Source organism: Aethalodelphis obliquidens, unplaced genomic scaffold, assembly GCF_003676395.1.
Source record: "Aethalodelphis obliquidens isolate GAN/ISIS:26980383/991018 unplaced genomic scaffold, ASM367639v1 scaffold36, whole genome shotgun sequence".
Taxonomy (NCBI): domain Eukaryota; kingdom Metazoa; phylum Chordata; class Mammalia; order Artiodactyla; family Delphinidae; genus Aethalodelphis; species Aethalodelphis obliquidens.
In genome coordinates, this window is record NW_020837980.1 from 19,804,027 (window position 1) to 19,861,071 (window position 57,045).

General features: G+C 37.0%; 2 protein-coding genes and 2 long non-coding RNA genes across 10 annotated transcripts; 3 read left to right on the forward strand and 1 right to left on the reverse strand.

Moving 5' to 3' along the window:
• Positions 1–1,501: 1,501 nt before the first annotated feature.
• On the forward strand, positions 1,502–8,826 carry MAGOHB (mago homolog B, exon junction complex subunit). The gene is made up of 5 exons (XM_027129611.1): positions 1,502–1,641; positions 3,826–3,884; positions 4,563–4,673; positions 6,945–7,027; positions 8,468–8,826. The coding sequence occupies exons 1-5, from the start codon at positions 1,548–1,550 to the stop codon at positions 8,565–8,567; spliced, it is 447 nt and encodes a 148-aa protein (XP_026985412.1). The 5' UTR covers positions 1,502–1,547; the 3' UTR covers positions 8,568–8,826.
• Positions 8,827–12,031: 3,205 nt separating this feature from the next.
• On the forward strand, positions 12,032–45,910 carry LOC113632435 (C-type lectin domain family 12 member B-like). 7 transcript variants are annotated; one of them, XM_027129605.1, is made up of 11 exons: positions 16,305–16,431; positions 16,755–16,826; positions 27,022–27,152; positions 27,542–27,664; positions 29,744–29,842; positions 30,862–30,981; positions 32,095–32,166; positions 32,309–32,460; positions 33,993–34,099; positions 36,445–36,601; positions 36,696–36,845. In XM_027129605.1, the coding sequence occupies exons 3-10, from the start codon at positions 27,119–27,121 to the stop codon at positions 36,584–36,586; spliced, it is 849 nt and encodes a 282-aa protein (XP_026985406.1). In that variant the 5' UTR covers positions 16,305–16,431; positions 16,755–16,826; positions 27,022–27,118; the 3' UTR covers positions 36,587–36,601; positions 36,696–36,845. The 7 variants fall into 7 exon arrangements, with proteins under 7 accessions (XP_026985407.1, XP_026985410.1, XP_026985408.1 ...); XM_027129606.1 differs by lacking the exons at positions 16,305–16,431; positions 16,755–16,826 and adding an exon at positions 12,032–12,121; XM_027129607.1 differs by lacking the exons at positions 16,305–16,431; positions 27,022–27,152; positions 27,542–27,664 and adding exons at positions 12,077–12,121; positions 17,948–18,064.
• LOC113632438 (uncharacterized) lies at positions 20,015–22,810 on the reverse strand. The gene is made up of 3 exons (XR_003437808.1): positions 22,725–22,810; positions 20,985–21,052; positions 20,015–20,674 (listed from the first exon to the last, which is right to left on the reverse strand). It is a non-coding gene; the product is annotated as an uncharacterized LOC113632438 (long non-coding RNA).
• Positions 45,911–54,096: 8,186 nt separating the features above from the next.
• Positions 54,097–56,530, forward strand: LOC113632285 (uncharacterized). The gene is made up of 3 exons (XR_003437753.1): positions 54,097–55,027; positions 56,131–56,229; positions 56,373–56,530. It is a non-coding gene; the product is annotated as an uncharacterized LOC113632285 (long non-coding RNA).
• Positions 56,531–57,045: the final 515 nt, after the last annotated feature.

The following is a 57,045-nucleotide window of genomic DNA, read 5'->3' on the forward strand; positions in this document are numbered from 1 at the left end:
TCAACATAACCTGCCCAGTCTGCTTTTCTGGTTATTCTACTTCTGTGAACTTTGTGTTCTAATTATACTGAAATGCTTGGCTTTCCCAAGGCATGCATTGTAACACGACTGCACCTTTGCTCAGGCTATTTGCTTTTCCATCCCTCTGAACATATACTGAATTTACCCAACAAGGTCCAACTCAAATAGCACATCTTGTCACAAGCCTTCCCTGGTACTTCCCCTTTCTTCAACTTCCCCAGTAAAGTGATTTGTGTCCTCTGCTGTATTACCAGCATTAAAAAGATTTTTTTTTCCTTATAGCATTTGCTTCCTTGGGCATGTGTCTACATGTTTGTTTCCTAGACTACAAGTGCAAAGGGCTCTTTTTTAATTACCAGTGCCCAACAATTTCTGGCATGTAGGAAATGCCCGTTATAACTCATTATATAATGTTTTATAAATTCTAAATCTTATTTGACATGCATTATCTCATCTGATCTTTTCAACAATTCTTTGAGCTTGACAAAGTTTATTGTAGTCTATTCGTTTGGCTGACGAATAAACAGGCTTAGAGATAGCGTCTTAACCACGGTTAGGTAGAGATACGTGATGGGAACGAATCCCAGGTCTTCTGACTGCCACTCTTTCTACCAAATCCCACTGAAGGTTAAAATCATCCAACAGGCAGGATTATTCTGTGTGTTGGTAAAAGAAAGGTAATGAATAATATCTGAACAATAGGCTTTGTGTAAAGCTCACCTTGCCTTTCCCCATCCTTCAAAACCTATCCTAGATGAGCACTCCTTCCCTTTCCCCATGTAATTCTATCTGGTAAGAAACGCGGGCTGAACCACTTGATCTTAAGTCAAGGTGCCAAAACTCCAGAGGCCACCAGAGAGTAACCCTTACTGAATAAGTTTTATTATTAAAAGGAATTCTTTTATATCATGACTGCCAGAGATTTTTCAGTTTCAACGTGCCTTTCAAAATTTCAGACCTCCTGTCTGATGAATTCTTTTTACTTTGTCTCTACTACTGGCTTCTAGGTGTCGGATAACTAGCCATCATTGTCCGAAGGGGAAAGGCCCGTGTTAGGAATCTAGCAGGAGAAGGGTTTGTATTCCCGAGGTGCCATTCTGATTCTGGGATTTCGCTTTACTCACTCCACGAATCAGGGGAATAAGGCCACACCCACCTCACGGATGCCGCGAGAATCAGAGACCCGACAAGTCAGAGCGACTGCGAAACTTTAGCTCCAAGCCCGTAACAAACGCTTTCATATTTTCACACTTCTGTGCTTTCCTAATAGAATATGATCTACTGAATTTTGAAAATAATACGCTTCCAACCTAGTAAAGATCAGGTCGTTGCCGCCCGCCCCTTCCCCCCGCGCCTCCAGGTCTCTCACTCGAGTCTCCGCCCTCCCGCTTTCCTCTGGGGCGGGGGGGGCGGGTCGCAGGAGGCGGAAATGCCGCAGTGACGCGTTTATCCTGCGCGACTGACGTCACTGCCAGGCGTCCGGCGGCACGTTGGCTGGGCCTTCGGCGGGCTTTTCGGCGACGAGGATGGCTATGGCCAGCGATTTCTACCTGCGCTACTATGTAGGGCACAAGGGCAAGTTTGGACACGAGTTTCTGGAATTTGAGTTTCGGCCGGACGGTGAGCAGAAAAGCGGCCGCGGCAACGAAGCGCGGTGCTGAGCAGGGGGAAGCGACGTGGAGAGGCCGCGGAGGAGTTGGGGTGGGTGGGCGCGCCTCTGCGGGCTCGCGAGTGTGCAGTAGGGCCGAGGAGCTTAAGGAAAATGGGAAGCGTACATTGGCTTTGTGAATAAAAGAGTAAATTGGTGTCAGTTAAAAGAAAAGCCGATCCTTTACTACCTGTAGTAAAGTTCAGAATCCTAGCATCAGTTCACCGGAAGGGACCTTAAAGGCCCTCTAGTTTATTTGCCTAATACCTGAACGTTTGTGAGAACATCTCCACCACGCGGCGGACGCATGGATGCTTAAAATCTTCCGGTGAACAGTAAATTTCGGACTGCCCATTCATCTTTTTTATTCATTCAGGCGCTGTATGGAAGGCAAAATGTCGAGAAAAACGAATGAGGCCTGCTGTGAAGCGGGGAGCCCCACGTGTAGAAAAATGAGTGTAATGCCGTGTTTGGGGTGCCTAAATACAGTGTTCCCTATAGGATGCATTAAGACTATAAAGAAGGGGCGTGGTTAGTTCTACATGAAAGAGTCGGCAGTCTTTTTAGAGAAGGTGACAGTTGAGGTGAGTCTTGAAACGAGAGGAGATTTTTTTCTTGGTCTCTGAGGGGAAAAAAAGAGTCAGACTGCTGAGAGCCGTATGAGGTGAAACTGCCTGCTGCCCAAGAAAAGTGCAGCAAATTCTGTCTTTGGACAGCTCTGATTCTCTTTAGATGGTTGTACTGTATATTGAATTCTTATTGTAACAACGACAGTCCCACTGCATAGACTTTTCTTTTTTGAATGCATATTATGTGCTGGGCAACATGTAAAAACAAAAATTGAAGGGATAGTAACGCATAAGACTCTTCACTTCCCCTCAAGGAGTTATACCTTGGTGGGTGACATAGACATGAAACTAACCGTAAGGCAGTATAGATATTAAGTGCTGTCGTTCATACTTTGGACAAAGTTCTGTGAAGGCATGAAAGAAAAATTAGGGGAGGATGACATATTAGGAAAGGGGAGGAACATCGCACATTTCATGTAGAAGTCAGGGTAACTTCGGCTCTGCAATTATTTAGAAACCTTAATCACCTTACCCTCTCTGGTTCTCCCCAAGTCTTTTCTAAATTTAACTAAGGAGCCAAGTTTACCTGAATTCTCCATCTGTTCTTTCTTTGTGTGATACTGTTTTCAGGGCCTTTGCCTGTGAACAACTTTTAGCTTGTTTGTATCACTTTTAGCCAGTCACATAAATTAAGTAGTCTAAGAGTATCAGGGAAATTTCATTCCAGATCACTGGTTCTCATCTGCCACCACACCATTCCACAACCTTTCCATAAGTAATGATGAGTTCCAAAGACAGTGATTCCTAAGGGCCTCTCCTCATTAGGATAACCTGTCATTTTAGAGGATCAGGGTCACATTATCACAATACATCTGTATCTGGGCAACTGACCAGCCATGAGGAGAAGCAGACATTAGGGAATTCATCAAAATTAATTGTAGATCAGGTAACAAACTGGTCAATTTTTATTCAGAAGTTATAGTTTGTGTGCTTCTTAATTACAATTCTAAAACAGTATCATTGCCATAGTACATTAATTTGAAGGAAAATAATTAAAAGAACATTTTGGAGTAGTGGGGAAAGCATGTGTATTGGAAGAAGGTAGATCTAGGTCTATCTAAATCTTGTGTGACCCCAGGCAAGTTACTTAACTCTGTTTTCTCAACTATGAATATGTGAGAGAATAAAACATACTTTTTAGGGTTGTTTTACAGATTAGATTAAATGTTCTGGGTAACTCAGCACCAATAAGACATGTAATGTAAACTTTAGAAGAAGTGTTAGTTCCTTTTTTAGATTCCCTGTCTAGATCATGACATAGCTTAAGAAAAATGGGCCTTGAAAATAACCTTCCCATTATATGGAATTGTATTGAAGGCATGGAGTTTAAAAAGTTGACTGGCTTCAACTTCAGCCAACTTAACAGCAAATACATGTTCAGCATTGATCTTATGCCAGGAGGGAGGAAATATTAATAAAAGTAGTAGTATAAAATGATTTTTACCTTCAAAATTGCTTACGATGTCATTTCTTTATATTTTAGCGGTTTTTGCTGTTATAGATTGAATTTTTTTCCACTTCCCACAGGAAAACTTAGATATGCTAACAACAGCAATTATAAAAATGATGTCATGATCAGAAAGGAGGTAAGTTTTTTACAGATGTGTAATTTTTTATATTAAACCTGTTTCCCTCATGTCTATGTTTTTATTTACATATTTAAAGTACATCTAAGGCTGTAAAGAAGAAGCCAATGTATCGATTGAAAAAGGCTTCTAATTGTAGCATCGATAACAACAAAAGAAGCAATCTGAATATATTAAGTTGTAGTCCCACATTCAAGTGTATCATTTAATTCATTTTATAATTAACTTTGTCTTTTTACTCTATTCATTATTTAAAACTAATTGATAATTATGTTTTAAACACGGTATGAATTTTAAATGAAAGTCTCAAAAGTTAGGTATAAGAAAAAGTTCAAAGCACTAACTGTGCTGTGTATTTGTATTTGTCACTGTTCACCTCATAGATTTTGTGTTGACCACTCAGAGGTACTTGAGTCCTGTGTTACAAAGGCAGAATACAAGGTTTTAAGATGAGGCTGGTGTTGAGAAGAGGGAAAAATATGTTTTAAAGGAAAGGGCAAGAGAGTGAAGAAAAATCATAAGAATGATTCTTTCCCATGTTGTACTTTTAGAATCAGAATTAAATTTTTCTTTAATATTCTATTTGAATACTCAGGGTTTGTAACTCTGTTTTATTATTGCCTTCTGAGTTGTGTTGAGAAATAGAGAGACATTGAAAGTTTTATAACTTGTTTTCAGGCTTATGTACACAAGAGTGTAATGGAAGAACTGAAGAGAATTATTGATGACAGTGAAATTACAAAAGAAGATGATGCTTTGTGGCCTCCCCCTGACAGGGTTGGCCGGCAGGTTTGTATTTAATAATTCTTTAAATGCATAAATACTAAAAATTGTTAATATAATTGTTATGTTTCTCCTTGTTTATTTAGAATAGCTCCTCATTGAGTCTTGGGTTTTCCATTTAGTAGGCACCTGGTAAATACTTTATAATTTTATTTCACTTGGCGTCATTTTCTGTGCTACCGCCTAGTAGTAAAGGAGTCACTTTAGACATCTTTCTGAACAGTCTTCTCTGCAGCCACCCCAGCTAAAGTTAAGATGTTTCACAGTGTTATGAATGATTGCTATTATTGGTTAATTACTTTTATTAGGAAATAAAAATAGGTAGGAAAAAACACAAGTGTTTGTTAAATTTGAGAATTAGCCTACGTAAAATTCACTTTCGCCAGATTTATAACTTTGAAAGTTCTTACTTGCATCTTTATGCCCCAGAGAGTGATTTGATTGGTTTCTTTGTTCCAACTGACCGTTGCCTTTGCCTCTCATATTCCCTTCAGAAAAATCGATGGGCTGCTGAAGAGCTCTGAAGGCCTAATTTCACTCTGTAGAAAGCCAGTTTGATTTCTGAATTGGGTCTTTTCACCTGTTGGAGAAATGAGATATGACCCCAGGAGGAAGAAACATTTAATTTCGCTTTTGTATATTCCCGAGGATTATACTGTATAACAACTTCTTTGACTAGAAGAAAATGTGGCGAAATCTAATAGATGCTGACTCTCTGTAGCAGTAACTTAACACTTCTCTTTAAAGAAATATTATTTAGGAAAGCAAAGGTAATAGTTAACAGTATTTATTTTATGCACTGCAAACACTTTTAAGAAGTAAATTTAGATCTGTTTGTTTTATACATATATACGTTTGCATTAAAAATAGCAACAAACCTTTTATTATCTCTTTAGACTCAGGGAGAGAACAGTGTTTTCATCTACCCACTTGATGATGTGTTCATGTGTTTTGGTTAGTGGGGAGGATTACTCATGCTCCAGAAATTGTCTGTTGGATCTTTAAGTCAAAGATTTTACGATTGTTTGAGAGTCTTATTTAATTCTCCATTTTGTGTGTGCCATAAACTGTACATAATTAGATTTTCTGCTCAAATACATAGCTAGGAGTGTCTTTAAGGTCATCTGTTAATTTAAACTGAAAAATCACTACAGACATAGCCTCTTACTTTTTCATTTTAGATTTGCAGATAAAATATGGAGAAAAATTTATACTTAATTTTGGCACACTAGAAGTATCTATATTATGTTATATTTGTTTTACTAGTTCTTAATTTTAATTGTTTTGTGAAGTCAAAAGAGTATGAATCAAATATTAGTACCATCACTTACTAGTGGTTCTACATCAACAGTTTTTTTCCTCTGTTTCATGAGTCTTGGATTTCACATTTGTAAAATTAGGCAAATAAAGCTGACCTGAGAAGGGTAGGCTTTACTAGTCCAATTTTAGGGATTACAGAGAATGTTTGTAAAGTCCCTAGCACCAGGCCTGACACATAGTGGGTGCTAAGTAGTACTGTTATTAATATGCAGTTTATTTGTAGAGCCTGGTAGAAAGGGTAAATGTGTTTGTATTTATTATATTAAAAATAGGCTTATACCATATTACTAGTTTTACTCACATAAGAAACATTTCTCTGTCACTCGTAAGTATATCATTCATTTGATAGCATCATCTTTTTGAGATATCTGGAAAGCAATTCTTTTTTTTCTCTTTTTTTTCGTTATTTCTCTCTTTTTTTAACATCTGCATTTATTTCTATTTATTTATTTATGGCTGTGCTGGGTCTTCGTTGCTGCGCATGGGCTTTCTCTAGTTGCGGCGAGCAGGGGCTACTTTTCATTGTGGTTCACGGGCTTCACATTGCTGTGGCTTCTCTTGTTGCGGAGCACGGGCTCTGGGTGCGCGGGCTCCAGTAGTTGTGGTGCGTGGGCTTAGTTGCTCCACAGCATGTGGGATCTTCGTGGACCAGGGCTCAAACCTGTGTCCGCTGCATTGGCAGGCGGATTCTTAACCACTGTGCCACCAGAGAAGTCCCTGGAAAGCAATTTTTGATTCATCCTAATATTGGGGACACCTGAGGAGCTGATGAGATTTTTTTTTTTATTTTACATAGTTTATAGCTACCATGTCGTTTCATTTTTGGTTTTTTTTTTCCTCCTCTATGATGGCTAGAAAACTTGCAGCTAAAATTGGGACTTCTTGGTAGCAAGAATACATATATCTTGTGAGATGGATTTTTATATTAACTACATTTCTCTGTTTTATTTTTTTCAGGAGCTTGAAATTGTAATTGGAGATGAACACATTTCTTTTACCACATCAAAAATAGGTTCTCTTATTGATGTCAATCAGTCAAAGTGAGTATGTTAAAGCATTTTGACTAAATTGACATAATTTATTAGAGGGGCTCATTTTAGAACCATAGCCAGTTTGGTAAGATTATTTTAATTGCAGCCTGTATCCGTTCATTATGTATATGTAATCCTCATTTTTATAGTAGTGAAGACTTGTTATCAAAGAAGTTAGCGGTATATTTTACGGATTGCCAAAAATAATCTTAATCTGGACACAGCATCACAAAATTTAAAATCCTTATTGGATTTATCAGCCTTACTAGTCCCATATAACATCATTCTCCTCCTTGGATTTAATACTTGAAAGAAATGGAAAAAGCCCCAGTATAGCTTAAGTATGGCTTTAGCTACCTGTGTCTTCCCAAGCTCTGTAAGTGCAGTACCACATAACCATTGTCTGAAAAATCTCTCTGCCTCCAATTATTTCTTTCCACTCTTTCCCCTCAAAATGTTCTTATAGTGTCTTTTTCCTATCCCCCTAAATTGTAATAATTTATTTGTTTGCTTAACTGGTTTCAGTGTAAACTCCCTGAGAACCTTGCCGTATCTCAAAGTTAGTGCAATGCCTGGCACACAATAGGTGCTTTATAATCTGTAGAGGAAAGGAGAAAGGAATTAATGCATAACTACTGGATACAAAAGGCTATGTTCATATATGAAGACTGGCGAGATACTTTTAAACTATCACATCTATTTTCCCATAGTTGGTGAGGATGTGGCATTTGTATCCTACTGGGATTGTAAATTGTTACAGTGTTTTTTGGAAAGCAATTTGATAATATGCATCAAAAGCTGTTAATATTTTTCATTTATCTTTGTCCAACTGATTTCATTTCTGAGCATCCATCTATCCTGGGAAATACTCTGGAATAATGAAAAAACTTTATTATTCATAAAGATGTTCATTAAAACCTTAGTGATAATTGGAAAAAAAATCCAAATGCTAACAAGGGGAGATTTGCTAAATTAATTAAAAATTATTTGTGACTTTTTTAATGTAATGGAAAAAGTAATGTTTAAAAGGCCACAGTAAATGATTTTAATTATGAAAAATATTAGAGAAATACCAAAATATTTATAATTATTCCATGAGGAATGACATTATATAGTATTGAGTTTCTTTTTTCTATCTTTATAATTTTATTTGCCTTAAACATTTTTGTGATGCATAAATGTTATTTTTTATAAGGAAATAAACACTTTAAATATGAAATGAATACTGATGAAGAAATTTATGTATTTTTTTATTACAGAAAAGGTAGAGATGGGAATTGTTCAGGTTATCCATTTTAGTTATCAGAAAATGCTTTCTTTCTCCTTAAAATTCCTTTAATATAATTGTTTTAGGTTTTTGGTCTTTGTTTTGTTTTAGGAATTAATTTGTACTATTATGTTGTTTCATTTTAGGAAGAAAAAAGTAACTTTTATCTTTTTAAATTTTAGGGATCCTGAAGGCCTTCGAGTATTTTACTATTTGGTACAGGACCTGAAATGTTTAGTTTTTAGTCTTATTGGATTACATTTCAAGATTAAACCAATCTAAATTGTTTTTTGAAACTGTGTTTATATTTAATTAAGGGATGGGTGAGGGAGGGTTTGCCATTTATGATATTGGGGTTTTTTTGAATGTGAAGCAAGCTTTTTTTGTATGCAAATTGAAAATAAGAGAATACATAAACAGGCTTAATGATTATCTTCACCTGGGTCCAAGTGGATTGGACAGTCCCCACACATATTAAATTCTGTAAATAAAAGCCACCTTTATTGAAATTTTGCTCCAATAAAACATATCAAAGCCTGGATGGAGAGTGCATTTTTTCCTTCAGGAGGCTGTATCTCTGATTCATTTTAAAGATAAAAATTGTTCTAGTAGGTGCATTCTATGGCAGAGGGTCTTTCACGTAGAAACATGTAGCCAGATTCCCATCCATTTAAAGGCAATTGTAGATCTTCCCTTGTTTCTACCATACCTGATGGGATTTAATTTTTTGGTACTTATAGAAGTTGTTTGTAGAAGGTTTTGGATTTTTTACATTTGTCACAAACCCCTCAGGGGTCATTCACATTTAAATGTTTTTGTATAAGCTGTGATTTCCTCAAGGTTACGAAGGTAAAGTCAGTACCCCAAATTAGGCACATCTTTTATTATGCCCCTGTTTCCATTATTTCACAATGTATATATTTTATATATCTGTGGGAAGTAAATGAGTTCTCAGCTCTAAAAATTATTTAAAATTTAGACTTATGTATATGTGTGTGTGTGTGTGTATTTATATCCTAACTCCTAATGAACACATCCCAGTCATATTTCTCAGTTCCCTTCAACCTCTTTCTGATAGACCTGATTACTTCTCCTGTTAGTAGCTAATGCCCTGATATTCTGTTACTTTTCCATCTGAACCTTCACTCTAAAAGTATGCAGGCCTGTTAGTCATCATCCGCTTTGCCCAGGGACCTTAGGGTGGAAGAATTGGTGTCTGAAGGCTCACCGGGGCTCCTGAGCAGCTATGGCCAGTAAACTGTGCGATAATAGAGATGTTCTGTATCTGAGCAGTCCAGTAGGGTAGCCACTGGATACTACATGTGGCTACTGAGTACTTGAGATGTGGCTAATATAACTGAATTTATAGTCCTGTTTAAAAATATTTTCCACCATTTTATTATGAAAAATTTCAAACGTAGAAAACTTGAAAGAATTGTAAAATGAACACCCATATGCCAATCTAGATTCTATAATTAACATTTTTCATTTACTGTAATAAGTCTATTATAAGTCATATCGTTGATTTCTCACTTATGGGTGGAATAACTAGTATAATTGGTGTCAATAAACTTGTTTTTATTTTTTTATAAATTTATTTATTTATTATTTTTGGCTGCCTTGGGTCTTTGCTGCATGCGAGCTTTCTCTAGTTGCGGTGAGCGGGGGGCTACTCTTTGTTGTGGCTCGCGGGCTCTGGAGTGCAGACTCAGGAGTTGTGGTGCACGGGCTTAGTTGCTCCATGGCATGTGAGATCTTCCCGGACCAGGGCTCAAACCCGTGTCCCCTGCACTGGCAGGCGGATTCTTAACCACCGTGCCACCAGGGAAGTCCCCAATAGACTTTCTTAAAGTGCTATTTAATTTTTATTAAATTTAGATAGCCAGATGAGGTTTGTGGCTACCCTTTGGACAGTGTAGCTCTAGAGCATGGCTTGGAAGCTTGTTTACCTTGGAGTGCTTCTGGTCCTTTGCATTGCATTAAAATGCGTGGCCATCCTCTTCGGGTTTGCCATGGAAAGTCACCTGATCTCCAGATTGCCACTGTGCAAGACTGCTGTCACCCCCTTGAGGTCTCTTATATTAAAATAAGCATTTCTGTTCAAGCTGTAGACCTTGATGGATGTGTACTATAAAACTATGTTATAATTCTCTTAAGCTAGATGTCAACCTCAAGGAGAAAACTGTGGGCCCACGATTTTGGTTGCTCCTCAAAATAATCATTCTGTGGCTCCTATTGAATAAGGCAATCCACTCAAGACTGAGCAAGACGGGAGAAATAGTCCTTGGGTTAGAAAGTTTTTGATATGTTAACTCCGTCCTCATTCTTAACTTCCCCCTAGTGCTGATTTACTTATGGTCTATCTTCACTATCTACTAAGGTTCTCATATTCAAACCAAGATTGGAGAATAGGTCATTAGGATAAATATTTTATATTTTCTCTGATATTCTTTTCATTTTTGAACTGGCTCTTGCTTGATTGTAAGTGGCTGGTGGAAAACGAGCATTAAAAATTAAATTTTGTACAGCACTAGTTTTATGTGAAACAGGATTTTTATAGCATTCAGGTCAGCAGATACATGTCTCCACCTCTCACTCCCCCCATAATAAAGAGACCTCTTTAAATAAATTTTTTTCTTTTTTAATAAATTTATTTATTTTTGGCTGAGTTGGGTCTTTGTTGCTGTGCACGGGCTTTCTCTAGTTGCTGTGAGCAGGGGCTACTCTTCGTTGCGGTGTGAGGGCTTCTCATTGCGGTGGCTTTTCTTGTGGAGCACGGGCTCTAGGCACGTGGGCTTCAGTAGTTGTGGCTTTTGGGCTTCAGTAGTTGTGGCACGCAGGCTCAGTAGTTGTGGCTCATGGGCTCTAGAGCGCAGGCTCAGTAGTTGTGGCGCACGGGCTTAGTTGCTCCGCGGCATGTGGGATCTTCCCAGACCAGGGGTCGAACCCATGTTCCCTTCATTGGCAGGTGGATTCTTAACCACTGCATCACCAGGGAAGCCCTAAATTTACTTTTCAAGTGTTGATTTTGTGCCTCATCCCTTTATTTGCCCCTTCATGGGATGGAGTGTCACTACCCAGCATCTAAGACAGTCTTTTCTATGTAGTAGGTGCTTTGTAAACATTATTTCAGCATTTTATTGTCTTTTATATTTACTGCCTTCAGATTATTTGTCTTTGTAACTTAGTCTGAGGTGTAAGAGATTCATTTCTGTCACTGTGGCTACCTTTCATTACCATGAATTTTTCAAATGCACATACTCATACCACAGAGTTGTATATTCGAACACATTGGATAAGGATGTGTCTTTTGGATGTGGCCCAACTGTGATCCTAAGTTCTGTGTATAGTCTGAGTTCCTCAATCAAAGCAACCAATACAGCACAGCAAAGAGGATGGGTGAGAATCGGGGTGATCCGCCAGGCTGTACCGTTCTATTTTATTTATATATATTTGTTTACAAAATATACTTTATTTTTTAAATTATAGATTTACAAAAAATTGAAAAGGTAGCACAAAGAATTCCCATATGCCCCCCACCTAGTTTCCCCCATGCCCCTCTTTTACATGAATGTAATACAAACTATGCATTATTATATTTCTCTTTTCTTATTGTGCCTACATGTGCCTATTCCTACTGTGCCCCAATAATCATTGTAGATAGAGAAATAGATATTTAATATTATAAATTGGGGAGTGGAAATCTGTAGTATTGCCCTAGTAACACCATCTTAACTTCGCTTGAGGTCAAGAAAGCCTTTGAGTGACATAACCCATGGAAAGCTGAAAGCTGACCAGCCTCTGGTGGAATTTGACCTTCTGGGGAGGACTACTAGGTAGGTAAATGGTGGTGTCTCTGCCATGAAACCAACGCTAAATCTGGAACTTTTTCTAAGGGTCAAGGATAGCGGGGCATGGTGGAAAGAGCTGCTTAATGTCAAATGTTTAAACCTCTGGTCTTTGAAGTAAAGGGTTGTGCTAAATAATCTTTAATGTTTCCTCTTAGCCGTAGTAACATGAGGCAGAGATTTAAAAAAAAAAAAATGCCTTATATGAAAGAAAAACCGGGTTTTGTGCCTCTTACTGTTAAAAGTACAAGTAGATATTTCATTGATAATCAGGCTGAATCTATTCATGTGGGCATTTAAAATATGAATATAGGGGCTTCCCCGGTGGCGCAGTGGTTGAGAGTCCGCCTGCCGATGCAGGGGACACGGGTTCGTGCCCCGGTCCGGGAAGATCCCACATGCCGCGGAGGGGCTGGGCCCGTGAGCCATGGCCGCTGAGCCTGCGCGTCCGGAGCCTGTGCGCCGAAAAGGGAAAGACCAAAAAAAAGAGAGGACGGCAAACCAAAAAAAAAAAAAAAAAAAAAAAAAAATGAATATACATGAGATTATTTTATATATCCTATTGTTAGACTACTTTGTTTTCATTTGAAATGTGTGAGACCTGTGAACATGGGTTGTGCAATCAACGACTGATCCATATGATTTTTTTTAAAAAAACTTTTTTTAGAGCAGTTTTAGGTTCACAGCAAAATTGAGAGGGAAGTACAGAGATTTCCTGTATATTCCCTGCCCCCCCCACCACATGCATAGCTTCCCCCATTATCAACATCTCCCACCAGAGTGGTACATTCGTTACAACTGATGAACCTATATTATTAGGTTTCACTCTTGGCCGTGTACATTCTATAGGTTTGGAAAAAATGTATAATGATGTATCCATTATTATGGTATCATAGAGTGTATTTTCACTACCCTTAAAATCCTCTGTCTATTCGTTTCTCTCTATCCTCAACAGCTGGCAACTTCTAATCTATTTTCTGGCTCCATAGTTTTGCCTTTTCCATAAAGTCATATAGTTGGAATCATACAGTCTGTAGCCTTTTCAGACTGCCTTCTTTCACTCAGTAATACACATTTAAGGTTCCTCCATGTCTTTTCATGCCTTGATAGCTCATTTCTTTTTAAGGCTGAATAATATTCCATTGCCTAGATGTACCACAGTTTGTTTATCCATTCACCTACTGAAGGACATCTTAGTTGCTTCCAAGTTTTGGCCATCCTAAATAAAGCTGCTATAAACATGTGTGTTCAGGTTTTTGTGTGGACCTTAAGTTTTTTGATTATTTTAATAATTGGTTTCCTAGCATTATATGGCAATGAGCTAGATTGAAAATCCAAAAAAATTAGTAAAAATAACAAAGGTAAATGAATGATTTGAGGATGAGCTTAGAGTCCAAACCGTGTGATACAGTGGCAAGAACACTGAAGAACTGAAATTCTTCATTATGGCACTACTTGACAGAACTATTTTCCCTTTCGACCTGTGAATAGGCTTTATCCCTTAGTGGCACAGAGTCAGAATAGTTATCCAAAATCCTTTTATTTGTTTTTTTTGCCATTATTTTTTCATGCTTTCTTATTTCCTCAGGTGTTCTCATTTAGTTAGAAGTTGGAGGAAGGATGCTTCCTGTTTGATTGGCTGCTGGAGACCAGCTGGGACAATAGAGAAATTCTCTAGACCATTAGAATAGATTTTATCGTCAAGAGAAGGAGGACAGGACTTCCCTGGTGGCGCAGTGGTTGAGAATCTGCCTGCTAATGCAAGGGACATGGGTTCGAGCCCTGGTCTGGGAGGACCCCACATGCCGCGGAGCAACTAGGCCCGTGAACCACAACTACTGAGCTTGCGCGTCTGGAGCCTGTGCTCTGCAACAAGAGATGCCACGATAGTGAGAGGCCCGCGCACCGCGATGAAGAGTGGCCCCCGCTTGCCACAACTAGAGAAACCCCTCTCTCAGAAACGAAGACCCAACATAGCAAAAAAATAAATTAATTAATAAACTCCTACCCCCAAAATCTTCTTTAAAAAAAAAAAAAGAAGGACAAAGTAGCTAATTAGGGAAACAGGAAACCTCAAACAACGTGTTCTTTTGAGTTTTTACTGTAAGAGCCAGGAAATTTCATATGGCTCAGTGGCATAAAGGTTAGGCATTAGGACAAATAGCCATGGAGGGGGGAACCTGGACAGGTAAGGTTACTCCTCCCGATAAGAGAGATAAAGACCATCTTCCCCTGGGATCTGGTGGTAGTTCTTGAAGCCTTCACTTCAGGCTGGGACAGGAAGAACAGCCTGCTGCTGTGAAATGATAAACCATTGAGGTTTGAAGGTGTGACTAGGAGCTGTGTGCTAAGCCTCTAGCTGACGAAGTTAATATCAGCAGGAAGGGACGGGTAAAAGGTGTGGTTTCCTAAATGAAGAATGCCTTTAAGCAGCTAGGAAGTAAGTGAATGCTTTATGTATTCATGTTGTGTATGTGTTATCTGTGTTTTGCACAAAAGTGAATTCGGAAGACAATGTACAGGAACATTCAAAACATCTTCAGACTATTCATCTTTCTGTTTTCTTAAGGAGTGGGTGTGATAGATGAAGTTTAGTGCTTTCATTTTGTGCTTCTTTGACCAAATGGCAATGCTATAGGAGTTTCAGTTAGTCCTGTCTGAAGTTACTGCTGTTAGAAGCTAACTGATGCTGGTTTGAGTTCTTATTTAAGAAGGGATTTGCCTTTCCCAGAAATCAGAGCTTCGTAATAAAAAGAAACTGGAGCTTAGAGGGAGCAGCTACACAGTTTGGCTTTCCCATTATTAATCTCATGATGTCTCTCTACGAAACTATGAAAAATCTAGATTTTGTAGTCAGTTCTTACCTTTAACCACCTTGTTCATCAAGGGCACATGTAGGCCTCATATCTCTTCTATGTGCTACAGTTAGAATAATGAATGGGACCGATGTTCTCATGGTATGGAGTTTATACAGAGGAAACAGACGACTATGTAAGTGTGAAAATATGTTCTGCCCCTGTCTCAGCCTCCATCATGAGAGCTATCAACCCTCTTACCTCTTACCACCCTCTTACCTCTTTCTCTTACAAAAGAGAAAAAAAGCTCAACATGACCAATATCTCCATGGGGCGGTAAGACATAAAATAACCAGATCTGAGGTCGTGGAATGCCTTTTTCTATAGAGGCAGTGGGATGCTGCCATGTCTCCCAGCTCCTACATTGTGTTAATATGCACCGCCTTCACCCCCCGGTCCCCCCGCCCAGCCCCGCTTCCTTCTAAGCATCTGCACTCCTGGCTCAGTGTGTCAGCACTTCTGTATTGCAGTCCTGGCTCTTTCACTATTTATAGACCCCTCGAAGAAAGAGAAAAAAATGAATATTTACTTATTTTTGAAGTCTAAGAAATCCTAGCTGTCGTGCTAATCTAATTGAATTCTTCCAGATACATAAAGTGAGTGACATTCTTATTGAACGTGTGAAGAAACAGGCTTGAAGATTTGGAGTGACGAGTTCAAATTTTTACAGCTAGAAAGGATTTGAATCTTGGACTTCAAATAATAGTATTTAACGTTTAATGAACGTTAGCATTAGGTCTGGTTAGCGCTTTATATACCCTACAATCTTGGGAAGCAAAAGCACTATTTTACTTTCGTCGAATCTGAGGTTTAAAAAAGTGAAGTGACTTGCCTCAAGTCACACATAGAAGTGAGGGCTGGTATTTCAAGCCAGATCTGCCCGGTTCCAGAATTCATGCTTGGTGGCAAGAGATTAGTTGAAAATCCAGGCTCTTCTGAATCCAACGCCCATCTGTGCTCTATGTATTCAATCTGGCCTGATTTTAAACATGGGTCAAGAATTAGCAATAATGTGTTCTTTGGTAAGTCAATTACCTTCTTAACATTAGTTTCTTCATTTGTAAGAGGGGGATGATAGTAAGTAGCTGTCAGCGCTGGGAGGTTTCAATATGGTTATACACACAGCAGTCCTCCAGCAAATGATGGCATCTCTCTCTGCCACCTTTTGACAACCATTACTATTTCTCCCACCCCTACTCCCTACGTTCTCTCAGCAGACTTCGTTCGTTCATTTCTGGCATTGGGATTGAGGGCTCGGGATCTTTCTGTTTTGAGATTGACAAAGTCAATCCAGGATGAGGGTAAAGAGAGAAGAAAATGCACAGCAGTGTTCCTGAAGTGTCCAGATTCCACTCATGAAACTTTGTGTGATTGAATTAAATTAGTCTCTGGGAGGTAATTCAGCTGACTGCCTGCCCATGATGACAAGTGGCAGACTCAATGGTGATTCTGAGATTAAGAATTGCATCGGAGGATAGGAGTGGGTCAGCTGACAGCCAGACAACAGGCAGCATAACCTAGTGGTGGTGGGGTCCTAGTGGTCAGAACATTCCGTAGACTGTGTTTGTAAAGTAGTTGGAAGAAACGTGGTAGGTGAAGAATGGGGATGCCTTCTAAAGGGTGATAGTTAGTTGTGGCTGGAGGTTGGTAAGGGAAGAAAAGAATAAGCAAGGAATGTGGTTAGAACCTGGTGAAATAGGGCTGGGTTTGTCTCTGCATAATCAATTTCACCTTATGTTTCCCACCTCACTCCTCTTCCCCCATAGGGTCTGGCTCATAGAAACAGACTTATAGAAATGAATTTCTTTTCACTGGAAGATTATAGGTCTTCACGTGAGGTAAGATTCGTGGATGAAACTCAAGTAGAAGAATAATTCACCAGTATTTCTTAAAAATATCAAATGTGAACACTTTCACACTAGTGTTGTATAAATGGGAACAACTTTTCTGGAGGGCATTTGGTAATATGTATCAAAGTTCTTTAATGTATATATCCCTTGGCCCCAGAATTTCTTGTTTAAAATTTTTTTCCTAAGGAAATATTTGAAAGTACAGGACAATTTTTTTTAATATTCACACAAAAAATGGAAACAACCTAAATGTCCAGCAGTATGGGATTGCCTAAATACATTATGGTATAATCTATATGGATAAAAACTATACATTGTTTTTATTTCTTATTTTTTGCGATACGCGGGCCTCTCACTGTTGTGGCCACTCTCGTTGAGGAGCACAGGCTCCGGACACGCAGGCTCAATGGCCATGGCTCATGGGCCCAGCCGCTCCGCAGCATGTGGGATCTTCCCGGACCGGGGCACGAACCCGTGTCCCCAGCATCGGCAGGCGGACTGTCAACCACTTCACTACCAAGGAAGCCCCCTTGTAAGAACTTTTTACTACTGATATGTAGTCCTGAATACACACGTATATGTGTATGTGTGTGTGTGTGTATATATATATATATATATATATATATATATGTTTTAAGCCAAGATATTTATATTTTTTCAGAATCCCAAAAAGTAGAATTTTTGTTTTTTGAATTAATAGTTTTAAAAGTGTCTCAGTAATTTGGGATGGTATCACTTTGTCTAACATGTGTATATATATATACGTCGAACATTTTGAGCTGAACTGAATAGGACCCAGCCTATCTAATCTATTGGTAAATTTTAAAAAATTCTTTCCTTATTTTCTAATAATCATGGCTGTAGTTACTAGAAGTACAAATGACTTTAGCAAAAATACTGAAAGGTTTTCATTTCTTATATAAATCAGTCTCAGTCTACATGCTTTAGGCACTTGAAGGAGTTAATAAACACACGTCCACAGACACACACACGTACATCTTAATCCTGGTGTGTTGCTATAGACTAACCTTTTAATTTTTCTTTGGATAAAAATAATTCTATTACAAAGTTTTAATGCAAAACACATACCTCACCTCTTTTTACTTTAGAGATGAGTGATCAAGAAGGGACTTATTCCATCCTGAGATTTCTTCAGTCACCTTCGGAGTCACAAAATAGATCAAGGCCTGGTAGTACCCAAAGCCCTGGCAAGACTGACGGAAAAGGTAGATGTTTGAAGCAACTAGATTCACCCATCTCTTATGAATTGTCAAACTTCTGACATTAGAAATAAAAAGTTCCTATCTATATTCTAGGTTCTCAGTAATATGAAACCATAATGGTCTTTAATATCTTTTTTGTTTTTAATTTTGTGAGAATGGAGAAATTAATTCTTTTAAATTTGAGAAGGTAATAGAATTTTTTTTTAAATAAATTTATTTATTTTTGGCTATGTTGGGTCTTCGTTGCTGTGCGCAGGCTTTCTCTAGTTGCAGTGAGCGGGGGCTACTCTTCGTTGCAGTGCGAGGGCTTCTCATTGTGGTGGCTTCTCTTGTTGCGGAGCACGGGCTCTAGGCACGTGAGCTTCAGTAGTTGTGGCTTGCAGGCTTCAGTAGTTGTGCCTCGCAGGCTCTAGAGTGCAGGTTCAGTAGTTGTGGCACACGGGCTTAGTTGCTCCACAGCATGTGGGATCTTCCCGGACCAGGGCTCGAACCCGTGTTCCCTGCATTGGCAGGCGGATTCTTTTTTTTTTTTTTTTTTTTTGCGGTACGTGGGCCTCTCACTGTTGTGGCCTCTCCCGTTGCGGAGCACAGGCTCTGGACGCGCAGGCTCAGCGGCCATGGCTCACGGGCCCAGCCGCTCCGCGGCATGTGGAATCTTCCCGGACCGGGGCATGAACCCGTGTCCCCTGCATCGGCAGGTGGACTCTCAACCACTGCGCCACCAGGGAAGTCCCAATAGAATGTTTTCATTCAAATTTGGTCAAGAGAAATTCATGAGGACTTTTTTTTTTTTTTTTGGCCATACCGAAAGGCTTGCTGGATCTTAGTTCCCCGACCAGGGATGGAACCTAGGCCCCCAGCAGTGGAAACGGGGAGTCCTAACCACTGGACTGCCAGGGAATTCCCTCATGAGGATTTTAAAAGTAAAGGACAGACTAGAGTCTCAAGAAAACATTGCAGGGGCTTCCCGGATGGCGCAGTGGTTGAGAATCCGCCTGCCAATGCAGGGGACACAGGTTCAAGCCCTGGTCCAGGAGGATCCCACATTCCGCGGAGCAACTGGGCGTATGCGCCACAGCTGCTGAGCCTACGCTCTGGAGCCTGTGAGCCACAACTCCTGAAGCCTGGGCGCTTGGAGCCCGTGCTCTGCAAAGAGAGAGGCCACCGCAGTGAGAAGCCCGCGCACCGCAAGGAGGAATGGTTCCCGCTTGCTGCAACTGGGGAGAGCCCGCGCAATGTTAATTCTTAAGGGAGGAGACATTTGGCTCAGGTCACAGATCTTTTTCAACTTACCCGTGAATCCCAAGACTCCTGTTGTTAAAAGGAGAAAGAAACAGAAGATTCCAAGAATCACTAGAGTGGGAAAGCAGGCAAATGGAACTGAAGACCCTGCCCGGAGAGAAAACAAAGAGGCTGAGGAGACCAGCAGGGGAAAGACTGAGTTACAGGGCTTAGAGGGGGACGTTCCGTAAATTCAAGACCCTAACTCTTGAATGTCTTCAAACTTGAAATCATAAATTGAAAGGGATACTGGACAATTTGAAACATCAACGGACTGAGAGTTAGATGCCAGGGTTCTACTCCCTATTCTGCCACTATATACCTCTGAGGGAAGTCACTTATTCTATCTTTACCAAAATAATCCTCTGATTCATCTCCATGATTTATGAATACAAAGTGAATACTAGATATGAGGACTTGGTTTTTGAGATGCAAACATACTTCTAAATAAAACATATCTGGGGCTTCCCTGGTGGCGCAGTGGTTGAGAATCTGGCTGCCGATGCAGCGGACACGGGTTCGAGTCCTGATCTGGGAAGATCCCACATGCCGCGGAGCAACTGGGCCCATGAGCCACAACTACTGAGCCTGCGCGTCTGGAGCCTGTGCTGCGCAACAAGAGAGGCCGCGATAGTGAGAGGCCCGCGCACCGCGATGAAGAGTGGCCCCCGCTCACCGCAACTAGGGAAAGCCCTCGCACAGAAACTAAGACCCAACACAGCCATGAATAAATAAATAAATAAGTAAAACATATCTGTATAGTCAATTTTATTGACCCATAATCAGAAGATATTTATTATCCTGTAAATATCATATGCTTGCATATATATCCATCATTTTCTCATTGGAGCCTCACTACAGTTCTTCAACAGTAGAAGAAATTATAATTCCAAACATGTATCAAATAATGTTAATCAAATATTGTTTCTTGAAACTTCATAAAATGAGTGGATATAGACATCAGGAGATTCACAATTGTTTCCAAATTGAAAAGCAGTAATTTTCCTGCTTGATTTGCTCAGTTATGAATTTATGTATATAGCACCCAAACTACATTAATTATCTGGAATATACTAAATATGGACATTTCACTTTCAATACCATTTTTTTTGTTTAGATTATAAGATATAGTTTAAGCAACCTCATGAAACTGGGCAGGCTAACTTAGTTATTTGAGGCCGTGGTAAGCTGAGCAATTGGAGGACAGGTAAGCTAGGTCCTCTACATAAAGTTTACCTTTTCCTTCAGGTGATTCAGTTCTTGTTATCTTTGTCCGATTGGACTTTGTAGCGCATATTTTCGCTTCTGCGTAAATTAGCTGCTCTTTTGTCTCTGGAGATTAAAAGAGAGACGTGGTTACCACGCCATAGTCACACTGTTTCTTGGAAAGCATGTAAGTTATCAGTATGTGTGAAGGGAGTTGACAGAATAGGATTTTTTCCAAATCGAGGAGATCTATATACTTGTTTTCTTCTTACCATGTGAAGTCCATCAGGTAAATCTTTTAAGTAACAAAATCTTGAAAAAGAGTTAGACATAATGTGCCATATGCTAAATTATAATGACATTCTTTAGAAAAATTATTTAACAAGGAAAAGAAAATAATAGAGTTCAGTAGGGACTGGAAGAAAAAAATACTCACTTTCTGCATCTGCTTCTTGAAAGGGATGTGTTTCAACTCTGCATATCCTGGGTGTTTTTCATTCATCTCTAAACATTTTTGAGATACAATTCTAAGATGCTGACATCAACAGGTTTTTTTGAAACTAAGTTTTCAGGTTCTGTCTTTCTGAGTTCTCTGTGTATTATTGAAATCACTATTTCATACCATTTAAATACTGATGCATGATTTTACTTCTGCAATTTTCTTCCAAGAAAGATTTTTGCCTCAGATTATTTTCTTTCCCATTCCTAAAATTATCAGTTACCAGCATCTCTTTAGATGTCATTTCACCTGTTACCTGGAGTTCTCCAAATGTGGTATTTAACTTTAAAAGGGTAACAGTGCTATGATCTATGAAATGTTTATACTACACTTAAAAACTGTCCCTATCCGGGCTTCCCTGGTGGCGCAGTGGTTGAGAGTCCGCCTGCCGATGCAGGGGACGTGGGTTCGTGCCCCGGTCTGGGAAGATCCCACATGCCGCGGAGCGGCTAGGCCCGTGAGCCATGGCCGCTAAGCCTGTGCCTCCAGAGCCTGTGCTCCACAACGGGAGAGGCCACAACGGTGAGAGGCCTGCGTACCGCAAAAAAAAAAAAAAAAAAAAAAAAACTGTCCCTATCCAGAAAAATAAAAAGATAATTTTTATGAGTCATTTTGTGTTGTAAAGATAACTAGTGTTACATAGTAGGTTATTCTAAAATTTCTCTTTCAGGAGTTCTCCTGACTTTTTTTTCTATTTATCTTCACTCTTTTTTTATGATTAAAGATAATTTACTTTCCGTGATCTCCTGAAGAATCTCTTCCAACAAGTTGTTAAAAATGAAAGCCCTACAATTGGGATGTAAATTAGTTTAGTTGTACTCTTGTGGGGTGTGTAGCATTGTGCCCATAATATTTGAAGGCATAGGCTAAAAGCAACCAATTCTCCTTGAAATATTAACTTTACTTGCAAATTTTTTGAAAAGTTAATTAATTTATTTCAAGTATTTCAAATATCATTTTTATAATCAAAGCAATTTATATAGAATAGAATTCTGATAACATAAAAAGTTTTAAAATTCTTATGTTCACTAGTTTGCCAGCGTATCATCAAATAAAACACTTTTTATGTATTTTATTTCCTCAGAGAATTATGCCCTGTTGTTGTCTTTTATACTGATTAAAATATATAGGCCTTCGTGTGTTCATAATATTCACTTATAACATTTAATAGTTTCCCACAAGATAACTTCTCATAAGAAAACATGATTGTGCAGAAATAGATTTATAATGCCTTTAAAAATCCTTTACCAAGTTTGTAATATCTCATGAATATGGAAGCTATATCACATAAATAAGAAAATTCTAGATTTGGATGTGAAATAGAGAAACACACTATTATACAGACAAGAACAATTAATTACTGATTAAATAATTATTTTATTATTCATATCCTGGCTTCATCGATGTGACCATTTACTTTATTAACTCAGTTAATCTGAGAGATATCCTGAAATATTTTCTAACAGTGCTATCAGTTATATTCAATGGTAAACCATGAAAAAATCTGAGGTAATTTACCTTGTAAAGTGAATTTTAAACCTGAATGGGTTAGTTCTTTTTCTACAAGATTAAATTTACTGGATTACTTTTTAAAATCTCTATTCTTTGTGCTCCGTATACGCACTAGTAACGATGAGATAAGCTGAGAGCGACAGCTATAGATATAGTTGGTGATACCTGTGTCAGTGTGGTAGTTTCTGCTGGAATCTGGTCCCAATGGAAGAGGTGAACCCCAGTGGGCGAATGGCACAGTTGTGTGAGCTGTGGCTCAAGACGACTCTTCTGGGCTCTATATGTTATTGGCTCTTGTTATCAAAGAAGCTTCAGTATTTGCCAGCTCTTCATGAACATGTGAGAAAGCAGTTCATATTTGTACTTCAGGCTTCACAATTTGCATCTTCTACGGAGAAAGGCAGTTTTTAAGCAAGGGAGATGAATGGGCAATATAATTTAAAGGGCCATGCCCATTTTGCACAGAATTCAACACTGAACTTAAAAGAGAAAAAAGCACCAAAAAGGCCACCATCACCACTATGACCACCACCAAATACTGTGATTCTAAATATAATCCCTATATAGATTAGACACTAGTTTGGGCTCTAAATAGAAACTGTATGTAATGGGATATTTAAATCCATCTTCTAAACTATGCTAGTGTTAGCTAAGTGGAAATATTAATACATGAGTACTAATAGTTCATTATTCTCCCCAGTTATCTGAAGGAGATTTTGAAAAATAAAGTTTTCAGATGTTAAGTTTTATTAGATGAAGAGCTAGTCAATCCCTGGTTCCTTTAAAATATATCTAAATTCAATTGCTTTATTCTTTGAAACATTTTTTTCAGAACATATACGTTTTACAGTCTGTTTTTTTCAATTCATTCCAATACAAGTATACTCTATATTCTCTAAATATACTCTCTCTATATAAACTTCAGGTTTTGAGGTTTTTGGTTCCCTTCTCCTTCAGTCTGTACTCTAATTATAAAGAGTAGAAATATATTGGCTTCCCCCTTAGTGGTCTAAAGTGGCATTTCCAATGGTGTAATGGATAAACGGTGACAGTGCAGTTGGAATATATATGTTTCAACTCAGTAGAAAAGGATTGATAGCTTTATCTGTTTTCAACATTCAATAATGGTAAAAAACACAATAAAGAAATGTATTTCAATTGTGGATTTCATTCCTTCAAAAAAACCCATTTTAGACTGGTACATTTGCAAGAGTTTTACATTGAGTTCTAGTATGGAGAAATGATGACAAAAGAAAAACCTATTTTGATGTAAAAACAAGTTGTTACGGAAATTTTCAAACAGAATGAGTGTAATAAAAAAATAACCCTATGTAGCCTGAGAAAGAGAAATATTATTTATGTTCTGGCTATATGTTCTTTCTGGCTTTGTTATCGTCCCTTCTTATTCTTGTCTTGCTCTCTCGAACTGCTAGAGACTTCATCTGAAACAACCATCTGGTAAGCTCAACACTCAACACCACTGTAATTGGAATATTAGAACTTGAAAACATTTGCTTAGGCCTTAACTTCTCACATTTGGAAGTCCATCAAACATTTCCATTTCTTCCTAATCACTAACTTTCTGCACTTAAACAAAAAGTCAGTTCTCTGATCTACTTCTTTATCATTTTTCTTTACAATATTATACCTCTTTACAGCAATTTTTCTTTTTTAACCAATGATATAATGTAATAATTATTTTCATCATGAAACATATATGCCCCATTATTTCTAAATAGTTCACTAATTCTTTAATCTTTCATATTCAAAACAGCTCTCTTAGTCTTTAGTACGATTATGCTTCACCTTACAAATTACCTTCTTGCTTGTAGGTGTTTCCCTTTCATCACTTTAAATATGTCCTGCCAGTCCCTTCTGGCTTGCAGAGTTTCTGCCGAAAGATCAGCTGTTAACCTTATGGGTATTCCCTTGTATGTTGTTTGTTGTTTTTCCCTTGCTACTTTTAATATTTTTTTCTTGGTATTTAATTTTTGATAGTTTGATTAATATGTGTCTTGAGTGTTTTTCCTTGGATTTATCCTGTACGGGACTCTCTGTGCTTCCTGGACTTGATTGACTATTTTCTTTCCCATATTAGGGAAGTTTTCAAATATAATCTTTTCAAATATTTTCTAAGTCCCTTTCTTTTTCTCTTCTTCTTCTGGGACCCCTATAATTCAAATGTTGGTGTGTTTAATGTTGTCTCAGAGGTCTCTGAGACTGTCCTCAATTCTTTTCATTCTTTTTTGTGTATTCTGCTCTTTAGTAGTTATTTCCACTATTTTATCTTCCAGATCACTTATCCATTCTTCTGCCTCAGTTATTCTGCTATTGATTCCTTCTAGAGAATTTTTAATTTCATTTATTGTGTCTTTCATCATTGTTTCTTTGCTCTTTATTTCTTCTAGGTTCTTGTTAAACGTTTCTTGTATTTTCTCCATTCTATTTCCAAGATTTTGGATCATCTTTGCTAGCATTACTCTGAATTCTTTTTCAGGTAGACTGCCTATTTCCTCTTCATTTGTTTAGTCTGGTGGGCTTTTACCTTGCCCCTTCATCTGCTGTGTGTTTCTCTGTCTTCTCATTTTGCTTAACTTACTGAGTTTGGAGTCTCCTTTTTGCAGGCTGCAGGTTCGTAGTTCCCGTTGCTTTTGGTGTCTGCCCCCAGTGGCTAAGGTTGGTTCAGTGGGTTGTGCAGGCTTCCTGGTGGAGGGGACTAGTGCCTGTGGTCTGGTGGATGAGGCTGGATCTTGTCTTTCTGGTGGGCAGGACTGCATCCGGTGGTGTGTTTTGGGGTGTCTGTGACCTTACTATGATTTTAGGCCTCCTCTCTGCTAATGGGTGGCGTTGTGTTCCTGTCTTGTTAGTTGTTTGGCACAGGGTGCCCAGCACTGTAGCTTGCTGGTTGTTGAGTGGAGTTGGGTGTTAGTGTTGAGATGGAGATCTCTGGAAGAGCTCTTGCTGATTGATACTATGTGGAGCTGGGAGGTCTCTGGTGGACCAATGTCCTGAACTCGCCTCTCCCACCTCAGGCCTGACACCCGGCCGGAGCACCAAGACCCTGTCAGCCACACGGCTTTTGGGAAGTCTGAGGTTTTCTGCCAGCATTCAGTAGGTGTTCTGTAGGAGTTGTTCCACATGTAGATGTATTTCTGATGTATTTGTGGGGAGGAAGTTGATCTCCACCTCTTACTCCTCCGCCATCTTGAAGGTGACACCAGATTTTTCAATTTAGAGTCAGAAAGTAAACAAAATAAAAATGAATTACAATATAGGCGGACAATCGTTGTAGAATATTTTTTATCAAATCTCTTCTATCTCTACCCTTGGTTTACTGAGATCTTTTTTTTTTTTGTGGTATGCAGGCCTCTCACTGTTGTGGCCTCTTCCGTTGTGGAGCACAGGCTCCGGACACACAGGCTCAGCGGCCATGGCTCACGGGCCCAGCCACTCTGCAGCATGTGGGATCTTCCTGGACCGGGGCACGAAGCCGTGTCCCCTGCATCGGCAGGCGGACTCTCAACCACTGCGTGACCAGGGAAGCCCCTACTGAGATCTTTGAATGAACAGGAATGTTATAATATTCTTCTTGGTCAACCAACCTTGTATTTCATACATTAAAAGATAAAATGTGATATATTTTTAGGATTATCTGTAAGACCTTTTGATCTGAACTGGACATAGGACCGTGGGAAACTTATGACCACTGCCTGTATCTGAGGCATCTTGTGTGGTTTCGCCTGACTCACACATACATTAGTTTCTATGAGGTTATAGCCCTGATGAGAGTCTTAGGTCTATTTTTGTTTGTGTACAATATCTATTTATTCCCACTACAAATATTGAACTTTTTTCGCTTGAGCAGTAAAGAGCAAAAGGTAGATTGTCGGTGGCTACCCAACCATACTTATATGAATAGAATTTGTTTTTCCTCTGAAACAAAGTCAGGGTGGAGGTAGTACCAAAAAACCTTAAGCCAAACTGTCACTATCTGGACATATAGGTTTTATGATGTGATTTCTCTCTTCAAATGCCTTTTTATATAAGCAGTCATTTAAATCCACCTTTGATGAACAGATATGTTATTTACAGCATTATTCCTTTTAAAAATTCCTCTGGTTGTCTAGAACCTTAGTTTCCATATACCTGTGTCTCCTTTACTGCATACTCAGTTCTCATAAAAATTTTCACTCTAGACTACTCAATTATATTATTTATGACAGTGGCTTTTCCTAATTTATTTCTGGAGTGATGGACTATTACCTGTACAAACCAGATGGTATTTAAAGGCTTGTTGTACATAGTTTAGTTAAGTAGACGTGATTTTATTTTTGTATACCTATTAGAAAATATCCAGTTAGAGATTCATATTTCCTCTGTGGTTTTTACCAAATTGAGTTAGTTTCATACAACTGTAAGTAGCTGTACCACCTGAGAGGTCTGGACTTGTCATCAACTGTAGGAGGATAGTGGAAGAAATATCTCTTCATTCATCCGCCAACAACTTTGTAAGCTCTCCTTCACCTTTGGGATAAAGAAATCATCCAAAAGTCTCCACAATGTCAACTGCTTCAGACTGTGATCAACCTCCAGGTATTTTTTTAAAATCTAAATGTCCTGTGCCATTTCAATGGAAATAAAAGTTTTGTTGTTTTTGTTTGTCATAAGTGCTGGTTATGATTATACTAGGGGCATTGTATTTTTAATATTTCCCACATATACCTGAAAGAGTGCCTTTAAATATATTTAAAAGAAATAATTATCTATTTCCTGACTTGATCCAAAGTGTAATCAACCAGTTTAAATACTTTTAGGAAAGCTGGATGGGCTGTCCAGTGGAAATGTGTTTTGAGTATCTTTGATTTTACTACTACTACATTTGTATTTCCAGTGATCTTTGAAAATGGTAATGAATCTCTTAAGTTCTAATCTCACTTGCTTTACAAGGTTATAAAGTAATTATATATTTTCTATGCTAAAAGAAAACACAGAGCAGACAGAGACAATCCCTATTGTGGATGTGGAAGAGCCTCTTGCCCTTCCTCCTCCTCCTCCTCCACCTGAGGATGAATGGCGCCCGGTTCCTGAGCACACCAATGTGGATGGTAAAGTCGATATACCAGATTTTATTCATTTACGGTCTCTTTTTGTTATCTTTAGATACGTCTTCCATTTTATGTTTCTCTACTTGTTACTATTCGGAAATTTTAAAATTTAGAGAAAATACAAAGATTAAAACATTTTCAAAACATATATAGAGGGCTTCCCTGGTGGCGCAGTGGTTGAGAGTCCGCCTGCCGATTCAGGGGACGCGGGTTCGTGCCCCGGTCCGGGAGGATCCCACGTGCCGCGGAGCGGCTGGGCCCGTGAGCCATGGCAGCTGAGCCTGCGCGTCTGGAGCCTGTGCTCCGCAACGGGAGAGACCGCAACAGTGAGAGGCCCGCGTACCGCAAACAACAAGAACAACAAAAAACATATATAGAAGTAAAACGAAAGTGTATTTTCTGACAGGTTTGAAATTTTCATATATTAAAGAGCATAGTTAAAGATGAAAGAAGCCATTGGTCCAAATTTAGATTTGTTTTCTCACATGAAACTGAGGGACTTAAGCTTGTTCAAGGTTTAAAACTCAGAAAATTTGTAAAAAAGACAAAGAAAGGTAGAACCCTATTACATGATGCCTCCTTTTGATCATAATTAAACTTAACATGTTTTAATAGAACAGGGTTTTCCAAGCTCGGCACTAATGACATTTTGGGCTAGGTAACTCTTTGCTGTGGGACACTGTTTAGTGATTGTAGGATGTTTAGCACCATTCTTGGCATCCATGCACTAGACGTCAGTACCACCCGCCTGTCAGTTATGACGCCAAGAATTTCTCCAGATATTTATTAATGTCCCCTGGGGAACAAACTTTCCTCTGGTTGATAACCACCAAGTTATATGATTCAGAAAGTTAAAGAAATGATTTGGGTATTAGTCATGAATATAACCATTCTCTTGACAGCAATTTTTTAACCTTGTTTCAGAAATACAATTCTTCCAAAATATAAAGAAATATCTTTTTTACACTGGAGTTTATACATTTATTTTGGAGGGAAATAAACTTACCAATAAAAGACTATTAACAATGATCTCTGAAAGTTTAGTTTCTAGAATGTGGGGATGTAGCATATTATTTTTGTGAAATTGAATACATTATAGATGTTGTTTGACCTAAAACCAAATATCATCCCTTTAAAACATTCACTAAGATTTACTGTAATTCTTTATGAAAGGAACATACTACTACATCAAGTTCAAATAAAGAGTTCTATCTTAATAATAACACAGATTTAAAATTGTTAAGCATTTCTCCATCTGATCATATTAATGAGGATAATGTAATCTGAACTGAAATTTTGTGTCTGGTTTAAGGATATTTAATAATGCCTGTATGTAAAATTTTCACCTGTGCTGGAAGTCCCCAAAGACACACTCAGGTTTAATGTCTCACTAGGAGAACTCGCAGGACTCTATACAGTTGTACTCCTAGCTGAGATTTACGACAATGAATGGCTAACAAGCATCATCAGCAAATGGAAAAGGCACATGGAGTGAAGTGTTGGGGAGACCAAGCTCAGGCTTGCAAGGGTGCTCTCCCAGTAGAGTCACACAGGTCCCACGAATTCCCCAGCAACAAGTTGGGACTATGTGTCACATGTTGCCAACCAGGGAAACTCATTAGAGAATCAATGTTCAGGGTATTTACTGGGGGTTAATCACACAGGCAGCTTCCAGCTGGCATGTAACAAAATTACAGACTTCCTGAAGGAAAGCAACGGTTCAGCACAAGCTATATTGTTTGCACAAACAGTGGAGACATGGTAAGCCGTGCCTATCAATTAATGGTTGTGGAAACCCTACTGAAATGTAGCTTTCCAGATGCCAGCCAAGGCCAGCCTTGTAAGCGGGCCTTTCAGGATAACAAGTCAGGTCTGCTACTTTAATTCTTTTCTGCACATCCTCCAAAATAGTTTTTTCCCCCTGTCATTCAGCCTAATAGTTCATAGTAATTCACACATTGGGCATTATTTTTCAGAAAATGTGGGCATTTTAACAATAATAAAAGGAAAATAATGATATTAGTCTTTCAAATAGCAGGAGTTTACATTACCTCTGATTTCCCTCACTCTGTTTCTTAGCCTCTCGTTTTTCCTTCTCTCTATGTGGAATAACCCCTGTGATCCTGGGAGTGTTCAGCCTGCTGCTCTTGATGTTGTGTGGATTCTTTGGTTATCACTGTAAGTCTGACCTATTGGGAGAAAAGAAATAATAGACTATTTGTCAGATGATCATATTTCATTAAACCATTCCCAGAGAATAGTTTTTGGTAAATGTTTTATTGCCATACTGAATGGAGAACAGGAAAAAATGACATGAAAAGTATCACAACTTTTTACTATATGAATGAATTTAACCTTGTGAGTTCTCAGTAACCACGTTTTTTTTTTTTCCAGGGAAGCTATATTGTTGAAATTACTGCAGAATTTACTGAGTGTAATGATTATTATCAGTATTTTGAAAGTTAGAAGTTACTATATATTAAGCTCGATGAATTTGTAACTGTCTTTATGTTGAAAATAAAAAGGAATTTTTCAGTTTGTTCAAACTGCCCATTCCTGCAGCATCCTAAATTAGACCAACAGAATGTTTGGATTATTATTAAAATTGTTCACAACTGGTTATTTTAAAATAGTAGTTTCTCCATTGTAAAGCAATTATACTCCAATAAAGATGTAAAAAATAAAAGCTAGAAAGAATTTACAGATATTTTCAGTAAATATTTCTGGTCTGTAAGTGTTTGCAGCCAAGGTTATTTAAAGATAATAAAGACTTATGAATATGGAAAAAAATAGTAGTTTCTCATTGATAAAGTTAGCTTGAAATTCAGAATTCTAAAATTTGATTAGGAAGTGAAATTCTACACATTACATCAAGGCATGATGCCAAAAGATTCATTTGAGACTTGGTTCTTGCTGTTGTCATCTATTTTAATTCAGTTGAACCACTGTCCTGTTCATATAAACACACACTTAATCTTATAAGGAATTAGGATGATATTTTAGATTTAGGCATAGACGTTAGAAATAATAGTGGATAAATGAAAACATACTTAGCCAAATATCTTTTTGCAGTTTTTGAAAACATTTATGGGGAACTTTATTAAAGATCTACTATAGAAATTAAGCTTCACAATCTAATACCCTACTGTTTCATAACTGAGCATGTGTTTTATACTCATCTGGAATGCTTGTTCCAGACTTTCAAAGTGTTCAGGAATCAGAGAGCAAGATGAAGAGCCTTATCCAACAGACTGAGTCTTTGCAAAACAAAGAGGAAAACTTTCTTCAGGTCCTAAAAGCTCTTGAGCAAAATAAAGGTAATGTTAGATCTAGAACAAACCATCTTTAGATAGTTTAGAATGCTAGATTGTTTTTCTTGTTGCAGCCATAAAATGGTTGGTTGCATAATGCAATGGGAGCTAATAGAGCGGCATGGTGGTTTTGATGGCTTCTTGCCTCTTAGTTCTTCATGGATATTCTGAAACTGAGTGTCTCACATTTACCAAATATAGCCTCTTGTATTAATTAATTAATTCGTTCATTCAGTTAATCATTCACATTTATTCAGTGCACACCAGATGCCAGCCACGTGGCTGGTGATCAAGGATAAATACAATATGAACCCTGCCCTTGGGAGGCTTAGAGAAAATATATAGACCAAAAATAAACCAAAGTTTCAAGGTGTGCAGTAGATGTGCAAGATGTTGAGGGAGCATGAAAATGGAAGAACTCAAATATCTGAAAAGCAGTGGTGTTTTCATAGTTTCTGAGTGCCTCCTAAGGAGAGGCACTTACAATAATAGAGTAATCATAAAGCTGCTTTTATGCTAATTAAATTATAATATAAAAATAGTCTATGTTGTGATAAATAAATATTTTACAAAGGTCTTGCATTAAAATGGTAGGGGTTTTTTTCCCTTGAGGTATTGAACCTATAGTGAAAAATTAAATGAACCATCTGAAAGTCCATTAGTGATTCGTCATGTTAAAAAACTGTTTTTTTTTTTTTTTTACTGAGATATGATTGATGTATAACCTTGTGTAATTTGGAGGGGTACAACATGTGTGTTTGATACATTTATATATTGCAGTATGATTACTACAATAGTGTTAGCTAACACCTTTATCATGTTACATAACTATCATTTCCTTTTTGTGTTGACAATTAAGTTTTAATCTCTTAGCAACTTTGTGCTTATAATACAGTATTGCTGACTATAATAACTAAGTTGTGCATTTTAAAAGGATGGTTTCTAAGCAGCTGATTACTTCAGCCAGAGATGAAGCTAATTAAGTAGGGAAGGGAATTGGACTAAAATTATTTGTACGTTTTGCCACTTGATCATTATTATTATTATGACTCTTGCACAGTAAAAAATCAGATGACATGTGTATTCCTATCTAATGTTAAGTCTTGTTGTCTTATATAGAAATCTTACAGCAGCTCCGAAAACAGAATGAGTATATCACTGAGGCTCTACAAGAACTAAATGTGGAACAAGGTAATTTGGAAGTGAGAAAATTCCGAGTACATAGTAATTTGTAATAACAGCCTCATTCTTTGAAGTGGGAGAACGTGTGAAGACATGAGGCCTTGTTTGTGAGGTTCTGTGGGCTCTGAGTTGTAAATATTTTCTTTCCTAGGAGACAGGTGTGGACCTTCTCTGAGTCACTGGGTACAATACAGAGACCACTGCTACCACCAAACTGTGCAAATTGTTTCTTGGTTAGAGTGTTCGGATCTTTGCATCTCTTTGAATGCTACATTTTTAAAGACAGAAAGGAGTAGATTGATGGTGAGATTGTAGTTCATTCTTTACTTCTGGGATAAGTGTATAGTAGCCACCAGGAGAAGAAAGGGCTCACCTGCAGCTCTGAAACCAGGGTAAGGGGCACTCTCCTGCTTTGTTTTCCACTCATCTTTCCCTGGCGTGCTCCACATCAACACACCTTTCTTTCCTAACACACCATGCATGCATTCACTGCAGAAACACTGTGTTTGCATGCAGAACTCTTCTCTCAGATGCAACCACGGCGAACTACTTCATGTCCTTCAACTATTTATTCAGTTGTCACCTTCTTAATGAGACCTGCCCCGGCAACCTTACTTAAAATTGCAACCTGTGTCGGGCTTCCCTGGTGGCGCAGTGGTTGAGAGTCCGCCTGCCGATGCAGGGGACACAGGTTCGTGCCCCGGTCCGGGAAGATCCCACATGCCGCGGAGCGGCTAGACCCGTGAGCCATGGCCGCTGAGCCTGCGCGTCTGGAGCCTGTGCTCCGCAACGGGAGACGCCTCAACAGTGAGAGGCCCGTGTACTAAAAAAAAAAAAAAAAAAAAAAAATTGCAACCTGTGTACCAGTGCCCACCCCACCGCCAGACCCTCCTCTGTGCTTTTAGGCATTCTTACCCTGCTTTAACTTTTTATAGCACTTGTCACCTTCTTATGTATCATATCATTTACACCTATGTTTTTTACTTCTATCTGGCCCACATCCCCCAGAAGCAGGGATCTTTCTCAGTTTTGTTCAATGATATATCTCAAGCTCTAAGAATAGGCACAACATTAAATAAATGATAAAATAAGAAAGTAATTCATATCTTGGTGTAGTGTCTTCTTAAATATAAAATTTTCTATTATAATCATCGCTTACTATTCGGTTCAGAAAAAAATAATATTTACCTAGTAAAAGTATGGTAAATTTTACCTAGTAAAAACTGTGAAATAACTATATCAAAAGGATACAGGAGGTGAGAAGATAGGGCATGAGACTAAAAATTCTGCCTTCATAAAATAGGAAGTCATAGAACTAATAAAGAGTTAGGAACAGTTAATTGCCTCTGGAGAATGGCATTCATTGAGGGAGGAAATGACTACTATTTTGTATATATCAATATTTAGCATCATTTGACTTCTAAAACCAAGTGCATGCATTTGTGTGATAGACTTAAAAAATATATGTAAGTGTAAAAAATCGGATGAAATTACAATACAGTTAATGCTGTGCCCTTTCTTTTTACAACTTAAATATTTCTAAAATACACTGGGGAAATAAAAACCTTTATCATTACTGGAACTAAGCTAAAAAAAATAAAATAAAATTTTCTATTAGCTCTGTCTTTTTTTTTTTTTCTTCTTGGTGTTTAATTCCTGGTTTAAGAAATGCACAGACACTGAAGAACTGAAATATTTTTTAATGTTTTATTTATCAGTGGGCATATATAGACTGCATTATTTTTATTTTTATGATTCTTTAGACACAAGTTCTATATTTTTATCTCTAACGCACTCTTAGTATTAACACCTTTGTGTATTTTGGTTCCATGTAGTACATCATGAAGTTACTTGCAGCAAATCACACTTGGCTTGGCCTGTCTTATAATGAAGAGGACAATCAATGGAAGTGGGAGGATGGCTCCCTTCCTTCTCCTGGCCTGTAAGTTTCTGGTATAAAATCCAATTCCTTACTCCTTTTTCAATGTCTTTGGCCTAAGGAGCTTGAGGAAATAGAGAAGATCCTTTGGCCTAAAGAGCTTGAGGAAATAGAGAAGATCATTTCTCTTCTCAAAGAGGGATTGAATTTAGACCTCTTTATTTCTTGTTTTTATTTCATACTATACTGTCAGCAATTTTGTAAATCATAAAGTCACTTAGATATTTCATAATTAGTGTAAATATACCCTTATTATTAGATGAGCTGAATGATTACAATTTCAGATAAGAAATATAATGTGGGGAAGAATATCATTAGTATGAATATGGGGACCTCTCTGGTATTTTTATTGGGAAGAAGTATAGATAAAATTGTCTTTCCTCAGCCAAATAATTTGGGATTTTTTTTTGGTTTTAAGTACATATTTTTCTATTGCTATTCAGAAACACTGCATTAGACAGCTATGGCAGAAAAAATGTTTTCAAGCTGTTTCATCACTGTGTGCCAATCTTAGATAATATTTTAAAGTTTGATAATTTTGATAGCTGATTATTTTTATTTTGTTCCTTTAGGTTATATTATTCTTATGTTTAGTGAGGCTGTTTTTCTTATAACTTCTAATAATACTTTTGACCATTTTATAATATTTACCTTTTATTTCTTGGTATGATTCCTTATATATTAAGTTTGTGACTTCTCTTGCACACATATCTTACCAGTGTTTTCCTTTAATAATTTGTCCTTTTAAGTTTATTTGCTTTTATTATATGAACAAATGGTTAACATTGAAGTATAATGAGATTGTCTTTGTTCATTTGAAATTTATTTTAAGACATAAGGTAGAAAGCTGAAACATGTATGTTCAAATGTAGATATAATTATATGTCTCTCTATGTATTTCAATTAAGTAATCAATTGTCAGTATTGTTTAAATGATTCATTTTACTTTCATCACTGATTTTAATGTCATTTATCATATGCTAAAATTTAATATTTAAATAATTTTAGCCTTTTTACATGTCCCTTAAGTATTTCATAGTTTGTGTAAATATTTTATGTGTAAATATTCTTGAATATTTTCCCAGCCTTGCCTGCACTATTGCATCAAATTGTTAGTCTATTCTAACTTTATTGTTGATCATTTTAATTACTGGAATTTTGTAAATTGAAAGTTTTCCTCTGCTTCAAACCTTGTACAATGTTTGGAACATAGAACATTCAGTAGGTATGTTGAATGAATGAATGAAATAACATATGAAATATTTTGGCGATTTAATATGCCCAACACAGTTCAGAATTTTTTTTCTAGTTCCTTTGGCATTTTTAAAAGAAATGTACTATGCATTTAATAAATCACGAAATAAGCTTTGCCTTTTTTTTTTTTTAGATAGTACTGAACAACCAGCTTTGCTCTAGAGTTGATGAAAAATAGTCTTGTTAACATGGATCTAAAATGCTCTTTATAATCTAGACCTTTAGTAAAGGACTAAATTCAATCAGCATATTTGATAACATCTACCCTCTGGCATTTATATCAGTGGTAAATTAAAGTAAAATGTGAATTAAAGTAAAATGAACATTATCAGAGCAGAGGCAAGTGTCCTGAAATATTACATATACAGTTAACCCATGAATAATGCAAGGGTGTTAGGGGCACTAACTCCTCCATGTAGTGGAAAATCTGCTTAGAACTTATAGTCTACCCTTCTATAGGCAGTTCCAAAACTACATGTTAAACCAACCACAGTTAAACCAACCTGTAGTACTGTAGTATTTACCATTGAAAAAATCCGCATATAGGTAGAACTGCGTAGTTCAAATCCAGGTTATTTAAGGATAAACACACACACACACTCACTCACACACACATATATACATATACATGTATATTCTAAATTTCATTACTAATTTTGGCTAGCTTTTATATCTAATGTATTTATAAGTAAATATCCCTCCTCCAATGGTAGCTGTACATGCATGTGGTTTCTATCATGCTAATCTGTACTTAAACTTAATTATGTACCCCAGATCATATGTCCTGTCTTTCCTGCTATTGCCATAATTTTCCAGCTGGACCATTCTCTTCTTCTCTATACAGGTGTACCTTTTCCCACTTATAAATACTCATAAATAACTATCACATTTTGTGAAGCTTATTTATGACTTATGTCTATCTCTTTTTGTATATATACATGTATGAGTTCTTTGCAAAGAGGGAGAGTGCCTTTACTCCCTTGAGTTCCCTACAGCGCCAGGTATAATCGGTTTCACATAACATGTTCTTAAGTAATGCTACTTAATTTGAACACAGTGAGTGGCCAGTGACTTGTGTTTTCTAAATTTCTCAGGAGTCTACCAAAGCCAAGTACGGATTTCCAGGGGAATTGTGTGTATGCAAATGTGAACACTGTTGGCATGGATACCTGCACTATGTCCTCTTCATGTGTGTGTGAGAAGCCTGTCTGTGCTAAACACTCAGAAGAAAGTTAAAAAAAAACTGATGAGGTCTGCACATCTCAATAACATTCCATATTCAAGACCTGCCTGCCTTTCTTCTATTGGCACTTCATGTTATTCATAACTCTTTTTTTTGTGACAGAAACTGATAAATGACTTCATGATAGAAGAAGCCAGAGTCTAGAGTTAAAGGAGAAAAAACAGAGAAGCACAGAAAACTTAGAAACTCAGAACCTGTTTGATTTTCTGAGAGTTATATAAATGAATTAAAAAACATATCATTTGTCATAAATACTTAGTCTTTGGGAGTCTTTTTTTTATATTTCAAAATCTACTTACTCATTTACAATTGTGACCTGTGGAAATAAGCGTTTAGAACAAATACAGTGGGAAATATAAATGATAAATGGTTTACCACATAATATACAAAGAATGTAAAAAATGCAAAGAAATATCAATAATAACAAAAAGCAGAAATTTAAAAAAATTAATTAAAACAAATTGACGTAGTCATCTATTTCTCAAGTTGCTTGCAGAAGTCTTCCTAGCAGATTTTCAATATATCAATTTCACTCACATCTTTAATTTCTTTTCTCCCTTTTCTTTCTGGTTGAAAGTGATGTGTTTTAAAAGTAATTTGTCTTAATTAACGTTCCATTATAGAACCAAAGAATTATACTTTACAAACTTGAAATTTCTGTATATAGGAATAACATTTATCAGAGATTAATATATTTAAAAAGCTACTTATTCTACTGAATATTTGTATTTAATTCTTTAATATTTAAATTAATATTTAATTTTTTAATTTTTAAAAAAAATTTTAATATTTTTTTAAATCTTTAATGTTTAATTCTTTTATATTTAATAATTGTTTAATATTTAGCTCTTTGTTTTGCTTTCTATTTTTAGAAAATAGATTTGTCAAAATTCCTTTAACCTAAAGTAAGTGAGGGTCATTTAAAAAAATTTTTATTAGCATATAGTTGATTTACAATGTTTGTTAGTTTCAGGTGTACAGTAAAGTGAATCAGTTATACATATACATATATCCACTCTTATTTTTTTTTTTTTGATTCTTTACCCATTACAGAGTACTGAGTAGTTTTCACTTTGCTATACAGCAGGTTCTTATTAGTTATCTATTTTATATATAGTAGTAGTGTGTATATGTCAATCCCAATCTCCCAATTTATTCCTCCTCCAACCCCCGCCTTGTCCCCTGGCAACCATAAGTTTGTTTTCTACATCCATGACTCTACTTCTGTTTTGTAAATAAGTTCATTTGTACCCTTTCTTTTTTAGATTCCGCATATAAGTGCTACCATATGATACTGTTTTTCTTCACTCAGTATGACAATTGCTAGGTCCATCCATGTTGCTGCAAATGGCATTATTTTGTTCTTTTTTATGGCTGAGTAATACTCCATTGTATATATGTACCACATATATACATATGTACCACATCTTCTTTATCCATTCATCTGTTGATGGACATTTAGGTTGCTTCCGTGTCCTGACTATTGTAAATAGTGCTAAAATGAACACTGGGGTGCATGTATCTTTTTGAATTATGGTTTTCTCCAGGTATATGCCCAGGAGTGGGATTGCTGGGTCATATGGTAGCCCTATTTTTAGTATTTTTAAGGAACCTCCATAATGTTCGCCATACTGGCTGTATCAATTTGTACGTTGTAGTGGCTGTACATTCCCACCAACAGTGTAGGAGGGTTCCTTTTTCTCCACACCCTCTCCAGCATTTATTGTTTGTAGGTTTTTTGATGATGGCCATTCTGACTGGTGTGAAGTGATAGGTCATTGTAGTTTTGATTTGCATTTCTCTAGTAATTAGTGATGTTGAGCATATTTTCATGTGCCTCTTGGCCATATGTATGTCTTCTTTGGAGAAATGTCTATTTAGGTGTTCTGCCCATTTTTTGATCGGGTTGTTTCTTTTTACATTGAGTTGCTGAGCTGTTTGCATATTTTGGAGATTAATCCCTTGCCAGTCACTTCGTTTGCAAATATTTTCTCCCATTCTGTGGGTTTTCTTTTCTTTTTGTTGATGGTTTCCTTTGCTGTGCAAAAGCTTTGAAGTTTAATTAGGTCCCATTTATTTATTTTTGTTTTTATTTTCATTACTCTAGGAGCGGGATCAAAAAAGATCTTGCTGCGATTTCTCAAAGAGTATTGTGCCTATGTTTTGTCTAAGAGTTTCATAGTGTCTGGCCTTATATTTAGGTCTTTAATCCATTTTGAGTTTGTTTTTTTGTATGGGGTTGGGGAGTGTTCTAATTTCATTCCTTTACATGTAGCTGTCCAGTTTTCCCAGCACCACTTATTGAAGAGAGGGTCTTTTCTCCATTGTATATTCTGACCTCCTTTGTCATAGATTAGATGACCGTAGGTGCCCGGCTTTATCTCTGGGCTTTCTGTCTTATTCCATTGATCTATATTTCTATTTTTGTGACAGTACCATACTGTCTTGACTGATGTACAAAATCAACTACAGATTCACTGAGAATGAAAGAGGAAATACAAGACTAAATTCCTGAAAGTTTTGGCTGGCAAAGTTTTTTAAAAGTATGTAGTTTAAAATCTAGCTAAATTCTACAAAAAGTCTTACCCAAGATTGTAGAGATTGGCATTTCAATTATTAGTTGTGTGTATACTTGGGAAGTGTGGGAAAAATCTAGAATTTTAAAAGACTAACAATAAAAAGTACAAAAATATAAAAGGATGGTATATACCATTTTAAGTTCAGAATAAAATTGCAAACTGTCTTATTTTCTCATAAATGAAGAGTAAATTTTTGCATACCTTTGAATTATTGTTAGAACCTAGTAAAGTGGGCGATTTAATTCATGAAATATGTTCAATTTGAGTTGTACTGATATTTCAATTGGATATAGTCTTCCTACTGGGAAATTAATTTACTTGATGCTCATTTGAAAAAGAAAACATTAATTCTTGAAATACATTTTGTTACAGGATGAAGAATTTATAGACCTAAAAATACATATTATATGAATCTAAATGCTCAGATTTCAAGTAGTTTTTGTTGGATTTTTCTGTTTGCTATTTTTTCTCAGGAAATATTTCAGGGATTTTAACAAGGTTTAAACTGGGTATACAGTTGCCCCTCAGTATCCATGGGGGATTAGTTCTAGGACCCCTCCCCCCACTGTTGTATAACAAAATCTGCAGATGTACAAGTCCCTTGTAGAAAAGGGACTTGTATATAACCTTTGCTCATCCTCCTGTATACTTTAAGTCATCTCTAGACTACTTATAATACCTTATACAATGGAAATGCTATGAAAATAGTTTAAATTCAATGTAAACGCTATATGTGGAATCTAAAAAAAAGGCTACAAATGAACTTATCTACAAAACAAAAATAGAGCTACAGATGTAGAAAATAAACTTATGGTTACCTGGGGGTGGGGACGATAAATTGGGAGATTGGGATTGACACATACACACTACTATATATAAAACAGATAACTAATAAGGACCTACTGTGTAGCACAGGGAACTCTACTCAATACTCTATAATGGCCTGTATGGGAAAAGAATCTAAAAAAGAGTGGATATATGTATAACTGATTCACTTTGCTGTACAGCAGAAACTAACACAACATTGTAAATCAACTATACCCCAAGAAAAATCAAAAAGAAAAATTATTTTTTAATTCAGGAAAAACAAACTCCACTATGTAAATAGTTGCCAGTGTGCAGTGCATTCAAGTTTTGCTTCTTTGAAACTTTCTGGAATTTTTTTTCAAATATTTTCTATCAGTGGTTGGTGTGATATAGGGATGTGGAGCCTGCAGATGTGGAGGGTCTATTGTATATGAAAATAATGTGAACTTTGATATATTTAATTAATTTAATTTATACTAATGGTTCTAACTTAGAACTTTTACTTCTGTTTTGAGACAGACAGGAAACAAGAAGCAAGACAGATTTGTCATCTATATTTAAAAGCAGATCTTCTGAACAGAAAAGAAGGCTGGAGGAACTCAAAACGTTTTCACATCTTTATCTAGAGACTTAAAGAACTAAATCAAAGTTTTTATAGAGACTCCACCACTTATTTGTTTGATATATGGCAGAGAAGGCCCACTTTAGTCATTTGAAGCCTTTTCCTTTGTATTTTAAATTCCAGGTTTGGGTGGAATGAATTCCCAGACTCTGAGGATGGACACCTCATGCTAAAGATGTCCAAAGGTTATGTCATCTCTACCTCTAGTGCCAACTCAGTTCCCAAGAAAATGCCAGTATCATCCTTAAATTTCCCTCTCCTCTTTCCTTTTTAGTCTCCTGAATTTCACTCATTCATCAAGCCCTGATAGCATCGCTCCTAAACCTATTATTATTTTTATTATTAATTATTATCATTATTATTTACGACATCCTACATGTCATCCGATTATGACATCTCTCATTAAAACCTTTATCATTTTTCTCCTGAACTGGCTGCTGCCTTATAACTGTCTCCTTAGGACTGTCTTTGTTCTTAAAAGCCAATTCCATTTCTGCACAGCAGCCAGTTATATATTTAAAACTCAAATCGGTCAATGTCATATTACTTACATAACATGATAAACTTCCACTGTCTATGAAATCACAATAAGGCTGCTGAAAGAGATGCAAAATTGTTCCTCACTCCTGCCATCTTTTCAGTTTTATTTCCTCTCTCCACCCTCTTAATGCTTTGTGTTGCCACAAGGACTGTTTGCTCTGTTCATGATTTTATGTTGCTTTCTTTGTTTTGTCTGCTTTCCCCCTAACTTACATCATTAACTCTTAGTAACTCTTTAGGACTCAAATCAGTTACTATTTCTTAAAATAAAAATTTTTAAACCTCCACCCTACTTCAACCCATGTCAGGATTTGATTTTGTGGTTCTCTTTAAAGCTGCACACCCATTTCACTGTCCCTTACACAATTACTTATAACCATGGCCCTATTTTTCTCAAATAGACTAAAAAACTGGACTCCAGTGACCGTCTCTCTTCAGTGTGTAGCAGAGACACAGCTATATTATACACTCTTAATAATTATTAGTTTAAGGAATGAAATTAATGAGTAGCAAACAATATACATTCAATTAAGTTTGAGTATTTTTACTTCTTGTACCAAATAGCCTGAAAATGTCATGATGGATTTTCTGTAGGTCGGGAAGAAAAATTTGGTATAAATTATAATATGTACACTAATATATAAAACACATAATGTAAAATGTACAATGTATAAATCACAAGCCACGGGCAGCATCTTAAAGATTCAGGAACTCACTGTCAGAACTTAGGTAAAAGGAGAGACCAGTGTTGCTATCGAACCTCACACATATTAGGATAGGATGGAAATTTAAATAACGGTGGCTTCTGATATGTGTCCAAAGCATACATCACAAAGGCTGCCTCTCAAACTTTCAAGCCCTGATTTAGGATCAAGGATTTATTACCCATCCAACTTTATACAAGTGCTTCAAAAAGGCGTTGAAGCAGGGAATCACCAACTGAATAATTTGGAAAGCGGCATGATTGAACTTGTACTTATGGCATTTTAAGCCAACAACTGAAATAAAAGAGATGGGAAGACCCTGTAAATAATATCTCAGATAAGAAAAATAACATAGATGGAGAAGAGGTAAGAAATTGAAAAAATGTTTTAGAGGTAAAATCTCCTAAAAACGTAGCACCTGATTGTACCGAATCTGAATCGGCACCTGTCTGTGCCTTCTCTTCTCCAGTTCAGTGCTCTGCTCAAACTTTCTTTTCTGGCATTCAAATAAACTTGCTCTTAATAGGTCACCAACATTCTTCTACTCTCGGAACCCAAATTAAATTTCAATATTGGTTTATCCTCTTAGAACATTTGCCTTGACTAACTCCCCTTCTTATTTAAATTTTACTGATGCTTTTCTATCTTGGGTTTTTCTCTTAAGAGCTCTGACGGCTGGATTCTACCCGCCTCAGCCCCCACTGACCAGCTGAGGAAGAGGGGTAGAAGAGGGAAGGGTAGATTCTGCCGCAGGAGAAAACGTGGCTGGGTGGCATCACTGCTCCCAATCTCCTAATCCTAGGCTCCGGCTCTTATGGCCCCTCCTTCGTCTGCAACCACACCCTCGCCCCCTTACCCACCTCTTCCCTTCCCCACCCTAGCCCCAGTCCCAGCTCTTGCTTCCCTTCCGCATGGCTAGTTCTCATTATTTTAGATTAGTATTTCATGTCTTTTTGGCTCTGTTACTGAGAAAACTGGATATAAAAAATAGCAAGCTCATTGTTTAAAAACTGAACTGGTGTTGTCTATAGTGGGAGAAACTCCTAATTAACCATTCTAAGACGAAACTGATTATATTTTCATCAGACTTCATCACGTTATATATATGTGTTATACAATGTACATAGGTTATGTAGTTTTCATATTTTAATAAATAAAGGGTGTTATATAAATTAAAATGTTCTGTTTTTTCTTTTTTCTGACCAAATATATTATTTTTAAAAATTTGTCTTTATTTTCTATGTTTCTTGGCCTTACTCAAAGATTAAAAATACAATTTCTGTGTTTCATTCCCTTATACGTATTACTTACGTTTAGTATTTCATTTGCCTGACATAGGGAGTTAAGGTTAATTTTCCCAAAAGTATATCCAGTTGTTTAAACACAATTTATTGAGTGTTCTGTAATTTATTGTCTGATTCACCCATTTAAGTAACATGTTTGGGTGCCTACTATATGTCAAGTCCTAAAATGATAAACAATAATAGACATATCCTTGTGGAAATTAGAATTGTTGGAGAAAACATATATCAGTCAAATAACTACAGAAATTATTTTTAAATTACTGTGTTGATTATTGCCTAGAAAAGGTAAATTATCCACATGGTGCTATGAGAAATATCATATAGGTAACTGAGCTAGTGTAGGAGTTCCCTGAAGATCTCTAAGGGAGTGCAGATTGGAATAGGTATTTTACAAATTGAATTCCTACAGTTACTTAGGTAAAGAAACGAGGGAGAGAGTGTTTCAGGCAAGGACATTAGGATGTGTAAAGACCTGGTGATGTTAGGAAGAATGGCCCATTCAGTTAAAGAAGAATGATGTGGCAGGAGCATAAAGATAGAAAGAAGTGTAGTATCACATGGAGCTGCAAAGGTGAGGCAGAGCAGAGGCAGACAGTCTGAGAATAATGTATTATTTAAAATAGGCCAAGTCTTGTAATTGACATAGATATACAGAGAATGAGATAATAAGTAGAACTCCAGATTTCTTACTCCTTCAACAAGTTAAAAAATGGTGACCTTTACTAATATAGGAATGCATTTGTGATGATGATCTTGTTTACTTTGTTTTCATTTTTGAGGTGTTGAGTTTTAGTTGTTAATATTTGGGGCACTAAGAGGAGATGTTAATTGACAAGGAGATAAGTGAGCTGAAACCTAAAGGAAAAATCTTTTCAGCACATACACATGTATAAACACTTGTTATAAGAAATCATTGAAACAGTGATTGTGGATAAAGAGACCAAGAAAATACAGAATTAAGAAGAAATGTTTAAAAAGAAGGGAGTGGTGAATGGTGTTGAATGCTATTAAAAGCTCATCTAAAAGCGAAATAAAGGGATCCGTTTAGTGAAGCAGAGATCACTTATGATCTAAAGGTGTGCTGATGCCAAGGAATCACTGGGGCAGGAGCCAGGATGCAACGGCTTGAGTAGTGAGAATAAAAGATAAGAAATAGAGATGAAATGCAAAGGCACTCTGAGAATTTTTCTTTTTTAAGAGTGATAGAGAGTGAAGATAGTAGTTATATTGGGATTTGAGGTCTAATAAGGTTAAAAATTGCATGTAATTTTAAGCTGGTGAGAAGGAAACTATTAAGAAGACATTGAATATTCAAAAGGAAAGAGAAGTGATAAATAGTGTATGATTCTCCGGTGATAGGAGTGGATATATTCAAATACAGTTGAAATTGGCTTTACCGAAGAGGAAGAACAGCTCTGTTGAACAGGAGAGAAGATGCGATGCACGCATATATAGGGAGCAACCTGAGAGATGTTCAGTCTGATAATCTGGTGGCTTTTATTTTTCTGTGATATAGGTCATCTTCTGAGAACAAGAGTGGGTGTGGAAGAGACAGAGATTTGTGAAGAATGGAGAAAGTGTGATAAAATTGGTTTCAGAGAATGTGAAAGAATGGTGACCTGAAAAAAGTAACAGGACTCCCAGCAGTGTTAAAGCAATTTCATGTTGGTGACAATGAATTTATATTGCAGAAAATCTGATCTGTTCTAAAAGCACTTGGCTTCTCAGACATTGACAAAGAGAAAGAGATAATTTATACCATATAAGATAATGATTTTATTGAACAAGTGGGACCAAAAAAAGTTCAAGGAAGTTAGTGATTGGCAGAAGAGAAACATATTATGGAATCAAGGTGGACATGGAGGAAGGTGAAGTAAGAAGCAGACTGATAGATTAGAACAAAGTCGAGCTGGAGACAAGACTAGAGATGCTAGTGAGATCAAAGCATTTTCGTGTTGGAAAGAGATAAATGAGCAATCTAGAAAAGTTAGTGTGTTTGTGGAGGGTGGGAAGTTTTAATAAGACATTTTTGAGATGAAACATTTAAAGGTACGACAAGAACCAAGGTGTTCCCATGGGAGGGGTTGGCTGAGCCAGAGTGGAGAAGTCACGTGGAGATGGTGAGGCAGAGCAATTGAGTGGCCTGGAGGTAAGAGGATGGTGCACTTGGACACTGATGGATCAGAAGAATGTGATTCTTCATCACTGGTCAATAACAAGGGTACCTGGGAGGACATATGCAACGATGAGAAGAGGGCAAATGAACGTTAGACTCATAAGTAAGTGGGAGAGGCTTGAGGGAGGTGGTGTCCGTAGTAAGGTTCTCAGTCATCAGGTAAAAACTAACAACAGAGAAATATTTGGAAATTTATAGTAAGATAATTTCTTTTTTACCTACAAGCTGGTGACCACTGAAGTCTTCCAAACTATATAGTTATTTACTGTAACACAACAGACTGTACTAAACTATATTACATACTATAAAAACAAAATGTAAACTCCCTGCTATGGGTGGTGATATCAACTACTACTAAGTAGTTACCAACTACTAAGAATTATCTATTATAATTTAACCAGTAAAGCCAAAAATATAATTTCTATTCTGACAAATCTACATACTTTTCTCTGTATCCTATGGTATTTTTGTTCAAAGTAACCTCTAATACAATATGTAATTTGGTTCATTTTTCTTCTCCTATAGGGCCTCAGACTTGTTATAGGAATACTCTTATTAAGCACTTATTAAATATTTTTCTTATACATTTTAAATCAAAAAGTCTGTAATTTATGAAATAGTTTTCAAAATACCAAAGGTCATGTCATATTAAAGCACTATTTTTCACTTCCCGATAGGTACTTTGTGGAGGAGGTAAACTACAAATTAGCAGTTGCATGAAACTTCCTTTGTAGTTTTCCATGCATGCTTTGAATAACAAAAGATTATGTCATTATTAGATTATTTTTCAAACTAGAATCTTCCCTGGAGGTTCTTACACCAGATTACCTACTATATAACTTTAATTCCAGCCTGCAACAATTTTACATTGTTTCATATCTATGATTTTCCTACACATTTTTTAAAATTTATTTTTTATTTACTTTTTAAATCTTTATTGGAGTATAATTGCTTTACAATGGTGTGTCAGCTTCTGCTTTATAACAAAGTGAATCAGTTATACATGTACATATGTTTCCATATCTCTTCCCTCTTCGGTCTCCCTCCCTCCCACCCTCCCTATCCCACCCCTCCAGGCAGTCACAAAGCACAGAGCTGATCTCCCTGTGCTATGCGGCTGCTTCCCACTAGCTATCTACCTTACGTTTGGTAGTGTATATACGTCCATGCCTCTCTCTCGCTTTGTCACAGATTCCCCTTCCCCTTCCCCATATCCTCAAGTCCATTCTCTAGTAGGTCTGTGTCTTTATTCCTGTCTTACCCCTAGGTTCTTCATGACATTTTTTTTCTTATATTCCATATATATGTATTAGCATACGGTATTTGTCTTTCTCTTTCTGACTTACTTCACTCTGTATGACAGATTCTAGGTCTATCCACCTCATTACAAATAGCTCAGTTTCATATCTTTTTATGGCTGAGTAATATTCCATTGTATATATGTGCCACATCTTTTTTATCCATTCATACAATGACAGACACTTAGGTTGTTTCCATCTCTGGGCTATTGTAGATAGAGCTGCAATGAACATTTTGGTACATGACTCTTTTTGAATTATAGTTCTCTCAGGGTATAAGCCCAGTAGTGGGATTGCTGGGTCATATGGTAGTTCTATTTGTAGTTCTTTAAGGAACCTCCATACTGTTCTCCACAGTGGCTGTATAAATTTACATTCCCACCAACAGTGCAAGAGTGTTCCCTTTTCTCCACACCCTCTCCAGCATTTATTGTTTCTAGATTTTTTGATGATGGCCATTCTGACTGGTGTGAGATGATATCTCATTGTAGTTTTGATTTGCACTTCTCTACTGATTAATGATGTTGAGCATTCTTTCATGTGTTTGTTGGCAGTCTGTATATCTTCTTTGGAGAAATGTCTATTTAGGTCTTGTGCCCATTTTTGGATTGGGTTGTTTGTTTTTTTGTTATTGAGCTGCATGAGCTGCTTGTAAATTTTGGAGATTAATCCTTTGTCAGTTGCTTCATTTGCAAATATTTTCTCCCATTCTGAGGGTTGTCTTTTGGTCTTGTTTATGGTTTCCTTGCTGTGCAAAAGCTTTGAAGTTTCATTAGGTCCCATTTGTTTATTTTTGTTTTTATTTCCATTTCTCTAGGAGGTGGGTCAAAAAGGATCTTGCTGTGATTTATGTCATAGAGTGTTCTGCCTATGTTTTCCTCTACCAGTTTGATAGTTTCTGGCCTTACATTTAGGTCTTTAATCCATTTTGAGCTTATTTTTGTGTATGGTGTTAGGGAGTGATCTAATCTCATACTTTGACATGTACCTGTCCAGTTTTCCCAGCACCACTTATTGAAGAGGCTGTCCTTTCTCCACTGTACATTCCTGCCTCCTTTATCAAAGATAGGGTGACCATATGTGCGTGGGTTTATCTCTGGGCTTTCTATCCTGTTCCATTGATCTATCTTTCTGTTTTTGTGCCAGTACCATACTGTCTTGATTACTGTAGCTTTGTAGTATAGTCTGAAGTCAGGGAGCCTGATTCCTCCAGCTCCGTTTTTCATTCTCAAGATTTCTTCCTGATTCAGTCTTGGCAGGTTGTGCATTTCTAAGAATTTGTCCATTTCTTCCAGGTTGTCCATTTTATTGGCATACAGTTGCTTGTAGTAACCTCTCATGATCTTTTGTATTTCTGCAGTGTCACTTGTTACTTCTCCTTTTTCATTTGTAATTCTACTGATTTGAGTCTTTTTCCTTTTTTTCTTTATGAGTCTGGCTAATGGTTTATCAATTTTGTTTATCTTCTCAAAGAACCACCTTTTAGTTTTATTGATCTTTGCTGTCGTTTCCTTCATTTCTTTTTCATTTATTTCTGATCTGATGTTTATGATTTCTTTCCTTCTGCTAACTTTGGGTGTTTTTTCTTGTTCTTCTTCCTCTAACTGCTTTAGGTGCAAGGTTAGGTTGTTTATTCGAGATGTTTCCTGTTTCTTAAGGTAGGATTGTATTGTTATAAACTTCCCTCTTAGAACTGCTTTTGCTGCATCCCATAGATTTTGGGTCATCGTGTTTCCATTGTCATTTGTTTCTAGGTATTCTTTTATTTCCTCTTTGATTTCTTCAGTGATCACTTTGTTATTAAGTATTTATTGTTTAGCCTCCATGTGTTGGTATTTTTTACAGATCTTTTCCTGTAATTGATATCAGTCTCATAGTGTTGTGGTTGGAAAAGATACTTGAAACAACTTCGATTTTCTTAAATTTACCAAGGCTTGACTTGTGACCCAAAATATGATCTATCCTGGAGAATGTTCCATGAGCACTTGAGAACAATGTATATTCTGTTGTTTTTGGATGGAATGTCCTATAAATATCAATTAAGTCCATCTTTTTTAATGTATCATTTAAAGCTTTTGTTCCTTATTTATTTTCATTTTGGATGATCTGTCTATTGGTGAAAGTGGGGTGTTAAAGTCCCCTACTATGAATGTGTTACTGTCGATTTCCCCTTTTATGGCTGTTAGTATTTGCCTTATGTGTTGAGGTGCTATGTTGGGTGCATAAATATTTACAATTGTTATATATTCTTCTTGGATCGATCCCTTGATCATTATGTAGTGTCCTTCTTTGTCTCTTCTAATAGTCTTTATTTTAAAGGCTATTTTGTCTGATATGAGAATTGCTACTCCAGCTTTCTTTTGGTTTTCATTTGCATGAAATATCTTTTTCCATCCCCTTACTTTCAGTCTGTATGTGTCTCTAGGTCTGAAGTGGGTCTATTGTAGACAGCAAATATATGGGTCTTGTTTTTGTATCCATTCAGCTAATCTGTGTCTTTTGGTGGGAGCATTTAGTCCATTTACATTTAAGGTAATTATCGATATGTATGTTCCTATTCCCATTTTCTTGATTGTTTTGGGTTCGGTATTGTAGGTCTTTTCCTTCTCTTGTGCTTCTTGCCTAGAGAAGTTCCTTTAGCAGTTGTTGTAAAGATGGTTTGGTGGTGCTGAACTCTCTCAGCTTTTGCTTGTCTGTAAAGGTTTTAATTTCTCCATCAAATCTGAATGAGATCCTTGCTGGGTAGAGTAATCTTGGTTGCAGGTTTTTCTCCTTCATCACTTTAAATATGTCCTGCCAGTCCCTTCTGGCTTGCAGAGTTTCTGCTGAAAGATCAGGTGTTAACCTTATGGGGATTCCCTTGTGTGTTATTTGTTGTTTTTCCCTTGCTGCTTTTAATATGTTTTCTTCGTATTTAATTTTTGACAGTTTGATTAATATGTGTCTTGGCGTATTTCTCCTTGGATTTATCCTGTATGGGACTCTCTGTGCTTCCTGGACTTGATTAACTATTTCCTTTCCCATATTAGGGAAGTTTTCAACTATAATCTCTTCAAATATTTACACAGCCCCTTTCTTTTTCTCTTCTTCTTCTGGAACCCCTATAATTTGAATGCTGGTGCGTTTAATGTTGTTCCAGAGGTCTCTGAGACTGTCCTCAGTTCTTTTCATTCTTTTTTCTTTATTCTGCTCTGCAGTAGTTATTTCCACTATTTTATCTTCCAGTTCACTTATCCGTTCTTCTGCCTCAGTTGTTCTGCTATTGATCCCATCTAGAGTATTTTTAATTTCTTTTATTGTGTTGTTCATCATTGTTTGTTTCATCTTTAGTTCTTCTAGGTCCTTGTTAAATATTTCTTGCAATTTGACCATTCTATTTCCAAGATTTTGGTTCATCTTTACTATTATTATTCTGAATTCTTTTTCAGGTAGACTGCCTATTTCCTGTTCATTTGTTAGGTCTGGTGGGCTTTTATCTTGCTCCTTCTGCTGTGTGTTTTTCTGTCTTCTCATTTTGCTTATCTTACTGTGTTTGGGGTCTCCTTTTTGCAGGCTGTAGGCTCGTAGTTCCCGTTGTGTTTGGTGTCTGTCCCCAGTGGCTAAGGTTGGCTCAGTGGGTTGTGTAGGCTTCCTGGTGGAGGGGACTAGTGCCTGTGTTCTGGTGGATGAGGCTGGATCTTGTCTTTCTGGTGGGCAGGTCCACGTCTGGTGGTGTGTTTTGGGGTGTCTGTGGCCTTATTATGATTTTAGGCAGCCTCTCTGCTAATGGGTGGTGTTGTGTTCCTGTTTTGCTAGTTGTTTGGCATAGGATGTCCAGCACTGTAGCTTGCTGGTCGTTGAGTGAAGCTGGGTGCTTGTGTTGAGATGGAGATCTCTGGGAGATTTTTGCCGTTTGATATTATGTGCAGCTGGGAGGTCTTTTGTGGACCAGTGTCCTGAAGTTGGCTCTCCCACCTCAGAGGCACAGCACTGAGTCCTGGCTGCAGCACCAAGAGCCTTTCATCTTCACGGCTCAGAATAAAAGGGAAAAAAAGTAGAAAGAAAGAATTAGTAGAAGTAGAAAGAAAGAAAGAAAGGGAGGGAGGGAGGAAGGAAGGAGGGAAGGAAGGAAAAAAGAAAGAAAGAAGATAAAGTAAAATAAAATAAAGTAAGATAAAATATAATAAAGTTATTAAAATAAAAAATAATTATTAAGAAAAAAAAGAAAAAAAACCAAAAAAACAACGGACGGATAGGACCCTAGGACAAATGGTGGAAGCAAAGCTATACAGCATAAATCTTGCTCTCAAAGTCCACCTCCTCAATTTGGGATGATTCGTTGTGTATTCATGTATTCCACAGACATCAAGTTGATTGTGGAGCTTTAATCCGCTGCTTCTGCAGCTGCTGGGAGAGATTTCCCTTTCTCTTCTTTGTTCTCACAGCTCCCGGGGACTCAGCTTTGGATTTGGCCCCGCGTCTGCGTGTAGGTCGCCTGAGGGCGTCTGTTCTTTGCTCAGACAGGACGGGGTTAAAGGAGCCGCTGATTCGAGGCCTCTGGCTCACTCAGGCCGGGTGGGGGGGGGGGGGGGGGGGGGGGGGGGGGGGGGGAGAGGGAGGGGCACGGAGGGCGGGGCGAGTCTGCGGCGGCAGAGGTCAGTGTGACGTTGCACCAGCCGGAAGGGGGGTGTGGATAGTAACCTGTGCTCCCACACAGTCTTCTTGGTGGCGGCAGCAGCAGCCTTAGCGTCTCATCCCCGTCTCTGGGGTCCGCGCTTTAGCCGCGGCTCGCGGCCGTCTCTGGAGCTCCTTTAAGTCCTCGCGCACCAGGAAACAAAGAGGCAAGAAAAAGTCTCTTGCCTCTTAGGCCGTTCCAGACTTTTCCCGAACTCCCTCCCGGCTAGCCGTGGCGCACTAACCCCCTGCAGGCTGTGTTCACGCCGCCAACCCCAGGCCTCTCCCTGCTTCGACCGAAGCCCGAGCCTCAGCTCGCAGCCCCGCCCGCCCCGGCGGGTGAGCAGACAAGCCTCTCGGGCTGGCGAGTGCCGGTCGGCACCGATCCTCTGTGCGGGAATCTCCCCGCTTTGCCCTCCGCACCCCTGTTGCTGTGCTCTCCCCCGCGGCCCCGAAGCTCCCCCCCCCCTCCGCCACCCGCAGTCTCCGCCCGCGAAGGGGCTTCCTAGTGTGTGGAAACTTTTCCTCCTTCACAGCTCCCTCCCAGAGGCGCAGGTACCGTCCCTATTCTTTTGTCTCTGTTTATTCTTTTTTCTTTTGCCCTACCCAGGTACGTGGGGGGTTTCTTGCCTTTTGGGAGGTCTGAGGTCTTCTGCCAGTGTTCAGTAGGTGTTCTGTAGGAGTTGTTCCACGTGTAGATGTATTTCTGGTGTATCTGTGGGGAAGAAGGTGATCTCAGCGTCTTACTCTTCCGCCATCTTCCCGGAAGCCCCTACAAAATTTATTTTTAAATTTATTCTTCAAGTCACTGAGTATTACTTTTGTTTATTTCCTTCTCTCAAGAAGTTAAAAATGTATGTAACTTTTTAACACTACTTTCAACAATTAACTCAGAATGTATTAAATGATAGTTTAGGAAAAAATAATTTTTGTAAAATTATGTTACATGCTCATTTTGTAAACAATGTTGTGGAGTATGAACCCAGCTATCCCTTGAACTTTTTTGTTTCTTTGTCTTGGAATTTTTCTGTCGTTTTATTTTCCAACTATTTAGGCTCTTTTTTGAAATAACCCATCATTTTCACATGATTTTGAAATCTTTTATCAGTAGATGTTTTTATTATTTGGTTTTGATATTTACATACTGACAAATTATTTTCCAGAAGGGAAAGATTTAGATTAACCAAAAGTCCGTGTAAATGAATGCCTGTTTTCCTGCACTTTGTCCAACTCTGTGTGGTTGCATTTGGCTTATAAATATTTACTGATTCTGTAGGTGAAAATGTATATCATTAATATAGTAGTTTGTATTTCTTTGGTTAGTGATGAAATAAAAGTCTTTTAGTGTGATTATTATTGATAAAAATCTTTACATTAGCAAGAAAATGATGTTTCTATAATTTAACCTAACTCTCTTTCTTGTCTGTGTGTGACTAGAAAGTTATAACTATTTACTTATACTTTCTTTCAATCGTTTATCAGTTTTATCATCTCATGGTTTACATTTAACATTTTAGTTTATCTGAAATTTGTTCAATTATATGTTGTGAAATTAGAGATCTAAGTCTATGTAATGCTTCAATTTGAACCAATATTCCACCTGATTCTATCGCTTTTAACATTTTCTAGATCAGCTTATTCAATTATTTATTTTCAAAAACAATAGTCATTTTTCTTCCTTTTCTGGTACAAAAAATAGTTTAATTGTTCTAAATATTTAAACAGCAACATTCTTACAATGCCAATTCCTCTTAAATATCATTTTTGCTGGTGCTAAATGAATTGGTCAAAACTTTCAGAAAACAATTTGAGGAAGTGTAAAAAATTCTTAATTTGAAAATAACTTTATCCCAGTTGTTTTGAGTTTACTCAGTAAATTTATAGAAGGGTAAATATAGAAAAGGCCCTATGTATAAAATTATTTATTATTCAATATTTTTAAATACTCAAATTTTCACCTTTAAATAGATTTTAACATATGTTCTTTAATTTTCAATAAAATTGAGAGCAGTGCAAACCTGCCAAAACTCTACCTACAAGTAACCACCAAAGACATAGCACGTTACAAATCTATTATTTTGCTTTACACATCAGTAGTATTTGTTGGGCTTCCCTGGTGGCACAGTGGTTGAGAATCTGCCTGCCAATACAGGGAACACGGGTTCGAGCCCTGGTCTGGGAAGATCCCACATGCCGCAGAGCATCTGGGCCCATGAGCTATAATTACTGAGCCTGTGCGTCTGGAGCCTGTGCTCCACAACAACAGAGGCTGCGATAGTGAGAGGCCTGCGCACCAAGATGAGGAGTGGCCCCTCCTTGCCACAACTAGAGAAAGCCCATGCACAGAAACAAAGACCCAACACAGCCATAAATAAATAAATAAATAAAAATTTAAAATAATATTTGTTATATTAAACAATGGTATACTAGGGTATAAATGTCTCATAACTTTAACAAGTCCCTTAATTGTGAACCGTTCTCTTGACAACTTTTTGTTCTTTTGTTTTTCCAATTTAGCTTTTAGTAAATAAAACCAAAAACAGGTGCTACACAACTTTGAATATTTAAAAAATATTTTGTAAGATAAATTACTTAAAATAGAATTGCTGGTAAAAAACCTGTATATTTTATGTTTTAATAACTATTGACAATTTTATACTCACAGTCATTTGCCAATTCAGAAAAGTATCAGTTATTTAGTGTTCTCACAGGTGAAAGTTGTTCTATTCTTTTCATTTGCTTGCTTTCTTTCTTTATTAATGAGATTGAATAAATTTTAAAAATTTTATACATTACCTTTTAATTTCTTTTGTTTATTTTTGGTGATTCATTGGCCTTGTCTCTTTAATTTAGATGGTCTGTGTGTCTGCCTCTGTGTGTGAGTATGTGCCTGTAGGTAAATATAATCTAGTTAAGTAGCAAAAAGACGTTAGGCTGGCAGATTGAGAGATACATGGTTATTGTACAAATGTAGACTCTACCCAGTTCTTGAAAGAGATGGGGTTTTCCTCTATTAGTAAAGAATCTACTGAGTAATGGGTTATTTCAGTGATACAATAAACTTTATGCCAACCTGATTTGAAATAAAAACTTTAATATTAAATTTAAATAATCAACACTTTGTTAATGTAGTTGTGTTTTAGCCATAGTCTACACATTGTCAACATGATTCATTATACAGAGAATGTTGAGAGGGAAAAACATATCTACTCCTTAATCTGCTCCTTTCAAAACCTGATTCAAAGAGGAAATGAAATGTATAATCTCATTAAAGGGGAATAAAATTATTCTTCTGAAGAAGGACTGCAAAGTTGGGAGAGAGATTTAGTCTCTCATTTCCTCCCTTTTTTACCCTTTTAATGTTATACCTAAATGTTTACTTGTACATCAGAATGAAGGCAATTTTCGCTGTCTGAGCTGATACAGTCACCATGTAACTCTTTTCCTCACATTTCTCTATTGCATAGATATTAAAGAGAGACACAGGAAGATATCAAGATTGAGCTGAAACAATCTAAGTCTTTCCAAAAAATAATGTTTAAGAGTAAGCAAAACAAGGGTATTGTAAACAAGCAAGAGGTAACCTACACAGAACCAAAACTTTCCAAATCTCAACAGAAGCAAAAAATACCCAAGACAAACCAGAGAAGTGTCAAATCAAGTGAACAGCAAGTAAACTACACGGAACTGAAGTTTCCAAGGCCCTCTCACCTTCAGCACAGAAAACGGTTGTTTAGGAAAAAAAGAAAAGGTACAATATTATATATATTTTGTTATTTGCTAGATCTTGATTCTTGGGTTTAGAAGATTACTTCTCTCAAAACCACTATAAAATTGCCTCATTACACTAATTATCTGTCTTCAGCACTCTCCTTAATTATTTTAGGATATTACCATGGAATTGTTTGTCTCTTAAATAGTCCTTCACTATGTTCCTTTCCTCTAAAATAGCATTGATTCAAATTCCTACAGAATTGCATTACTTGTAAGAACTACTGTGAAAATTCTATTACTTTTTTTGTGTTATTTTAAAATTATTTTAAAATAATTCTTGATATTAGTCTTCAATTCAGTTCAATATAACTCAGTCCCACAACTATGTCTGAATTTGTTCTGTGGGCCTGCTCTGGACTTAGGGTACCTACAAAGATGAAGAAGCAATAACCACTTAGCTTCAAAGAACTAACAGAATTTGTTAGGGGAAAGACAGATTATAGAGAAAAAAAGTATTTTGGCGGTAGAGCTTATATGACTTCATGATTAACTGAAAGTTGGAGGTAAGGTGAGAAATGAGTAGAATAAGATAACAAGGTTTCTAGCTTAAGTGACTAAGTAGTTAATCATCTTACTCACCATTAAGAAAAATAATGTTTAATCCAGTAAAAGTCAGATCATATATGGCATTGAATTGTCTCTTGATCACTTCAGAGGACAACGTCCATAATGAAATTAGATTTGAAAGGCTGGATCTTCCAGAAGAGGATGGAAATGGGTGGGAAAGACTCAGTAGGTAAGGTTGCAAATAGAGATGATGGGGGTGAAAAGTCTATCATAGAGAAAAGCAACATATAAGGCTTGAGTAGAGGAAGACTCAAGAAAGGTACATACGAAATGTATGTCCATTTCTGATAAGAAAGAACTGAAGTCAACAAGAAGCTAATAGGGAGGAAATTTGGGTATCAAAGAACTAGGGTTCTCAATGTGGCTGAGAAATAGTTTTATTCAGGATGAACTCATTCAAGAATTAGAAAATGAATGGTTGCCCTCTAAGGGTGAAACACAATGGTCTTAAATTTTACATTTGATGACTTCTGGGAAACGATGGAACTTCATCATTGTTTCTGTTTTCTTTAGTGTTACACCACCGACCTACAGCATGGCAACTGGTGACTGGGAGTCTAGGGATCTTGTGTGTGGTCTGGATGACAACAGTGGGTGCCTCGCTTGCAAACTGTAAGTAATTAAGAAAATAATCTGTTTTTATTAAAATCAGTAACATAATACATTTCAATGATTTGCTTTCAAGACTGATTTTTACGTTGTCTTAATTATTTTGTCCTATACAGAACTAATTACTACCATAATTTTTACCACAGTATTTTCTAGCAGAGAAGAACAAAACTGAAAAAGATCACCTGTTCCCACACTATCTTCTAAAAATGGTGGTGAGTATTCTTTCTGTTCAATCCACTTCTAATATTGATCATTGGAACTAAAGGGTTTGCCTTCCTGACAGCCACAAAACTTCGTGAATCATGATAGAAAAATGCTGTTTTATGGTATGGTCAATGTTTTATCAAGGAAATATTAATATTTATAATATTATATATATAATATATATTATATATTATATATATTATATATTATATTATATATATTATATAATATATATTATATATATTATATAATATAATATTAATAATAATAATATTGGGCAAAATAAGAAAGAAGACATAAGAGAATGTGAAAAAACCCAACGTATTATTTATAAAAGATAATTATTGTTTGCAATTTGATTATTATTATGAGAAAAATGGGATTTAAATTATATTAAGGTGGGGGGCGAGAGAAATGTGTGAAGAGGGTCAAAAAGGCAAAAAGAAAACAAATGAAAAGCAAGGGAGTTGTGTCTCATTAACACTTTTTTCTTTCTAGCTTTCTCTGATGGATATTATTCCTCTAACATATATGACATTACAAGTGTATAAATTTTACATTAATTTTTTTATACATCCAGATACAATAGCCATAATATAGAAAGCTGTTTTT

Bases quoted from the DNA above. Each gene is read 5' to 3' on its own strand.
- LOC113632435 (XM_027129606.1), top strand. From the start codon at position 27,119: ATGTCAACTGCTTCAGACTGTGATCAACCTCCAG. The intron at 27,153-27,541 runs GTATTTTTTTAA...CTATGCTAAAAG, and splicing joins AGACTGTGATCAACCTCCAG to AAAACACAGAGCAGACAGAG. The intron at 32,461-33,992 runs GTGAGATTGTAG...GGTTCCATGTAG, and splicing joins CAGAAAGGAGTAGATTGATG to TACATCATGAAGTTACTTGC.
- MAGOHB (XM_027129611.1), top strand. From the start codon at position 1,548: ATGGCTATGGCCAGCGATTTCTACCTGCGCTACTATGTAGGGCACAAG. The intron at 1,642-3,825 runs GTGAGCAGAAAA...CACTTCCCACAG, and splicing joins ATTTGAGTTTCGGCCGGACG to GAAAACTTAGATATGCTAAC. The intron at 3,885-4,562 runs GTAAGTTTTTTA...ACTTGTTTTCAG, and splicing joins ATGTCATGATCAGAAAGGAG to GCTTATGTACACAAGAGTGT.